Below are 71658 nucleotides of genomic sequence, written 5' to 3' on the forward strand. Positions count from 1 at the left end.
ATGCCCCCACCCACCTGTGATTGTGTGGAGCATCTCCTATTCATCATCAGGTGGACTCATGTGCTCTCCCATTCACCATCACTCAGCCCTCATCTTCCCACCCATTCCTGATCACACAGCCCCCACTTCCCCCAGGTGAAGGTGTTTGGGGCTCAGCGAGGGGGGGTCTAGGTGCAGAGGAGGTGGGGTTCATTTGGGTGAAGATACAGGTGGTTGGGGATCAATGGGGAGGGTGTCGGGGGGGCTCATTGGGGTGGTACAGATGCAGGGGGGGGGGGGCTTGTCAGGGTGAGGGTTTGATAGGCCTGCTTAACAGGAAGGCCCAGCTTCTGCCAATGTGATGCTGCATGCTAGGCTTCAGCTTCCCCCCTGCCTCCAATTCCCCCATCCCCTTCTCTTTCCCAGCCCATGCCCCTTCCCCTTCCCCTTCCCCACCGCTCCATCTCCTCCCCAGGCTTGGGGGGCAGGGGGGAAACTGCCAGCACAAGCTGGCGGAGTGGGGCAGGTTGGGGCTGGGTTGCTCCACTTCCTGCCGCTCAGTGATTGCAGGGTGGGCCCGACCCCACGCTCATGGGGCAGCGGGAAGTAGAGTGATCCAGACCCAGCCCGCTCCTCTCTGCTCCCCTGGCTCCTGGACTGGGGGGGGAGGGGGGAACTGCCCCCCAGCACTCACCGGCAGTGTGGCTGGGAGCCAGCGGAGCGGGCTGGGGCCAGGTCGCTCCACTTCCCACCACCTACTGAGTGCAGGGCGGGCCCGACTCCTGCTGCAGTCCCCCAGGATGCGTAGCTCAAGGGAGGATGTTTGGGGGTAAGGGGCAGAGTGGGGGTGGAACAGGGGTGGGAAGAGGCGGGGCGGGGGCAGCTTTCCTGGCCAGTTCAGCCAGCTGGGGGATCGGGCTGGCCGGGGCCCCTTCTAACTCTGGGCCCAGCGCCATGGCGCCGTAAACCCGGTACTGTTCACAACTGTACAAGCCAGACCTTCTCTCCCATTTGCAGTTGTCTTGATCCAATCCTCTGATTCACAGCTGTGGAACACTCCTGTGGAAATCACAGCAATTGCTTGCATGGAAAAGTAATATTAGGAAAGTAGTTCATGTATTTTTAACTTATTTTAATCTGATTTAGCAGGTGGAAACATTGAGGAGTATTAGAACCATGGAAAAAGCTAGCTCACCACAGACCAAGTGCTCTGTGGTCCATAGTTTGGGATTTACTGCCTTAGCATTTCTGTGCCAGTCCCGTAGGGCCTGAGATTGGCCTCCCTCCTAGAATAGTAAACCAAAACATATACAAAATGCAGTGTGCAGAAGAACTGAAGGGAGAAAGATTTCAGATGGAGAAGAACCAGGTTTTCAGCTTTTGTAAACCTTTCCTGGTCCCTCCTGTTCCACCTTGCGATTCAGAACTGACTGTCCTTACATATCCATATCCCACTCATCCACTTCCTTAATTGTATTGCCCCCTCCCTGAGTGAAGACAAACAGGCAACTCATCAGTGATGGCTTCTTAGGGGTAAGCAGCGCCAACCGTGGTTTGCATCTCTTAGTGTCTTTTTTATGGGTCACTTTAGTTTTCAATGTCACCAGCCTTAAGGACCATGCCACCTTAAGATCAGGTTGGGGTGGAGAAGCCATGATCTGAGGAATTTAGACAATGAAATCATCTTCCCCTCCATCTTATCCCTCACCCCCATCACATCTGCAGCCTCCACAGCCCTGGAGGAAGGAAACTGTATACTATCTTTCCTCCCTCATGGCTCTAGCATCAGATGAAGACTATACTCAAGAGAAGGCCCTTGGAAACCTTCTGACTTAGAACAGAGGCTCCCTCCACAGTATATTCTCTATTATAAAGTCACTGCCTTTTTGCTGGAAGGAGACAGCTGCTTGCACTGTAAGCAAGACCACAGTTCTATACTGACCATTTCACAGCATGTTTAATAATGCCCCAGTACCATTCATTATAAACAAATGACTTCCTGGCCATTCTCTCTTTCTTGTTAACATTATTTTTTGCTATTAGAACAGGAAAGGTTAATAATATTCATTGTTTGGTGACTCCAATGCATTGCAGAGAATATGAATATCAGACATTAATATTCTGCTTAAATCCAGGGGCTGTGATGCTTTTCCCACACTGTAAGTACAGCAAACCAAACCCACAGTTTCCCGTTATTCCAGTCCTGTATCCACCCTTCCCAACTCCTACTATGCATCTCAAACCTGACCTGCAGCACTCACTGCTGTCCCACTCTTGGGACCTTTCTGAAAAGCTGGCATCCTAACATGTGGCACCTCTTGCTCTTCCAGTTCTTGACCTCCTCATAGCTCTGCAAATGCACCTGAGTTCCTACTAGCACTCTCTGCTACCCTTAGTCTCCTCTATGAAGAAACAACCAGTTGTGCAGACTGATAGAATGGTCTTGTGATTACGGACCCCCAGACTGGACTGTAGCCTGATGCAATTACTGGCTCTACTACTGAGACCTATCCATGTTGGTTAGGGATGTGATTTTTGCCAACACAGCTGTTCTGGCAAAAGTTTTTTTGCTGGTGTAGCTTATTGTGCTTGGGAGACTGGTATAGGCTATCCCAGCAAAAGGATTATTTTTTTGCCATAGAAGGCCAGTCTACACTTAAAATTTAGACCAACATAGCTATGGAACTCGGGGTTCTGAAAAATCCACAACCCTGAATGCCGTAGATATGCCAGCCTAAACCTCAGTGTAGATGCAGCTAGGTCAATGGAAGAATTTACTTGGAAGTTTACTTGGTGCTACCTCAGTGCAGGGGGCTGGACTTGATGACCTCCTGAGGTCCCTTCTAGCCCTATATTTCTATGAGTCTATGATTCTATATAGAATGCGTCTGTCAACCTAGCTCCATCACTCAGGGAGGTGGTGTTCCTACAGCAACAGAAAAAACCCTTTCTTTGCGGTAGGCTGCATCTACCCTACAGAGTTACGCTGGCACTGTAGCTATGCCATTATAGTCTTTGTAGTGTAGACATGGCCAAAGCTGTGTCTACACTACAAGGATGTGCCGGCATGGCTACACTGGTTTAGGTATAACGGCAAATCTTTCAAGTGTAGACAAATTCTCAGGCCAAGTCTACACGGGGAACGCCTTGCTGGTATAGCTACACTTGTATACTATACCGGCAAAGTGCTTCTAGTGTGGACACAACTTATACTGACAAAACTGTACTTTTGCTGGTATAGCTTACTCCAGCCTCCCGAGTGAACTAAGTTATCCCAGACAAAGCACAGTTTTGCTGGCATAACTGCATCTCCCTATGGGCCTTGGTCAGCACAGCTCTGTCAGTCAGAGATCACACCTTGTCACACCCCTGACCAACACAGCTATGCCAGCAAGAAGTCTATAGTGTAGAGTTGGCCTCCGTCTCTCAGTGTCTCAGTTCCCCATATGTAAAATGGGGAAAATAATACTTTGCTTTCTCGCAGGATTTCTGTGAGAATAAAAAAATCCACCAGTGCCTGGGAGATGCTCAGTTACTATGGTGATGAGGGCCATGTAAGAACCTAGATAGAAACATTCACTAGGTACTACACTCAGAGCAACTCCATTGTTTTACTTAGGGCCCTAAGCAAGGCTTGAACCAGAGTCTACAATTCTCCTTAGTTAACGGGTTTTACTGAACAATGTCACTTCCTCTTCCCCTAGTGGAGGGGCACCCTGGCCCCATGGGAAAGTGAAAGATCTTAAATCAGCCCCTTTATTTCCTTTCTCTTGCTCGTTCATTTATACCAGAAACAAAGGAGGCAAAAAGGTCACTTTCTCTTTTTAATGCTGGTGTCAGTCTAGTGCTGGTGAAAGGAGCTATCCTATGTGATGACTGGGATTGGTGGGTTGGGCCCACCTGAATGAAAGGCCCACCCACTCAGGTGAGAGAGGGACCGCAGAGCTCAGACAATGGACAATCCTAGAGACTGACCACCTCTGGATCCAGGATAGGTACAGCATGGGCAATGGCAGAGAAAGGCTTCCCTCACGACCCCCCTGCCAATGTGCCACACCCCTGCCCTGGAAGGACTCTTTCTAGGAGCAAGTGCGGAGTTCAGTCTCCAGGGCCTATTCACTTCTTCGCCTCCAAACTGAGATGGCCAAAATGGTGGCCAGTTAGTGGACATCGACCCATTTGGGCACTGGCCAGAGACCCGCCAAACTCAAACTGAAGCCTCTCTCCGTTTCTCTATTTGCCACCCATTACATTATCTCTTGTGCCTTCTGTTCAGATATGTTTCATCTCTCTTCCGCTTTCCCTTTTACACTTGCTCCCTTCAAAGTGAGCAGTGGAAGTTTTGCTACTGACTTCCATGAGAGTGGGACAAGGCCCATCTCTACTCCTCAGATATTTTTAGTGGTCCTTTTCTCAGGAGCTTCCCAGAATTCTATGGTGGGCATGTTCTGACTGGGGCAAGCACTTGCACACATTCGGTCCAGGCTACGACTGCTGGAAGAGTGGGAAAACTTGACACACTCTTAAGGCTGCCTGCCCCTCTCACATAAAGCATCTTTCTTTCCCTTATAATTTATTCCCCTTATTACTGTGCTTCTGATTATTTTGCTGATTAAAGACCTCAGTTAAAAAAAATAAGAAATATGATATTTCAGCAGTGAATGCAAGATCTGCCATTCCTCAGTGAGATCTAGAAGAGTGTGGGATAACAGGGGAGGAAAAAATCTCTTTCATAACCATGTTAGATGAGCCAGGTTAAAAACCAGGAAATAGGCAGAAAAGGACCATAATTTAAATAAGCCAACAAATAGATAAATTGCCTGCCTGCCCAAATTTTTTGGGGGTGGCTCAGTTACTCATAACATGTCCTGCTCCAATTCCCCCAGCCATGAAAAGCTTCAACGCATTTTGAAAGCCTGGGGCTTTGTTTTTTTATGGCGTGAGGGAAAATTGTTTCCAAGGTGTGATGAAAGGGCATTTTTAGGATTGTTCAAGGACTCTTCCTGTAGAAATCTGAGTAACAACCTCCCTCCCACACACTCACTGTACAAACACTTGTGCTTTAAATCCTGTTCAGCCTCCGTTCCTATTGCCTTCTCTTTCTTTGAATTCTATCCAGGCTACCTGTGTCCTGCCCCACCAGGGGAATGAGGCTTGCTCCAGACTGGACACAGTCCTTTCTCTGCTCACGCCGGCATTCTTCTCAAAGTTCAGTCTTGTCACTTTCACTGCTGTTTAGTTGCCATTTACTGTCTCCTCACTTCCAGTTCCTCAAGGTTTGTTTCTTGATGGTGATGTTCTCTGTCCCACTGATCTTCCTCACAGAGGGTGATCAGAGACTTATGGTTCTTCACTGTCCATTCCCCTCCACTTCTTAGAGATCTGGTTCTAGACTGGAGTTTAGAGAAGAATTCCATATATACAATCCAAGACTTTTTATCAACTCAAATGCTTCATGCTAGTGCAACAAGGATTCCAGGGCTGGGGACAGGGCTTTAAAGTCCATCCAGGCACTGTCCCCTGCTTTCCAGTGTCGGAGAGAACACACAGCAAGACAGCCTATGAGGCACAGGAGCTGTGAGGTCCTACCTCTCCCTGGCATGGGAGAAGGTGTTTATCCAAAGAACTCAGCACATGAAGATTTGACACTGTGTGGCCCCAGTTTCCAAACACGGAGCCCAGTTCTCTGTTGAGGTTCTCAAATCAGCACCTAGGCACCCAATTCCTTAGAGGAGATGCCTAAGTGCCTCCTTGAGCTCTGAAATGTAGAATTAAGTACTCTCACTTAGACCCCTGCCCCAGTGTGTGTAATGGACAAGAGTGTCTCAGACAGACAGCCCTGCCAAGCATTGCGTCTTCAGAGGGACACCCCTCAGGTTGGATTTGCTTTCACACGGTTTTGAAAACAACCCTGTCTTATGCTGGTGGATTTCCCCTTGTGCTTTCACGAGATCTCCCTCCTCCGAATCCTCAAAGCCTTGCGGAAGCTCAAATTTCATGTCCTCGCTGGGGGACCCAGGATACACACTAAGTGTTCTGTCCACTGGACAGCCCGGATGCTATTGCTTCAGCCCAAAGATGGCACAGTGGGGATTTTAGATTGTTTCTGATGAAGTTGCCTTCCAACAAGTGATTGAAAACACAGGACCCAGGAGACCTCTTGCAGCCAGGGATTGGTGGCCAGTGCATAAAGTCAAAGCTGAAATTCTGTATGGTCATGGGGTACCGCACGAGCCCTGACCTGGTTTTTACTGACTTTGGGGCGGTGGGGGTGTTGGTAGACATGGCCACAACCCGGGCACTCCTCCAAGGTTTCAACAAAGTGCTGAGCAAAGCTGGTGAGGTGGGAGGCTGCTGTTGACACATCTCAGGAGTAAACTCTCCCCTGTACCCCTGCAGAACCAAACAAAAAATGGAGTAAGAAAGGTATGGATGCAGACAAAATGCCTCGAGACTGCATCCCACACACTGTATCAGGAGACCCAGGATGTTTCCTCGGCTCAGTTCAACACTTTCTATCCCAATTTATTGGGATAGAAAGAGGGACAGTGGTTGTATTCTTTAAACATGTTATAGCCTGGGACAAGTCCCAGGGTTGGAGGGCATGGTTGGGTACCCTTTATGCTACAAAGTGCCATAACTGAGTCAAGGGGCAATTGTATTGTCACTGGGTTCTTTGACATGGCTGTAACTCAAGCGTGGATGGGTGTTAGCCAGGGTTAAATCACAGTTCTCTAAAGCAGCACTATCATTTTTTTTCCTGTCCACACAGGCAAGAAGAAGCCATATAACAAGGATACCGTGTAACACTGTACTTAAGCATGGTTATTTTATATAGCATGTGAAGTGTTGACTCTAATCAATACACAGGCCCAGAAGAGAGACGGATGATATAAAATGTAACGGTAGATTAGACAGAACACCTGAGCAGTTCTCACACACATGCCTGCTGCAAAGAAAAAAAAAAGAGGTTTGTGTTCTCTTTTGTTCCTTTATGATGCAAGAAGGGGGCCTAAAGGGTTGGTAAAACAGAATAATGTTTTCCCCCTTCCCTGTTTTTTTTTTTTTTTTTTTTTTAATAATAGAAGGACGGCATCCCTGTTTTTTTCTGGAGGACTTATTGGGGGTCTCAGAAATGTGGCTTGTGAGCTTTCTTAAGCTCTTAATTCACAGGGCAGGGGAACTGCATGTTTAACAGAGAGTGCTTTTCTCTGAAGTGTGTTTGTAAATAGGTATTTATTAGTAATCATATAATATACAGCTCGCTCATATGCTGATTTTCATCACTAGATCTCAAAGTATTAACCCACACAATTTTTTAAAAAGCCTTTTAAGGAGGCTGAATGATAACCACTTCTCCTCTCAACTAATCACATAGGGTGAGATTCGATGTTTTGCCTCTTAGAGGTCCAATCCAGACCTTGTAGCCTAGGAGGAGGAAGTGCCATGGTGGCATTAAGCCATCGTTGAGTGTTCCTTATCTAGAGCTGCTCTGGGGCCCCTAATTTAGATAACCCTAGGAACTTCCCCCATCTCTGACCCACCCCTCCTATCCCCAGCCCTCCCCAGCACACCCCCAGTGCCAAGGTTTGCAGGTGGACCTCAAAGAACAGCCTTATAGCTGTCTTCTGCAGTGCCTGCACTGAGAGAATCCGTCACGGGCCAGGTATGGGTTTTTTAGGGCCCCTTTATGTCATTCCTGTCCTTTTGCCTAGCATAAAGGGGTTGGAGTGGGGGCTGAGGACCTCACTAATGGTCCTTAATCCTACCAGTTCTTCAGTCCTCCATAGAGTACACCAAGGTGAGCAAAATCAGAATTTCTAGTGCAGAAACTAGCAGAAACTTTTTAAACTTCCAGGCCTTTTTTTATCCCTCATAAACAAGGAAGACAAAGACATGGGTATAATTGTTTTGCCCTTTTTATGTCCCTTTTAACATGGATAATACGGTGTTCTCTCACAGATTCACACCACACTGCACTCATTTGGCGAGGCACCATCAATGGTACGGGGGCATATGATAAGGAGGAAGTAGATGGTATTCATGGCTGTACCTGCTGAAGTGAGGTCTACATGACTCGTATGTCACCTTGCACTGTGCCTGTGGTATCCAAGAGAAGTGCACCCCGCTGCAGCCTGTGCCAGGAAGCCTTGCAAATAGTCTGACAGGGAGCTAATCAAGTGTTGAATCCAGCAGCAAGCAGTGTCTACCTGGGTCCTTATTCCCAGGATCTAAGCTATCACAGTGAAGGGAAGGGAGACTTCCGAGAGGCACTGGACCCTGCCGGAGAGATCCAACCCATACCAGGGACAAATCCCCAGGCGAGAGACACCACATGTTTACTAAAAGACAAAAATATGCCCAGTACTACAGCTGCAGAAGCCTGAATCAAATGAGGGAGAAATATTTTACCTTTGTCTTCTCCACACCCGACTCTACAAACTTGAGTCTAGGTACGCTCTGAAACACAACAGGTCTGATATCAGGGACAGTGACAAAAAACGCAAATGGGGATCTCAGATGTTTAGCACAGTCACCACTGATGGTGCTGGGTTAAAATTTTAAGTGGAGGCACTGCAGCGTGGTCTGGCTCTCGATGTACTTCCCAATGCAGTCTCCCTTGCCTAAGGCTGCTGGGCTTTTCAATGAAGTGTCTTCATGCCAAATATCTGCTGCTTTGGAGATCCCTACTGGAATGGGGGTTACACACAGCCTGGAATATTGGAGCAGTTGCCCTTGAATGGACCCTGAAGATGTTGAGTCCATTTCACTGTTGGTGTAAGTGGGCACTGAAGTCAACTGCCCCTGTTGGCACCAGCTGAGAATCTGGCCTACATGAGCTAGATAGGACAGTCACAGAAAGGGACAAAACTCTTTCCAGTAGTGAAGCCACTGGCGGTGCATGAATATCTCAGCCCTATCTGGGTTGCAGATTGTTTCTTATAACAAATTATCTGCAGGAAACCATCCCTCAGATAGTATGTGGCACGGGCATGGCATTTGTTATAGAGGACTCAGTGCCTGATCAGGGATAAAATGAGAGAGGGAGAGAGCAGCATACAGAAGAGAAAGAGTGTCCCTTTTGGTGCACAATAGTGGAGAAAGGTATAACCTACATGACCGCCATCCATAATGGAGTACGCTGCACAACAGAATATGTAGCCAGAACAGTACCTATCAGTCTGTTTATATAGGGGAGAGGGAGTTCTATGGCTGCCCATGACCATGAGATCTCAGTGTCTTCCGTGACAAGTGAGTGACAAGCACCATTTCAGCTGATACACCAGGGACTGAACTAGGGACCCCCACAGCTAAACACAACAGTCTCTACAGCTTGAGCTAGAGCCAGCTAAAGAAGCCCCAGTCCTCTGCGTCTCGGGCCCAGAGAGGGACCTGTAACACACTGACCGCCGAGGGGTTACAGATGCACAGCTCTGGTGTACGCTGCTGCTGCGCGCAAAAGCTGAGTTTTTACTCTTCATTTTCCAGTGGTTCAGCAATGGTGGGAGTGATGGTGTGGACAGGGCTCGAGGCAGCCTTGGCATTATCAGCACTAGTTCAAAGCAGGTCTAGATGACACAGTGATTAAGACACTGGCAGCTACCAACTTCTTGCCTACGCTAGAGCTGCCATTATTGTTACCACTGATAGAGCTGAACTGGGGGGTGAGGGGGCTGTTTTTGACAAAGAAACCTAGTGTAGACAAAAACTAGGGGACAACACTGCTGACAAAGGGAGCACATGCACATGGTCTCAAGGCACTCAGCATACTGCTTCTTGCAACAGATGTGTGCCATGGCAGAAAGTGTGGTGTCAAATAAAGCAGCTTGACAGAAGAGGTCTCTGCAATGATCAGGGGGGAGAAAATCCTCTCTTGTAGGCTGCAGTGAGGTTATGTAGCCCTCCTGTGACTGTAGTCCTTGGGTTCTAGCAACCCCTCACAGTTGCCGTGCATTGGCAGGACATTGGCCACTGGACCCTGCAATTGATGAAAATCTCACAAGCTCAGCTGGATTTGAAGGTTTTTTTCTGCTGTAACCGTGGAAATCTTGCCAGATCAGTCATGTCATAAGAATTGGGTCACATCAGAATCAAAACCAGAACCAGAAAAACCCTTCTGGATTTGGTTTTGACATGGAACCAAAACCTCAGGGACAGATATTGATCCATGAATTCAAACCCCAGGCCACCAGAAATCCAAAGCGTGTTGGGAAATTTTGGTGTTTGTCACATTAGTCCCTTCCAGTAACCACCAGCAGTCACTGGAACTACGTTCAGCAGCAAGAGCAAACCACTGAGGTCATTCAGTCATTGTCGATAGTACCATTCTCAAAAGATCAAATAAGAGACCGGTCTGGGGCCGGTGTGTCTGTGGACTAGGCTGCACTTAGATGTTTACAGAGAGATATTAACAAGAACAGTACAAAGGTCAAAGGCACAGGGATACTCACAGCCTGGGTCTGTCTCTCCTTTTACACCTCCATCCTTAGGTCCGAAAATCCATGTTTGCCTTCATTAGCTAGCATTGGCCTCTCGGTCCTGGTGTGCCAGACCAAAACCTACAGAGAAACACACAGAGAGTTCACAGGTGGTTTGGATTCCATGGATAAATCAAGACCAGCAATCCCAGTGTGTTAGTTCCTGAACCGTTAGGGCTCCAAAATATGTTAGGTGTCTGAATGAAAGCGACGTCAGAGTTTATTAGAGCTCTTATACCCAACAAATTAATATGCACATAAATGAAACAAACAATAACAATGAAGAGAGATGAGCCTGACACCAGATCAACCTTCCGCTACAAACCCTGGAATTGGGGAGGGAATCAGGATCTGAATTCTGCAGCTGGGACCCACCTCTAATACTATAATTATAATGCATAATAACCATAATGCCTCTTTGGACTCATACGGTTTTTCATCTGCAAAGCACTTCACAGATATTAACTGATCTGCCTAACTATTGTTCTGTGCTAATGTGCTTTGGTGTAAGGTCAGGTGCAATGGAGAATGGGAAGGACCGTGACAGGGGGAGCAGGGGCCTGAAATGCTGGGGTGGAGGGAGGGAGTATATCGGAGGTTTAATGTAGACCCCAGAAGGGGGAGCTGTGCTTTGAAATCCCTTGTCATGCTGACCTTTGTGCAGTTGGCTGCTTTGGGCTCCAGTCCATCCATAGTCACCAAATCCTTCAGCAAGCTGCTTTCTTGGTAGCCTCCTTTAATTCCCTCCAGCTTGAAAGTGGCTTGAGGCCTCTCCAAGATCAGTCTGATGCTGACTGCAAATCCAGCCATGTCAATAGCAAAGGGCCGGTTAGGGTCAAAAACCACCTTCCAGCCCACCACTTTCCCCGCTGGGCTCACTATGGGAGACTCGTACCTCAGACCCCCAGCGAAGGCCACTGGCCATACGGATACCCTCCTCGTATAGCGCATCTGTGTGCCAGAGAGAAGCAGTGCAGTGAAAGGTTCAATGCTGTCATTTCACCCCCACCTCCCTATGTATACCATGCCCCTACTGCTCTATCCCCCTTTGACTCCTTTCCCCCAGCATCACCTGCGCGAGCCACCCTGCTTTAACTCCTTGTATCCTTCTCCTTTTCATTCTTTGCCTCCTCTCTTCTTACTTCCACCCTCCAGAATACCCCAGGCTTTCCCCCATCCTTTCCTGTCCACCTCATCCTTATGATCACCCCCACTCCTCCTGCCCACTAAAGTGCTTTGTTGACTTTGTATTTGTACCTTCTCAACACCCTGCTCTGATGCTCACATGCCCACCTTCCCATCCCCCAGCCCCTTCTTCACAACGCTGAAATCAAAGCAACCCCATTCTCATCACCCTACCTTCCCATTGCCCCCACTCACCCTCACTCCCATTCATCCCCTTCATCATCCCATCACTAAGAGGTAAATCTCTCCTTATTCACGACCACAGCAGCAATCTCACTTTCTTCCGTTTTATGGACACTTGGTATCCACCACCTGTGTCTTCCTATGCAACCAAATGGCTCTTGGAAGGATACTCTGTCCACCAACACTATGGGCCAGGGAGGTGATATGCAATGCCCTGGAGGTCTGAGGTCACTTTTACTTCCCTCTCCTCCTCTTCCTTCCAATCATTCTCCTCCGCTCAACACCTGACTGTTCCACCGCCCTTTAACCTCCAATCATCTGCCATCTACTGTCCCCCAGAGACAGAGGGAGAAAGACAGAGTCCTACCATCCTCCCAGAATGTTCAGATCCTCTCTAACCTCTTATTGGCCTTGTGTTGATTGTTCCTTAGAAACATGAATATTCCCAGTGCTGTTAAACCACCTAACCCTGACCAGATTCCTACTAATCATTCCAACTGACTCCACCCTATGACTGACTTAAGCAGTCTCCACAGCCAGCCACCCTCTTCTGACACTCCCTTGCCCTCATCCCCAGCAACCTTCTCTATGCTCTCACCCGTACCGTCCATGGCCACCTCCTAGAAGTGTGTGGGGCTCCCTAAGAGTGCCCACAGGGGATGCAGGAAAGGATGAACTAATGAAGGATGATGAGGCTTCTTGTCCTCCTCAAGGAGACCAAAATAACTTTTGAGGATTGGAAACGGGGTCTATAGGATAACTTGGGCACGTGTGTTTCGGGTGGTGCCCTATGCTTTGGTGAACCTTACTGGATGATCATCCCCTTGAGTTTGCAATATACTGGAAAACTCAGAGCAATTGGCTTTCCCATAAAATTTCTGGTTTGGCTTCCTGCTTCTAGCTGGGCTGGAAATACCATGAGAATAGCCCTTTCTCATTGCATGCTTGTTCTTCTTCTCCTAGCTGGGGCCCAGAATATAGTGGAACGAGGAAAGGGAAACAATGGGGGATTGGAAAGTTGAACAAACTTTTTCCAACCTCCATAAAGTGCTCAAGGGCAGGTTTGAGTTTTGAGTGAAGTTTTTGTTTGGGGCTTGTTTAAACCAACTCAGTTCACCCTGACCCTCCACTGGTCTACAGCATTCCCTCTACAACACCTCCCAGAACAGACTTTGTAAGAGGAGCCTTTCACCATGGGCACAAAGGCTTAGCACCATGTCCTGGCACCAGCATGGTCATGTGACTTAGCAGGGGCTAAAGAGGGATGGAATTGTCCATGCAGATCACAGAGCAGCTGTGGAGTTGCCCTGTATCTGCATCCCATGGCTGGAGCACTCCTTCCTCACTGGGAAAAAATGGCAGGTACATTTGCAAAGCTATCAGCTCTCTGGCCTCACTTGCCCTGTACCCAACCACCTTGCATGTGAAGGCAGAGGGAGCCCTGGTGGAGCAGAGCTCCATGGCACACACTGATGTGGAGCCCTTGACTGGGGCTACCAAATCCTCCTCCCTCTTGGTGCAGGAGAACTACGCTAGTACCACTGGGTTGGGGTCCTTTGTAACTGCAGAACACAGGGCAGGATCTAGTCTTTATGGGCGACAGCTACATTTTGTTCTTCTCTTTCATGAAGCGCAATGGCTCCTACCTCCTCGAAGAGCTCCAGGCTGTAGGTGTTATCATCATCAGCAAAGTACACAACCCCTTCTGGTGGCTGTGTGTTGTTGAAGCTGTCTCTTAGCCAGTGCAGCCCCAGGTTCCTCTGCAGTGTCCCCCTTGGCTTGTGGGATGGGATCCAGGGTCCGCTCATCTTCAGACTTTGCGGGCTCTCCACATTCAGGTGGGTGAAATTGAGCCCCGCCTTCTCCAGCAGGTTGGACACCAGGTTGGTCCTCCGGGGTGAGTCCTCCACCACCACCCAGTGCAGGTTCTGCACATGTAGGAAGGTGTTGGCTAGCCGGGTCAGCTCAGCCTTCTGCACCGGCCTGGTGTAGGTGGGCGTGATTACAAAGATGGTCGGGAGAGTGTTCGACCAGGGAGGAGGCCGGGAATACACATAGTTCTGGATGACTTTTGGAACCACCCCCGAGGCTTGCTGCCAGCTGCATGATGGGAGCCCTTCTTCCCGCAACGGGGATGTACCATTGAAGCGAGCTTTAGCTGTTGCATTTTCATCTGTCTCTTCTGAGGCAAAAAGAAGATGGAAGTTAGGGACTAAAACACAGCCTGATCACCGCTACATTAGGTGACATTTGATAACTATCTATGATCTATCTGGGGCAAGAGCCCTGGGTCTACAACATTTTCATTCTGCATTTTCACTTCATAAGAGAATGATCCTTTCATAGGCCCATTTCTCCCCTCACACTGTTTGGTTCTCAAGAGGTTTCACCCTGCAGATTACTTGTGGTCCATGGAGAATAGATTGAGAACTACACAGGTGGGACCTTTTTGAATGTGTGAATGGTAGGACATGAGCTCCTCCTGACCTAGCCTGTTCAGGGCTGGAAGATGTGCCAAATGTCAGCGGAAAGGAAATTTTGCCTAGACTTCACTTGTGGCGCTGATGGTACAAGGTAAGAGTAATCTCTTTACAGGCAATCTACAGCCAACAAACACGAAGCGTGTTAGATATGTCAGAACTGTGCTAAACTTACATTCCTAAAGCTGAAATAATTTGTATAGGGGCTGGGTCGTGAACCAAACTCTTGGGTCTGAACAACCCTGAGGTTCAGGGAAATGTGCCATAAAGCAGAGTTTCTGCAGCTTTATCATATTGCGCATCACTTCTTCAGATGGAGAGATTCTCAGCCGTGCCTCCCCTCCCAACCTCTGAAACTACAGCAACCATATTGCTTGGTTACTTGAAAACCCTGCATCCGCTCTAGTGAAGAGACTACATGGAAATAAACAGCTTTAATGTGATGAATGTGTCACCCTGTTTTGTAACTGTGCTCTTTGTTTCTCCACCCTGATTTAAAATTCATTAGGTCTTTGGAAAGAGGAAACTCTAAATGAGTCTCAGGCAGGGTACAGCAGTGGAGGAGGTCACTGCAGCAGGTTGAAAAATGGAAAATCATTTTTGTAAACGATTTAAAAAAATTCCGAAGTCATTTCCTTCTGCAGTTTTCGAAAGGGAAAGATGATAAATGTTTGTGCCATACACCCGGGGTACAATCTGGAATTGCGGTGCTATTTTGAGGTACAGAGGGTCACAATGTGTATTGGAAATTTTTCATTAAAATGCATTTTTTTGTTTTTCATTTTTCTCCCTTTCTCCCCTCCCGACTCCTGACATTTTACTTTTGAAAAAAGAGAGGGGGAAAGGACAAAAGGGGGAGAGGAAAAAACAACGTTAAACAGAAAAACAACCAAAAAGTTAATTTTCCAAAAAATTAATTCAAATTTCCAAATTAGAAAAAAGGCCATGTTTTGTTAAAAAATGTGGTGGTTGAAAAATTCAGATAGGATCTACAAGCCACTGCAATCTATGCCCTCTCAGTGTGGTGCTCTGTCCTCCTCTAGTGATGGCTAAGCCATCTATCAATGAGTCTGCCAGAGCATTGACTCTTAGCCCAAGCAGTAGAGGTTCATGCACTAAGATCCAGAGGTCACAAATTCAGTCCCAGCTGCCGATGACCCGTCCAGGGATGCTGACGTTACAAGTGGGGTTACATAATGTTATTGGTTGATGGCTGACACGTCTCTCTATGACTGAATCAGCCCTGTGGCCTAGATGGAAAAGCTCTGTGGCCCACCCATGCATTGCAGAGCGGTGTGAGAACTGGAGCTCCACTGTGGTTGTTACCTCTGTGCTGAGTGATAGCACACTTTGGAGCTTTGCAGTGGGCCATCTTTTGTTTGGAAGAGGAAATCCGGGACACAGACTCCAGCTATTTCCTGTTAGTCTATCTTTATTCACAAAATGGACCCCAGTCCTGTTTACTTTGAACAGAAATGCCAAAAACAACAGCAAACTGCACACAAGCAACTCCATTTGCAGAAACCAGCCAAGTCAACACTATGTCCCATTCCGTAACCAGAAAGCAGCTGTCTCTCTTGCCCATAGCCCCTTACCCATAGCCCTACCTTCAGCCTGCGGGCTGATCCTGAGTCCTGCCTGCTCCCTGTATTTTACCTGGCATGCCCCTTAGCTCAAAGTTACATAGCAAGACTGTATGAAGTCCATTATTCTCAATACTAAGCATGGGCTAGTTCAGTTGGGACTGGGTGTTAACTTTCTCAGATTTGTTTCCTAAATTATCCCACCAGTTCAACACCATTGGTTGTAGCAAAGAAGGGGATTAATAGCATAGTCAGGACTCCAGGTACGTGTTTAAAGCCTCATGCCATCTAACTCTGCTTAGAGCAGGGCTACATGATACAACGCCAAAACATCAGCAGCTTCTCCTATGGTGGGAGGGTTTACAGAAAAATTCTACTGTAGACTAGTTGCTCTGCTGCACAAAAGAATTCCTCAAGCAGACTGGCCCAGATCCCCAAAGGTATTTAGGCACCTAGAGCCCACTGAAATCAATGGGACTTACGTGCCTAAAAACCTTAGAGGATCTGGGCCATTCAGCCATAGTGTCTAGCATGGGCTTCTCTTTGAGACTTCCTGCAAACAACGGAGAGTGTTCTTAAGGACTGCCTGCCTGATTGCGGAAGTCAGTCCCTGAGGGGTCCTTTGGGCAAGTTTCTCTTTGTTTCACCCTTTCTGTGAAGCGTTTCCTATCAAGTGCTCACATCAATAATTCCTTGCATGCATTTCAGGAACACCCTGGCTGCGACACTGTTATGATCAAACCGTAACCGTGTGAAGAGCAGAGTCGCTTGCACTTACTTCTCAGCAGGATGAGGTAGCGGGTGGCTGGGTACTGATGCCACAAGGTTAGAAGAAGAGCCCATGGCAAAACGATCAGGAGTGTGGTCAGAAGGTTACGTCTCCTTAGCATGCTGCAAAGAGCTTCCAACGCCCAGGCATCTCCCTACCTTTCAGAACAGAGTATGGAGTAAGCTACCTGGTACTTGTACAGAGAGTGACAGATACCAGCAAAGGCTAGCTCAGTGCTAACAGACTAGGTCCAGCTCACCTAGGGTTGGATCCTGAACGGTGCCGAGCACTCTGGCCTTGATCCAGCAATGCATTTAAGCCCATGTTTAAATTTAAGCATGTGACTGGTCTCATCACTCTCCAGAACTGAGCCATTAAGGTATTTTATCTGCCTGCCACAACTGGTTCAAATACTAGAGTGCATGCTTCCATGTAATTTTTTTAAAGAACAAGTTTCTAGCCTTGATGGTTGTGAAGAATACCTCTCAAATGTGAATTTAGGATACCCAATGCACAGTTGTGTGCCTTCCTGAATCTGCAGGCAATCTGAAACAACAGCCCGAAGAGAGCTGTTAGTGAACCCATTCATCCCAAGGGGGTAACTTCTAAGCTCTATAGTGACACTTCAGCTAGTTGAAAATTTGACTCTTGAGGTACCGAATTTGTAGCATTACTGCTGTTGTGCGTCAGACCTGAATAACTGCAGAGCAAATGGACAAAGGATGGATACAGCAATGGGCTGAAGGATGCCTACTATTCTTTTTTCTAATTTAATTTTAATTCAGCTTCCTTATACATATTAATTCTAATATAGGCTTTACAGTCACATTCTGTTTTTTGCACAGGTCCCCTGCCTCATTCAACGCACAGCAAAGATGGTGTTCACCGCTAGGGTAGTTAATCAATGTATCTTTTTATCCCCCTCAATCATTGTCTGGCCCCTGCATTATATATGACACATCATCCAAACCATGCACTACATATGGAATTATTAATCTCCTCGTGGAGTTTTCTATGGCTCTCATCACCATGGAATCTGAGTGCTTCACAGGTATTAATTAATTTACCTTTAAAACATCCCTATGAAAGGAGGGGAACTGAGGCACAGAGTCATTAAAGCCCACATTTTCAGGACGGGCCACTAATTTAGGGTGCTTCATTCATTGGGTGTCCAACTTGAGACATCTTGGGCCTGAATTTTCACAATTGCTGAGCACCTACCAAAGGTGCTGGAACCAGCAGTGCGGAGGATGCTGCTGCACCCCGACTGGAAGCAGTTTCCATTATATACAGGGTTTATAGTTTGGTTCGATGGCTCTCAGCACCCTCACTTTATAAATTGTTCCAGCGCCCCTGACAGCTACAGCTACTGTTGACTTCAATATGGATTGTGAGTGATCCACACTTCTGAAAATCAGGTCCTAGGGTTCTCAGGTTGGGCAGCCAATTAACAAAGTATCCAAAATTAGTGGCCACTTCTGAAAACATTGATGGAAGTGACTTGCTCGCCATCACACAGAAAGTCCATGGCGGAAACAAGAACACAATTCAGATGCCAATTTTGGGTCATAACCAAAGACCATCCTTTTTCTTCCAGAAGTCCCCAGCCTCATTTACCATATAACTTCCAGCATCTCCTTTCCGTTCTATGGATGCAGAAGCTCCCAGTCCCATTATTAAATGAGCAGCCTGTGCCATGCCACAGGCAGCAAAAGCCAAGCATAGTAATGGAGATTTAATCTTTCTGCAGCACCGCAATCCATGTTCACACACTGAGTTGCACAGCAACAACACTGCCTGTTGTCAGCTGAGGACTCACCACTGTCGTTGTCAGCAGAGTGCCTCACTGTTGACTGGTTTTGAGACCAGCGTGTGCCAGACTTTGCTCCCCTTGTTCTCCTGAGGCTGGTTCCTCGGGGAGTCTTCTCAGGTGCTGAGCGCATGTATTGAGCCCTTCCCAGTGGGCCTCTTCCCGCATGCCTATCTACCAGACAGTGGCTGCACCAGTGCTCCCCCTGGAGGCCTAAAGGAATAAAATTTTCATTAGCCACAAAGACTGAGGTTTCGCCTGTGCAATAAAAGCAGCGACTGTGACCATGCTTCCTGAGAACCATAGAGCTGCTGCTACCAGCTTGGCCCCTGAACTCCCAACACTCCCAGCTCCCCTTCCTGCTCTTCCAGGTAAAGAGCCTGTGGAGGGGCAGTGCCCTGATACCAGTATGGTGGGAGAGAGGGAGCTTAGCACATTAGCTGAGTGACCCGAGTGCGAGTCCCTTCTCTACCACAGATTTCTTGTGTGACCCTGGGCAAGTCACTCAGTCTCTCTGTGCCTCAGTTCCCCATGTTTGAAATGGGGATAATGGCTCTTCCCTAGCTCACACGGGTAGTGTGAGGATAAATATATTACAGGCTGCAAGGCACTGTGCTACTACAGTAACGGGTCCATGTAAGCACCAGAGATAGATAGCAGGGGGCATGACAGTAAGTGTAGGTTTGAGTCCTCCTGGGACCAAGACTTTAACCTTTTCATTACTTTTATATTATTGTGATTATTATTATTATTAATGATTAATAATAATAAATAACAATAAATAACTCCCACACAGAGGTGAGATGGGAGTTGTTTCCCTTCCTCACATTATGAAGCAGGTGGTCTCAGATATGTGGGGTAGGAGGCAGGAGCTCAGGGGCCAACCTAACAGGGACACCGCTACATCCACGGCTGGCCCCTTTGTGTTTTGTGGAGCGCTGATAGCAAGTACAGCATTGTGTGGCTATAAAGGAAGACAGTGTAACTTACTGGCTCAGTATATGTGACCAGGCTGCCTTCTAGCGGCTGGGTCTTAAGAAAGGATAAGGGACCTAACGGAAGTGCCAGCCAAGAGACTTCTCTCTTTACTCAAATGGCAGAGTCCTATGTGTCTGGGGAGGAAGGTCAAACTTGGACACAGCCTGGAGTCAGTCTGGTTGATGTTCAACGTACCTGTATATATGAAGATTTCTCACAATGATCCCTGCCCCTAGGTTTTTGGAATCTGTCACAGGCTTATCATATTTACAGCATAGAGCAGCTTCCCTGACCAGGAACACCGCCAGCTTTTCTGCCGCCCTAGGCGGTGGAAGGTCCCGCCCCAAAATGCCGCCCCCCACAGAGATGGCAGAAGGTCCCACCGCTGAAATACCGCCGCGGTCGCCGCCCCCCAAATTGTAGTGCCCTAGGCGACCGCCTAGGTCGCCTAATGGGTTGCGCCGGCCCTGTCCCTGACACTAGGAACCATGAAAATAGAGGCAGTCACAAAAGAAATTCAAGCCCTAAAAACGGAACAAGGGTTCTGAGTTCTCTAGTTACACCTGTAGGCATCTAGCTCTCCCTTGGCCTGTTCTCGGGTGCAGGGCCGGCTTTAGCAAGTGCGGGGCCCGATTTGCGGGGCTTGTACTCGCCGGGCGGCGCTCCGAGTCTTCGGCAGCACTTCGGATTGCCGCGCTCTGGCTGGGAGAGGGGGGTCGCGGGACTTTCCCTTTCCTTCATTTTCTCCATTTCTCTCTGTTTCATTCACTTCCTGTGGTGGGGCGGCTGCCCCACACAGGCAGGAGAAGGACTAAGGCAGCCTTGGAGAGACTGCGCAGAACCCAGCCAATCAGAAAGGGCTCATTGGGAGAGCCAATCAAGAGAAGGCTTGCTGGAGCAGCTCATATATAAAGGGCTGCTCAGCAGAGGAAGGGTAATCTTTCCCTGAAGGGCAAAGGGGAAGGAATACTGGAGATAGCGTAGCAACAGGGGAAACTCTTGGCTGACCATGGCCAGACTGAGGCCCTGAAGCAAGGGCAGGGAAGGTGCTAGGGCTATGGGGGAAGTGGCCTCGGGAAAGTAGGCAGTGGGATTAGGAGGCAGGGCAATAAGTGGCTGCCAGTTATAGGGTCCCTAGTAGCAGGTAGGCCTCAGTCCTTCCCTCCCCCTTTACCCTACTTGCCACTGAGGAGAGTGGCCTAAATCCAAACTGCAGTTTGCCCCTGAAGCCAGGGGCTAGACTAGAGATTGTAGTTGGCCGCTGAGGCAAGCAGAAGGACTGAGCGCTGCCTGTCCCCTGAAAGGGGGGAGACAGTGGGCAGGGGCACAGCTGGAGGGCCGTGTCCTGAAGAGGACACCGTGGTCTGGGAGCAACGTGGGTCCAGATCGTGGAAACAGTGGAGGAAGTGAAGTAATGGTGAGTGAGACACCACTAGTAAAAGGTGTGTTGGTGGTCCAAGAGAGCTATTTCCCAGCACAACCAGTAGGAGGTGCTGCAGCGGTGAGTTGGCATCATTACACTCCCCTTTCTCCAGTCTGTATGTTTCTCAGGACTAGAGTTGTTCTCTGCCAGCTCCACACTGCCAGTCACTGTAGCTTGAATACCTGATTGTCCACTTCTCCCACAAGTGCTTGTGCAGTTTCTTCTGTGCTGCCCCTTTTGCATGGCATTCCCTCCAATGAAACCACCAACCTGTCCCCCTCTATATACCTCATTGCAACCCACTTATACCATGTTGCCTATGGGAGATTGCTAATGGCCAAACTGAGGGCCATTGGGACCTACTGAGATCTAGTTGATGTATTTATTTACATCTTTAATTAAAAATGAACTCTAATTGGCTTGGAGTCATCAGTTTGTGCACACAGCTAGTCTGTTCCCAGCATTGTTACCTTCCTCCTCCCATCGCTATTCCCTCCTTTTTTATTGCTACACCCATTTGTAGTGTATTTTCTTAAATGAAATATATGGATCACAAGGCCAGATGGGATCATTATGATCATCTAGTCTGATCTTCTGCATAACACACTTCACCCAGCAGTTCCTGGCTGCAAGCTCTACAGGGAGAGGACTATCTCCTGCTATGTGTTTGCACAGCTCTTGTCTTGATTCAGAGAGGGACCTATGGATACTGCTGTAATATAAATTGTATTATTATTATTAATGGTCTCTCTAAGTTTCTCCCTTATTTTTTCCTTTCTGACTATCCCTCTCTCCCCCTCTTTTTCTAGTGCCTGCTGCAGTCCCTGTTTGTATTATGCACCCCTAACAACATTAGCTAGATGGCTGATGGATGCTTTCAATATGCTGCTTGTAACCTTCATGAGCTGTTTTCCAATTACACATCTCTCTGCTTAATTTCATCCATCAATCTTCTGTTTTGTGCATGCGTGTGTACACACCCACGCCCTCTGGAGATAGGTTTGACTGTTTCTTGTATTATGTGTGACTGGAGCAGTAAGAAGCATCTGGCTGTAGCTCAAAGAACCTGGTGTGATCGGCTCCACAGCTGTTGACCATCACCGGCCTGTTTAACTCCCAGAAAACCTTTTGCTACTGAAATGCAATATTAGCAGTGGGCAACTCAGATTTTGGGAGCGGCCTAAGGCATCCCAGGCTGGAAAGTAACATCGGTTATGTCTACACTGCACACCACTTGCAGCAGTGTATACAGTATGCATAGCTACATGCTGCAGTGAAAAGCACACCATGTCCACACTGGCGTGTATCTACACACGTTGGTGAAAGACTCTGGCAGGGGGAGGCAGCAGGGAAAGGCCCTGGGCAGCAGAAAAGACTCTACCAATGGCAAGTTGTTGGGACCTTTCCCTGATGCCTCCTTACTGCCAGAGTCTCCCCACTACTGAACTCTTTTCTTGAGGTGGGGAAAGACTCCAGCAGCGGGAAAGGGACACTACACTGCTAAAAATAGCAGTATAAATGGGGGAGGCACTGCTTGGGCGTGTAGAGAGCCTGCAGTGTTCATGGCTAGGTACGTACCCACAGGCATGTCTTAATTCTACTTGCCTGAGCTGGGCCTTGCTGTCTACACTGCTGTTTAGGCCTGTGCTGGGGGGCTTGCAGTGTATGTACTCTCCATGCTGCCAAAACAAGTGTGCAGCATAGATAGCCTCATTGCTTCCTGAGATGATGTACAATGGTAGGCATCTCAGTGGAGGTTGGGATAGTCCTCAGGAGAACTGGATTAGTGGCAGCCTTGGAGGGACCCCCACTAAGGGGTGGCCATAGAGATGGCTTGAAAGCATACTCAGATGGCTAAGGCTAGGGAGAACCGGGCTGGGGAGTGATATTTGGGAGGGCGGTGTTAGGGAGAGGCCTCAGCGGCCTGGAGTTTGTGAGGTAGCTGCATGCGTTCAGGAGCAGTGTTTAGGAGACCCAGGTCTGGGAGAGCCGCCTTGTTGATCTTCCTAATCCTCCTCCTTTCTAATGACTCTAAAATCACAATAATCAGTGTAGGGCAGAGGCTGGGTTGGCAGGCAAGGTCACAGGCTGGAAAAGAGGATGTGGAGACAGCACAACAAAGGAAAAGTGGGATCATACTAATGAGTAATAATAATACAGAGCATATTCCTAGCACTCTCCTGGCATTAATTAACCCTCCAACTCCCAGGAGTTCCATGTCATTCCCTCCATTCTACAGAGTGGGGCTGCAGTGCAGGGTTCTGTGTTCACCTGCATTTGGAGGGTGACACACTCCAGTTCACACATCACCTGCTCAGTCTCTGAAACACTCTTATCACTTGTGTTGGAGCAGGATCCAGTCTCTGGCCCTCTCCCTGGAGGAGCAAGGGGCTGGGGAAGACATGGAGAAAAGAGAAGCCCATGGGGGACAAGAATGAAGGGAAGACAGAGATAATAGTGGAGACAAACTGGGACAGAGAAGGGAATGGAGCAAAGGAGAGAACCACATCAGAAAGGAAAGAGTGACTTGAAAAGAGCCTGAGGAAATACGGGGGATTTGCAGTCTCCCTTGGCGCTTAGTAAATTTAGGCCCGGGCTCTCAGCCCCCAACACTGGCCCACTTAAGTCAATGGAAACGCTTCTGGGGAGGACACATACCACTGGCAGAAGGAGGGTAGTGTGGACATGAAAAATTGCAGCAATTAATGGGGCGGCTGTACTTGACTTAACATAGGTTGATTTAATTGTGTAGTGTAGACAAGAGCATAGACTGTCACCATGAAGGGGGAGTGGGTTTCAAGGACCAGGGCTGTTTACCAATAATATCCAGCCACCTGATGTATAAATCTAGAGTCTGTTAATGCAAGTGCCCCCAATCAATCTCAGCTGATCAAGCCAAAATTTTCAAACATTCCTGGTAATTTTGGGTGCCTTCATTTTTGGCTGCATGTTTCTATCGTGTGTGTCTGAATGTAAGTACTTGAGCAGAGCTGTTGGCAGGGCAGCACGGGCTGAGCAGGTTCACGTTTTGTATGCACAGGAACTTTCTGCCGTATTGTGTGTTAGCCTGCGTTCCGCAGCCTGTCTCTCTCCACTGGCTCTGGAGCACCTTGAGGACATCCATGCAGATTTCATGAATTCCCCAACTGCTGGCACTGGGGAGGCAATGCTGAAGGCAGAGCAGCGAGCCTTCATTATTGATGAGGCCAACCTCCCTTCAAACAAGGAATGCATAATTCATGGCAACTCTTGTATTTGTGGTGCTCAGCAACAGCTCTGTCTCTGCTTACTGAAATCGACAGGAAGTTTGTCCCCTCTAACCCATTCTTTTGCATCTCATCCCACAGAGTCCGCAGCCGAAGCGTCAACGTGTGCTGTTTAATACTGGTTACAGCTGAGGAGCTGCGGTATTTCCCTTGCCTAGACCATCTCCTGCCTGTTTCAGATGCACAAATAAAACAGGAACGGGGAAGCACGTAAGTGGATGACACAGGCTTGCTATGCAAGAAAGCTGCAGAACTTAATGTATATGACCATGGTAATGAGGCCCACTTATACAGGCTTCCTTCTCCCCAGTGGGACAATCCTCTTCCCGGACGCAGTGCTGAATGAATGGGAACCATTGTAGGACTGAAATGTTGGGTTAGCTCTAAACAAGCACTAAGGGTTCATTTCCAGGACAGGACGCCACAGCCTGTGGTGGGACAGGAAATGTGAGGAGAGATTTGGTTCTTTGGCTGAGGAGCAGCATTTTCTTCCCTGCACTCTGCTGGATCTGGCTATCCGAGAAGCCAATGGCAGGGAAGGATGCTGCATGCCAGGAGATAGGATTTCATTAGAAAAATGGGGCAGGGACTGAGTGTACCCTAACCCTTCCCAGCACGGGCAGTGTTCCTGCATTGTACAGCACCCCTAAGGGAAAGGGATGCTCTTGTGATGGAGAGAGGTGCTTTGGGTTTTAGTCCTTACTCTGCAAGTCACTCCTCATCTGTAGGAGGGGATAAATGATCTTGACCCAAGGGAAAGGGATATGAGGCTGACTTCACTGAAGAGCTTGGAGATCCTTGGATGGATGCTGTGCTAGAAAATGACAAAGCAGTAAATAATATGGGGGAGGAGGAGACAATAGTGGCTGGATCTAGAGCTAACAACACTTATGGGGACTGGATGCTCACATACATCTAAGCTGCAGCTTTCAGTGTGAGCACCCTTGGGGTAGGAATGGGGAACCCCTCCCTGGGAGGAAATCCTACACCTTCTGCTTCACTCTCCCCCCCCCCCCAAGGCTTCATGAAAAGCACCATCCTTTCCCTGCCTGCTTGGTTAATCTCTCTTTAACCCTATGGATCTGCAGTGTCGTCAGCCCAGAAAACTGGCTTTTCTTTTGGGAACTCACTTAATGTCATGTCCCTCACCTCACTGCTGGCTAGGGTGACCAGATGTCCCGATTTTATAGGGACAGTCCCGATTTTGGGGGCTTTTTCTTAGGGCTGGTCCCCATTTAGTCCGGACTTCGGACTAAGGTACGCAAATTCAGCTACGTTAATAACGTAGCTGAATTCGAAGTACCTTAGTCCGGACTTACCGCGGTCCAGACGCGGCCGGAAGTCTCCCCCCGTCGACGCCGCGTACTCCTCTCGGCGAGCTGGAGTACCGGCGCCGACTGTGAGCACTTCCGGGATCGATTTATCGCGTCTTAACCAGACGCGATAAATCGATCCCAGAACATCGATGGCGTGCCGCTGGACCAGCCGGTAAGTGAAGACTAGGCCTTATATAGGCACTTATTACCCCCCCACCCCCTGTCCCGATTTTTTTACACTTGCTATCTGGACACCCTACTGCTGGCCTCCAGATCCTGCCCATCAGATTTGTAAACAGCTCTGCATGGCTCCTTTCCTGAGAGGAGACATGTCCCACACATGCTGATCATCTCTAGGCATTCCTTTACACTGGATCCTACTCACAAAAAATTTGGAGGCAGTGCTAATGAAATCTGCAGGCTAGTTCCTCTGGGGTCTAATGCTTTTGTGTTAACACATGCCATTACCTGCCATCTTAGGTAGAAAGGGAACAGCCAGGGGTTATGTTGGCTATGAGCAGGGATGAACACAACTGGTTCAGGTAAGTGCTGAATTGAACTCTAGTCCCAGACTCCCCCAGAACCTTCCTGGGGGATAGAAAGTTCTGTTAAGTTTTCATTTTTAGAGAGGCTCAATCCAAAACCCTGATCTGAACATTAGAGTCGGACCCAAACCTCCCTAAATCCAAATCGCACAACTGGCCCCTATCTCTGCAATGGGCCGAATCAGAACCCTCGGAACTTTAGGAACATTTGGGTCTGGTTCAGAACATTGAAGCTTTGGGCCTAGTTTTAATTTTCATGCATCTGTGCTTGTTAATCATAAACAGAAATGCTGGAGGAAAAAGTGACAGATAAAACCAAACAGATGTGGGAGGGACTAGATGTCTCATGGGAGCCAGCTCTCCTGAGAGTCCTAACTCAGTGCTGCAAACTCTTCGGAACTGTCTAACCTCAGAGGAAATGCATTTTTGGGTGCTTATCTAAATGAAGATTTGCCCCTTCTGCTACCAAACACTTGCAGAGTGGAGATCCATTTTAGGCAACGGTGGCTATTAGGGAGTATTCATTCCAGATGTATCTGCATTAAGCAGCCCCAATAGATGCATTATTAAAAGATAGGAAATGGGTTTTGTTTGAGAGGCAGACCAGGTCTTTTAAGGAAGCAAAACTGAATAGTTCCAGTGTACTGGTGCATTTCACCCAGAGCTTTCCCGACTGTGTTAACACATGATGCCTGTTCAGCAGGAGTGGTAGCTGTCATTGCACATGTGGGTTGTAAAGAGGGAAAGGCAAACCCCACGACACTTGCTTCTGGAACATTATCAAAGGCTGAGAGGAATTACTCTCAGAAAGAGACATTAGGCATTATTTGGGGGATAATTAAATATCACGAGTGCCCTTGATCACAAGCTCCTTGTTAAGATACTGGGTCCAGAGGCTGACACTGCACCTCTAGCAACAGCCAGGATGCAGAGATGGGCTTTGATCTTAGCTGCATCAAATGCAAGCCTCCAGAGGACATTGCTATCACTAATGCACTACCCTGATTGATTATTCTGCTCATTTTCCCTACTTTAGAGGCAGTGTACAAACTCTCTTACCTAGTGAGCCTTCCCATCATCCACACCAAGTGCTAAGGAAATGGAGAGAGATCCTGCTTTGGTTAAAGTAATGCAATACACTCCTCCTGGATGGCAAAATCATATAGCAAACAAGAGCCATTGGTGCTGATTCAGCAAGGTACTGAAGAACATGCATACCTTTAGCATGTCAGCCATCTCACTGAAGTCAATAGGGGTGCTCACATGCCCATAGATACAAGTGTTTTAGTAACCTGCTGAATCCAGGTCTGAGTCCACTAGAAAAAATTGAATTGTTCCTAGAGAGTGACTTTTGCCATGTGGCCTGGGGTAATAATACCCTGCTGCTTTCACTGGAGAACGATGGTTGTACTATGATCAATAAAGCATAATGAAAATGAAAAGTTTGGCTTGAAGTTTTTTGTGGCCAGACCTGGAATATGACATAGAGAAGGGAAAATAGCTAATGCTAGTTCTGTAGTAGCCAGCAAAACATGTCAGAAATGGTCTCTGTTAACCATAGGAGTGACTACTAGGCCTTGGCAAAGACTACACATTTATTCCAGAAGGCAAGGAATAATAGACCTGAGGAATATTTCTTCTGTGGAGAATACCAAGGCCTTGTGAAGTGGACTTGTGGCATACAGGTTACCCGAAGAGCTGGTTCTCAAATCTTTTGGATAAATTCATTAAAGCACATTAGATCTGCTGTTTGTCTAGCGTCAACATACTATGCTGACTCCTAAAAATGTATCTGATGGAAAAAATGTGGTGTATATGGCAAATTTTCTGTTACAGCTATATTCCAGCCCACTAATCAGAAAACTCCAGCAGAATTAAATCTTTAACATCAGTTATAGAGTTGATCTACTTAGATCAGCTTTAACCAAGAGACTGGGATGAAAAAACAGCATAAACCATCTACAGTATTTGCCCCTGAGGATGTGACATGAAAGGGGAAGGAGGAAGTAGGGGAAAGGAATTGTCAGGAAAGTAGTGGAACCAGTGGTATACCTAGCAGAGGTAAAAAGAAAGGGACCCCTGAAAAGGAAACTGCTGCCCATGTCACTTCTACAAAGCAGAACCAAACAAAAACATTATGAGAGAGGGTAAATCTGTGCCTGGCTGTTAGGAGGACAGGGCCATAAGCAGATTCAAGATGGAAGATTTCAGAGTGAGACACACTCTGCTCTTTCTCATGGAGAATTTATAATTCTTCTTTCTTTCTCTGTTTTCCTTTAATTGCAAATACATGTAATCCAGACTGAAAGTGCTTTGCTCTTTGTACATAGAGAACATAATTTCCTTGGGAAGTCAACAGTGCTGTTCTATGCCTAGAGGCACATTTGCACACCTTCATGCTTTTGTGAGCTCATGAGTTGGGGTCAGAAAGGAATTTCCATCAGGCTCCATCCATACAGAGCATGGAAAAATGGACTAGGTACATTATTACTATTGTTTCCAAAACCTTCCTCTGTAGCCTGAGGGATTGGCCAGTGCTAGACCAGATAAGAATGGCCATACTAGGTCTGACCAAAGGCCCATCTAGGCCAGTATCCTGACTTTCAACAGTGGCCAATGCCAGGTGCCCCAGAGGGATACTCCAAGATGGCAATTTCTATGTTCCTTCCACCCATTAAGCCTACAGAATTATCTTTGCACAGACCAGCCATCACAGTATGCTGTATACCAGAGGTTCTCAAACTGGGGGTCGTGAGGTTATTACATAGGGGGGGTTTGCAAGCTGTCAGCCTCCACCCCAACCCTACTTTGCATCCAGCATTTATAATGGTGTTATATATTTAAAAAAGTGTTTTTAATTTATAAGGGGGGGTTGCAGGCATAGGCTTGCTCTTTGAAAGGGGTCACCAGTACAAAAGTTTGAGAACTACTACTGTATACAATAGGTTGATGGTAGGAAACTACCAAAAGATTCTTCTCCCCTCACTTTTGCAGCTCTCCTCTTTCTGCTTTCTATTCATAGTACCACTGGTAACCTCACCCAGCAAAATGGAACACACATTCCTTAGTACTCCTTGTCACACATAGCCCTGGCCCCTATCCTCAGATGCTACCAAACTGCAGGTGGAGAGCTGATCTTGGGCAGAATTACTAGGCAACAGGGACTCTCCAGCCAGAGGTGAGAGATGAACCAGGCTTTCCTGGAATCTCTGGCTATACTTGGAGTCCTTTTTCAGAGGACTTAAAAAAAGATCAGTTCTGTCTTATATCTGAGGCAAGATAAACAGAAACCTTCTACAGAAATGAGAGATGGGTCAGAGCTCAGATCTGGATTTGAACTTCCCCCATGTTCTGTCTAGTTTGTGCATGTCTGTGTCAGAGAGTGAAATTACTTAAGTGCCAATCAGCTTTTGATTTCATAGAACAGGAAGGGACCTTGAGAGGTCCTCTAGTCCAGTCCCCTGCACTCAAGGCAGTACTAAGTATTATCTAGACCATCCCTGACAGGTGTTTGTCCAACCTCCTCTTAAAAATGTGCTGGTTAAAGACACTAAATTAGAATCTGGATCTCAAATCTCCCAAAGCTAAGAGGTGCCTGGATCTGGGGTTTTGGTTTGGCCCAAATCCATTCTGGACCAGAACCTCACCAAGGATTGAGGGTGTTTAGAGGCAGGGTTTTGGCTTTGGCAACCCATCTCTAAATGAAAACCGAAACTCAGGAACCCTTGTCTCCTCCTGAGATCCCCTCTCCTGCAAGCACACTGCAGCACATTCTCTCTAGCTCTGTCTTATTCCCACTGTTGGCCTACCTCCTTCTCCTCACTCACTGCCCCTTCTTTTCACATTGCCCTCTGGGGCAGGCTGGCTGATTTCCCTGGAGCTTTCTCCTGATGTGCCAGTCCAACCTTGGCATAACACTAATTTCGGAGTCTCATTTTTCCTGGAGTAGATTTCTGGTTTCAGAAGGTCGCGTCCACTTTCCCCTTGAGTAAGCATGCAGTTCTGGGTGGGGAATGTAGGCAGAGACTGGCATCTCTGGAGGTTAGACCATCTGGATAAGTAAGCAGACAGTGCTGCAGACACAGAGAAGCAATGAAGTGCCCCTCGTATTCCTCTCTTTTAGGATAGGCTCTCGGAGTCTGCAGTTCTGTTGACTGGTGAACGGTTTTGTCTGCAGTAAAGCATCCCTCCTGGGTACTCTTCATCTTATTATGTCTCTCCCTGCAGTGGGACAGTTGGTGATCTAATGTGCAACATCAGAATGACTTAGAGGTTGTTTTCCCCTTACACACACACACACTCTCACTCTGCAGCTGTGATTGTGGTGCTTCGCATGCTGCGCTTCACTATGTCTCCCTATTGCCAAGCAAAGGCAGGACTAGGGCAGAAGCAGCTGCTCATGTGGAAATGTATGAGTCAGTAAGTCAAATAAGACCCCATTCTGTGCAATCTCCCCAGAAATACCTCTGAATGCCAGCAGGAAGTGGATTGCACAGCTCTCGGGGGGAAATCTGGCCTCGGGATCCTGGTGCTCATCTGACTCCCATTCAGGGCCATATTGTAGTGGGCCCAGAACTGGCATGGAAGGGCTGGGGTGGGGAAAAAGATGCTCCTCAAAGGGCCTGGGAAGCAGCATATTGTGAGGAGAACCATGGATCCAAGGCCCCGTGCACGCTGCTCCTGCTGAATGGTGCAAAGCTCTCCCTGTAGCACATACGATACAGGAGTCCCAGGAGGGACTACTGCACCTCTGCACCCAACTACAACAGGGCTGTGCCTTACAGACACCCTCTAGCCCCTACCTCTGTCTGAGTCTTGGCTATAACTAGGGGCCTACCAAACTCACAGCCATGAAAAACGCGTCACAGACCATCAGATGTGGTCTCCCCCATGAGAGCTGGCTAGTGTAGTAGGGGTCACGAATTTGCCACCTTTACTTCTGCACTACTGGCAGCAGCGCTGCCTTCAGAGCTGGGTACCTGGCCAGCAGCTGCTGCTCTCTGGCCACCTAGAACTGAAGGCAGCGCCACTGCCAGCAGCAGTGTAGAAGTAAGGGTGGCAATACTGTGACCCCCCCCCCCGTAATAGCCTTGTGACTCCCCCCAGGCTCCTTTTTGGGTCAGGTCCCCCCACCCCATCACACCACCATGAAATTTAAGATTTTTAAAACCCTACGAGTGTGAAATTGGCCAAAATGGACTGTGCAACATTCCCCACCTTCTGGCATGTAATCTGTGTTTGACTCTATGGAGGTCTGAGATGAATCTGGCCCATTAGAATCATGGGGAAAAATCAATGGACCAAATTCAACTGAGTTGTGTTGACTTATGCCAGTGGTGAATATGGTCGTGTGTGTGTGTGTGTGTACAGCTAGGTCCATATGCAGCACCTATAGAGAGTGTGCATTAGGATGTTGCATGTATGTGTAGAAAATGTGTACCGTGCATGGAATACTGCTAGCATGGTGATGCTGAAAGGGAGCAGTGACATCATGGGCCTTGTTGCAGGGACTCTGGATATCAGAGGGAAGGGCACCTCTCTGTAGTGTGGTTCTGGTGCATAGGATTTGTGTTTAGCAGAATGAGGGTATGAGAGGGACTGGATGCTCACACCAAGATCCATCAGTCATCTTGTGATAGGTCTTGGTCTGTGGAGGAAGTCTAAGGGGGGGAAGCAGTATTTGGTGTTTATCATAGACTCAGAAGCCATGGCCAGAAGGGACCATTACGACCATGTAGTCTGATCTCCTGTATAACATGGGCCATAAAGCTTCCCCAAAATAGTTCTCAGAGCAGATCTTTTAGAAAAACATCTAATCTTGAATTAAAAATTGTCAGTGATGGAGAATCCACCATGACCCTCAGTAAATGATTCCAATGGTTAATTACCCTCATTGTTTAAAAAAAGGTATACCTTACTTCCAGTCTGAATTCATGTAGCTTCAGCTTCCAGCTATTGGATCATGTTATACCTTTCTCTGCTAGATTGAAGAGCCCATTATTAAATATTTGTTCCCAGGTAAGTGTTTATAGAGTGTAATCAAGTCACCCTGTAACCTACTCTTTATTAAACTAAATAGATTGATTCAAGGAGCTCAATCACTATAAGGCAGGTTTTCTAATCCTTTAATCTTTCTCAAGTCTCTTCTCTGAGCCCTCTCCAATTTATTAACATCCTTCTTGAAGTGTTGACACCAGACCTGGACACAGTATTCCAGCAGTGGTTGTACAAGTGCCAAATATAGAGGTAAAATAACGTCTTTACTCTAACTTTGGATTCCTCTGTTTATGCATCCAAGAATGGCTAGCATTAGCTCTTTTGGCCTCAGTATCATAAAGGGAGCTCATGTTCAGCTGATTAGTCATCACTGTCCCCAAATCTTTTTCAGAGTCCCTGCTTCCCAGGATACAGTCCCCCAACCTGTAAGCATGGCTACATTGAAGGATACATTGATATTTAGCCATATTAAAATACATTTTGTTTGCACCCAGCTTACCAAGCAATCCAGATCGCTCTGAATCAGTGACATGTCCTCTTTATTATTTACCACCTCCGCAATTTGGGTCATCTGCAAACTTTATCACTGATTGATGATTTTATGTTTTCTTCCAGGTCACTGATAAAAATGTTAAATAGCACAGGGCCAAGAACTAATCTATGCAGGACCACACTAGAAAGAGTGGATGAGGATTCCTTGTTTACCACTGCAGTTTGAAACCTACCATGTTAATTTGATCTTTCTAGTTTTTTTTTTTTTTTTAAATCAAAATGTCATGTGGTACCAAGTCACATGCTTTTCAGTAGTCTAAGTATATAACATCAACACTATTACCTTTATCAACCAAACTTGTAATCCAAAAAGATATCAAGTTAGTTTGACAGGATCTGTTTTCCATAAACCCATGTTGATTGGCATTAATTATATTACCCTCCTTTAATTCTTTATTAATTGAGTCCAGTATCAGCTACCCCATTATCTTGCCCGGGATCGATGTCAGACTGACTAGTCCTATAATTACCCAGGTCAGCCCATTTACTCTTTTTAAATATTGACACAACATTAGCGGTCTTCCAGTCTTTTGTAACTACACTAATGTTTCAGCTCCTGGAGTCATGTCATTACGTGAGAATCCCAACTTTAATAAAAAAAAAATAAAGTAAAATTTAAGCTCTCATGGTTGCAGAGCAAAGCCTGGAAATGTGAAACCTAAAGGCTCAACAACAACAAAATCAGACGACAAATAAAAAGAACTAGAACAGATTAGTTTACAAACTCTCATGATTTGAAGCCAATCGCATGATTTTTAATACTATTTGCTTGAGGTTTGGTATTGGTCACTTGAGCCCCAGCTGGGAGATCTGGGTGTATGAGGATTTTATATGTAGGCCTGTCTTGACATGAGTAAGTGGACATGGGTGAGGTCTCATTTCTTGGGAGACAGGATTAGGGAGGTAAATGGATGAAGAGTCTAGAAAAAGAATGTCTGTGTTAGCTAAAATTATGGGGAACACCCAGGGAATCACTGACACTGGACAAGAGAAGCCTGAAATGTAAGATGAGGTAAAGAGCAAGTCATGTATGGACAGGGCATGCTGTACAGGGATTCATTCCTACAAAGTGACCAAGCTAATCCCAAAGCATGTGATGCAGTGCGTTAATGTACATCAAGGAAGAGATTTTCTGTGTAACTTTGGATATGTGGTACACCCTATAACTGCCCCCTGTGCTTAAGACTGATCAACTCAGCGTATATTTGGCATACAGCAAGGCAAGGAACCTGAGTGACAAAACTGGAGTCAAATTGAGTTCTTGGAGAACCGAGTAGAAGAGATCTCAGGGGAACCCCAGTGGTACAATAGGTTGATTTAAATAGGGTTACCATACATCTGGTTTTTCCCAGACATGTCCGGCTTTTTGGTAATCAAACCCCCGTCCGGGGGGAACTGCCAAAAAGCCGAACATGTCCGGGAAAAATACTGCCGGCCGGGCACTTCCCCTCCCGCGGCTGCTCTGCTTCTCCCCTGACTCTTCAGCTCTGTGTAAGAGCAGAGCTGCCTGAGCGCTCCGGCTTCGGGCAGCCCCCTTGCCTCCAGACCCTGCACCGCCGGAGCAGAGCAGCTGAAGCCGGGAGGGAAAGTGCCCGGCTGGCGGCTGGGGTCCGGAGGCAAGGGGGCTGCCCGAAAGCGGTAGCGCTCAGGCAGCTCGGCTCTTAAACAGAACCGAAGAGTCAGGGGAGCAGCACAGCAGCCGGAGCCTGGCAGGGGAAGTGCCCGGCCAGGGGCGCAGAGTCCGGAGGCAAGGGGGCTGCCTGAAGCCCGAGCGCTACCGGCTTCATGGTTTGCCAGGCAGCCTCCAGACCCTGCGCCCCCGGCTGGGCGCTTCCCCTCCCGGGCTCCAGCTGCACTGGGGAAGCGCCGGCCGGGGGTGCAAGGTCTGGGGGCTGCCCAGCAAACCGTGAAGCCGGTAGCGCTTGGGCAGCCCTTTTCGTGTGGCTGGGAGGGAGGAGGGGGTGTTAGGGCGGTGACTTTGGGAAAGGGGCGGAGTTGGGGCGGGAAGGGGTGGGAAAGGGGCGGGGCCAGGGCCCCATGGATCGTCCTCTTTTTTTATTTTTTAAATATGGTAACCCTAAATTTAAAAACAACAAAAAAAACTCACTTAAACATTTAGCAGAGAGATGATGTACAATCAATAACTGATCAGGAGAAGAAGCCCAGAAATAAGAAACTGCTAGGACATGTATCAAAGGAGTGCAGAAGGATACCCTTGTCCCAAAGTCCCCCAATGGGGAGGGCTTGTCGACAGATGCACTGCTGTAATGCTTCAGTGTAGACACTACCTCCCATTCGCATAGGTAATCAACCTCCTTGAGAGGCAGTACCTATGTCAATGAAAGAATTCTTCTGTCGACCTAGCACTGTCTACACCTAGGGTTAGGTCAAATTAATGCCGTCTCTCGGGGTGAGGATTTTTCACATCTCATAGCAATGTAGCTGAGTTGACCTAACTTTTTAGTGTAGGTCAGGCCCGAGTATATCTACTAATCTAAAAGACAAAGAGGTAATTATTGCTTATTCCTTCCTCTCTGGGGCCACTAGGTAGGGCACCACTGGGCGTCAGGATTCCTGGGTTCTCTTTTCAGCTGCGATTTCTTCTGCAACTTTGGGCAAATCACTTCTCTCCGTGCCTCAGTTTCCCCATCTCTACAATGAAAACAATAGTGCTTATGCACCTTTGTGAAATGATTTTTAAGAACTAACGCTGTAAAACACTAGTGTTATTACTAAAAAATACACAAGGAGCAAAGAGCATCAACTTCACACCTTGACAATAACCTTCAGCTGTGTGAAGGGTACAGGTTTCACCCATGAAGATCAATGTGCAGTCAGATTGGGGAAGAATAGGCTCTTGTAATAGCCCCTTACCTCCAAACAGCAGGGATGCGGAGATTTTAAGGACTCTTCAGTTTAATCAGAATCATTCACTTAATTTTAAGCACAGCCTGTCAAGGTTTTTTGGTCAGACTTCAAGGAGGAGAAGGCCTTGCCAGTTCTGGGGCTGTGGGCGGCAGGATCTTATTCCGCTCACAGGCACACAGATAAATGTCATATCTGTGGCATGAGAACAACACCACTCGGTGCTTTTCATCTACAAAAGGCATTCATTAACACCCCCCTCCCCTTGAGGTGTTCTCTGCTCCATCTGGGATGGGAGCATCATTATCCCCATTTTAGGGAAGGGGAAACTGAGGCAGAGAAGGGTACTGATTTGCCTAAAGTTATATAGAGGGAGTCACTGACAGAATCAAGAATAGCTCCTAGGAATTCCTGGTTCCCAGCCCTATATTCAGACCACTGGACAACACCTCTCCCTGGGGTTTGTGTGCTCCTTTTATGCACAGGGATGAGATGGGGGAAAGGACAGAAATATGGAGGGATGGGCGAGATAGGAGAATATAACAGAGGAGTCTGAGTGAGAGGGATGCATTGAAGTGAATGGGGGTGAACGAGTGGGGAAAAAACGAGGAGGCATAAATGAAGGGAGAAAGAGCAAGAGATTAAATGGGAAGGAAAGCAGAGGAGAGAGAGAGAGGAAGACACAGGAGTTGGCATGAGCTCTCTCTAAAGAAGAGAGGAGTTAACTTGCCCTCTTTCTTTCCTGATCTTGCCTTAAAATTGCAGGAATGTGGCAGCACATCAGCTCTCTGATTTATTAATTCCATCCCATCCCACCAGCCCACAGAACAAAAGCATCTGTGTTTGCTCAAGAGGAGCGCATGAAGGGCCTTATTCATGTCGGAGCTGGAGAGAGAAGCCAGCAGATACAGGAAAGTCATCAGTCCTCGCTCCTTTTCACCTTTGTGTGGATTGGAAAAAAACCCACTGAGATGAAAGGCAACAAACCGTGATGTATCAGGAGAGAGAGAAAAAACAAGATCACCAGCAGGGTCAGTCAGTATGGGCTTCTCAATGAGAGAGCAGCCACCTTGGGCCTGGCTGCACCGGTGTGGGAGCCATCTCAGTGAGGTTGGTTGCATGAGATGGCTGGTTCCCTTGCTTCTCCTTGTGACGGCTCAGCTTGGCTCCCAGAGCACAATATTTTGGCTGGAACTGCTCTGCCACACCCATGCACAGCACTCCTTGCAACCATGGTTGCATTCTGGTAGCCCTGAAGCATCCATCCCATACAGCCCACTATTGTGGCCTACCATTAGACAGATACAAGGAAAGTCAGATAATTCACTAAATCTACGGGGCAATAAAAGAACCATCATCTTAAGCTTTGGCTGGTTACTAATCTATAGCCCCTTCCACCTGAGCATCTTAAAGCACTTTGTGAATAGCAATTACATCTCACAAAGCCCCGGAGGTAGGGTTAGTATTATTATCCATGTTTATTTTACAGATGGGGACATTGAGGATTAGTGAAGTGACTTGTCCAAAGCTACCCCATAGGCAGGTGCTGGCATAGAACCCAGCACGGCCCCAACAAGGAGGTGTCATGGGATTGTTAATAAACACGAGGGTTAAGAGGACACCAGCTGTACAGCTGCTCTGAAGGATGGCACCTGCAGCAGCGCACTGCCCCCTAATGCCAAACCGAGGGTGGGTTCTGCATCGATGCAGAAGAAAGCGAGCCTGCAAAACCACTGCCACTGGCACGCGGGTTTTCTTTGGCAGTCTCCTATACATATATTGGCCAGGATCAACCCTACTTAGCTTGCAAAAGGGACACACACAGCACTGCCTGACATGCTAAACTCATACATAAGTACCCCCACAAACCCAATTGCTCTCCATACCCAACATAAGCTTTCAGACAGACAATTTTTTAATTATATTTTAACACGAGTTTAAATTGTTTGAATGTTAACTCCCCTTCTCCCTCACCCAATCTCATTACTTGGCTTAGTTACAGGGACAGGGAGTAGAAATAGCTGCCATGACCTCAGTGCCGGGGGGAACAGGAAAAATACCAGGACAATACAGTTTGGCTTTGTATCATTCATAAACCAGCACCACAAAACGCTTCAAGGCTGATGACAGCCATTTCAAGTAAACACAAGCAACAACGGTTGCAGCACTGAACCAGTTCGGATCAAATCAGAACCAGCTTGATCCTTCTCCAGAGGCATGAACTGAAGCCAAAGTGAACCTGTTCTGAGATTTGAGAATAAGGTTGAACTGAATTATTTTCCCATTCAAGTGAACCGAGGAATTGCCAGACTGGATCAGTCCTTTTGAGGTCCATCTAGGCCAGTATCCTTCCTTCCGACCAGATGCTCCAGAGGAAGGAGCAAGAAGTCTTACAAGGGACAATTAGGGAAGCTTCTTCTTAACCTTAGGCAGGTAGTGAAGAATGAGGATTTATAGTCACTCTACATTTGGGATTCTATTTAACATAACAGTGGATATTTCATTAGGCATCTAAATGGCTCATGCTTTTCAGAATCCTGCTAAGCTCTTAGCTTCACGGGTATGCCTGCAGCACAGCAAAGAAAACCTGCGGCTGGCTCGTGCCACGGGACTTGGGCTGCTTCACTGCTATGTAGGTTTCCAGGCTCGGGCAGGACTCTGAGCTCTGGGACCTTCCCACCTCGCTGAGTCCTAGAGCCCCAGCTTCAGCCTGAGCCTGGAAGTCTACACAGCAGTGAAGCAGCCCAAGCCCCGTGAGCCCGAGTTGGCCGGCACAGGTCAGCTGCAGGTGTCTAGTTGCTGCACAGACATATCCACTGATATCTTATGGCAGTGAGTTCTACTGGTTCAATTGTGTAAGAGAGGATTTCCTTTTATCCCTACAGTTGCTACCTTTCAATTTAATCAAATTTCCCCTTGCTCTTTTACTATGAGAAAGGGTGAATAGAAGTGCTAGTCTACCTACTCTGTGCCATTGGTTTCCATATATGATCATGTCCTCTCTTATATTCTTCTCTCTGAACTAAATACCCCCAATCTTTTCAATCTCCCCAAATGTATGAGGCAATGTCCCAATCTTGCAAGCCAGCCTCTTCTTATAAGAGCTGGACCTCAATCAAAAAAAATCAGGGATCTGAATCCAAACTCTGCATCTCTACTCAAGACATTTTTAACACTAACTTGCACACTCAAGAAGTTTGTATCGTGCTATTTTTATTTCCTCCCGAAGGCTCCCCAAGCACTTCACAAACTAGACACAGACAGCACCACTAAGATGCAGTTGCTCGGGGTGTGGTGGGGGGGAGGAAGGCAACTAAACAGTACAGCATGTTCAGTAACAGTGGGGTGGGGAAATCTTTGCCAAGAAGAGTGGGACAAATTCCAGCTCTTAAGAAAAGGACGATGGAGCCTTAATGTCCCTGCAGAGAAGATGGGATTTTGGTCTAAAAGACTCACATACATTAAATTGCATGGATCTCATTTGATTTAACTTAGAGCTTGTTTACAATTACAGCGCGGCAGCTGCATCAGTGCAGCTGCGCCATTCTAGCGCTTAGAGAAAACCAGGGGTTCTCAAACTTTTGCATTGGTGACCCCTTTCACACAGCCAGCCTCTGAGTGCGACCCCCCGGTATAAATTAAAACACTTTTTTTTAATATTTAACACTATTATAAATGCTGGATGTGAAGCAGAGTTTGGGGGTGGAGGCTGACAGCTTGCGACCCCCAGGTAATAACCTGGCGATCCCCTGAGGGATCATGACACCCGGTGTGAGAGCCCCTGGCGAAGACGACACTTATGCTGACGGGAGAGCTTCTCCCATGGGTATAAGTACTCCACCTCCCTGAGGGTACATCTACACTACAGCGGGGAGTCGATTTAAGATACGCAAATTCAGCTACGTGAATAGCGTAGCTGAATTCGACGTATTGCAGCCGACTTACCCCGTTGTGAGGACGGCGGCAAAATCGACTTCTGCCGCTTTTTGTCGGCGGCGCTTACTACCACCTCCGCTGGTGGAGTTAGAGCGCCGATTCGAGGATCGATTGTCGCGTCCCGACGGGATGCGATAAATCGATCCCCGAGAGGTCGATTTCTACCCGCCGATTCAGGCGGGTAGTATAGACCAGACCTAAGAGGCAGTAGCTCTGTCAACGGGAGAAACCCTCCAGTGGACAGAGCACTGTCTACACCTGCGGTTAGGTTGGTATAACTACATCGCACAGGGGTGTGGATTTTCCATGCCCCTGAGAGACATAGTTATACCAATAGAAGTTGGTAGTGTAGATCCTTTATCTTTCTAAGGTGTGGTCGAGCTCATTAAAAGCAATTCAGCCACAACTAGAGGTATTTATCAGAGGTAGACTGAATCCCCTACATGGGGGATAGTGGGGTCTGCCCAGCTTACCTCCCAGACAAGAATGAGGTTTACACAGCAAACACACCTATGGCTGAGAGCAGGGTTAATACGAATAACAACAGAGTATGTATTTGTAGTGTAGTGATTAGGGACCCTAGTCACAGACCAGGAGTTCTGGGGCTCACCTGTGCATTGTATTGACTATTCTTCCATTGAATCAGATGCTCCCAGCAATTTTTAAACTGATCATTTTGTTAAAGTCATGATGAGCTCAGGGCCTTTTGCTACTTTCCAGCCTTGCACCCGGGCTGGGAATCTGAAGATCTGGGTATTCCCAGTTCAGCCACTGTAGGACTTGGGACAAATCTGCACTGCAGTGTCTCCATGTATAAAGCGGGGATAGTCACACTGACTTGTAGAACTTCATGGTGGGAGAGAGGTTGCAAGGGTTAACTCTAATGTATGTAAAGCACTCTGATCCTGATGGGAGGCAATACAGACAGGCAAAGTATTATTATTATTAGACTTAGACCCCAGTCCCAAAGGACAGACTTGGGTTTTAATACTCTCATGGTTGAGTGGAGGGGTGTGTATGTGTGTTGGGAGCCTGATATTGGGTCAGGTCTGTCTCGACATACATTGGGATTCCCCTAACATCATAACATGACCAATGATCACAATGGGACAGGGACATGTGTGATTTTCCCTGGGTACACTTGCCAGACTGACTCCAGAGCTTTCTCTGCCCAATTCTGGATGCCCCATGTAAGGGAAGGCGAGAGTGTAGCAGGTTTCTCACAAGCATTAGTGGCTTTCATGAAGCAGGTAAGGATTTCTCCTACCTCCCCACAGACACAGGCCCTTGGGTCAGAAAGCCCGAGCGGGGAAACAAAAGAGAACCTGCTGTGGAGAGGTAGGGTCATGAGCCAGAGGGTCTGGAAGTAGCCATGCTGCAGGTGCTGATGATAGGGGTGAAGTGGGGCTGGAAGCAGTGGCCCTGTGGACACTGGCTATGGGTTGTAGGGAAGTTAGAAGCAGGGGTGCTCTGGACACTGGCCCCAGGATGCATAGCAGGATTAGAAGTAGCTCTGAGTGCTGGCTATAGGCATGCAGGGGGGCCTCAAAGCAGGCTCAAACTCGATCCTGGCAAGAGTGTTTTGGGTGTTGCTGGAAGCAGGGTTGAAGCGGATGGTGGAATCAGCCTGCAGCAGCTGATATGAAACACGAAGTAGGGGTACACCAAGTGCTCATGAACACAGGAGAGGCTGGGGGTGCTGTGGTAAGTAGGGAATGGAAGCCTTGCAGGGAGCGCTGCTGGAATTAAGCCATGTTTCACTCCCACCACGGATACATCTACACCGCAATCGGGTGTGTGACTGCAGCTGGGGTAGGCATACCTAGATTAAAGCTAGGGTGGGTAACAGCTAAAAAAAATAGCAACGAAGAGGGATGCAGCAGCATGAGCGTCGCATGGGCTGTACTAGCCACCTGGAACCCTGGGTACATAGCTTGTGTTGTCAGCCTGCCCCAGGGTCTGTGCTGCTGCATCTTCACTGTTATTTGCAGTGTGTTAGCTAGATTGAAGCTAGCACAGATGTGCCTACCCCAGCTATAATCACACCTCCGACTGTGGTGTGGACATACCCCAAAATGCAACATACTGGGTATGCCTTTGATGCCAGGAGTTCCTGGCCCGTGCTGACACACTTGAAATGAAGGGAGTGTCCTTTCAAAATCGCCTCAGGTATGAGTGCAACAGTGGCCAGCGGCAAGAAGTTTTAATGTGTGTGCGCAGAGTAGATAGATTTTGTATATTAAAACAAATACCATTTTAATCATCATTTGCGATCTACTTCGACACAGTCCTCAAAACTCCTCCAGCCCTACCGGGCAATTGTTGCTAAATAACCCTGAATCCAGAAGGAGGATGGAATGTAAGGGCCCCAGGACTGTGTATGGTGGAGGTGTGTTTCTCTAGGTCTTTTAGGGAGAACTACTACTTCTTGAGTCCCATACACCTCACTGGATGTTTCAAACAATACCTTAAAAACCAAAGGTCTGTGTGTACTATTTGCACCTTAAAAATCGCCTGTCCCTTTTCATAAGAGTGGGCATTTGCCCCAGTGTCCTTGGCCCAAATTCTTTACCTCCTGTCCCACTTCCATGCAGTGTGTTGAAATGCAGCCACCTCTGGAGTGAAGGACAGCAGCCAGTCTTGCAATGGTGCTCTGCATAAGTGGCTTGTGTAGTGCTCTGGGGCCACAGTCCTCATATACAAGTGTAAATAATTTAATTGTTGTTATTACTTGGCTCCTTTGCCATTTTGAATGTAGCTACTGTGCTTTAATGCAATATCAATTGATTTCTGAAAAAAAAAAAAAAAACCCAACCCACAATATTGAGTGCTCTTGCTACTATACATACCCACCATGCAGACTAACTGTTCTGTGGAGCCTTTATTCAGTGCAGAGTTAAGTGCATTGAAAGTGGCTGCTGCGGTTCCCAGGAGACCGGTTGTGCGCCTTTACCCCTCGCAGGGCACGTACAGCAGCTACTCTGTGAATAGCACTTAGGTACTGTGTGTGTCACATATGTGACATTAACAACTGCTTCGCTGTAATTCACAGATAACAAAACAAAAAGCTGTCCTAATACAGTATCTTGCTACTAGGCTTGGAGTAGAGAAGAGATGCAGCATGTGGCTAGAAACAGGTTCAGCTTTTCTAATGCCCCTCACTCCTGACCTGCAGCACCACCTGCTGTTCCAGTCCTGGGCTCCCCACACAGCCCTGCCAATGCCCCTCGCTCCTGCCCTGCAATCGTTTCCCCCAGCCCAGCTATTCCACCCCTGGACTCCACAGATAGCTCTGACAGTTAGAGTGACCAGACAGCAAGTGTGAAAAATCAGGACAGGGAGTGGGGGGTAATAGGAGCCAATATAAGAAAAAGACCCAAAAATCAGGACTGTCCGTATAAAATCGGGACATCTGGTCACCCTACTGCCAGTGCGCTTCACTCCTGCTTTGTAATCTTCTCTACGGACTGCAGGCCTCTCTTCCCCTAACTCCTTGTCAGTGTACCTATCTCCTGAATTACAATGGCCTCTCCTCTGCTGGAATGCCATGCCTCTCTCTCAATATACCCATCTCCTGACTTGTAACGCTCACCTGTCCTAGGGCCTCTTGCAGACAGACTGCTGCTTGGTGACCAGCAGAAACGAGGCAGAGGTCTCCAAAGCCCTTCTGCACATTAGAACCAAACAGGATTTGAACCCAAGTGGATGTGGAACCAGGCTAAAGCAGAAAGCGACTGTACTCCTTCACAGGCCATTTTCCTACCACTGTCCTGCCACAGGGCAGGAAGAGCCTGCAGAAGCTGCATGTTGCCAGCTGTATATTAATCCCCAGTCACTACTGCCGGGCGACATACATGCTTGGTTCTGTCCTGCTGACCCCACTGCTCAGTGGATCTGCCCGTGCCTCCCCCTGCACTCAGAGACTAGCCTCTTCCAGGGAGTTACTCAGGAAACAGCTGCAGCTTCCCACACTTGCAACATCCTGAGGCTTCCCTCCCCCGACTCTTATACCTTTGCTGCTAACATAGCTTTCCCACCTTCCCCTGCTTCTGGTTAAATGGAGTGATTGGCAAGGCTAGGCAAGAGAGCCAAGCGCTTTCCATCCTCACTTGGGAGGTTCCATGCCAAACGAAATTGCTCCTAAGAAACCAGCAAATTTGCGAGAAGACACCTGTTTAAGAGCAGAGGTGAAAAGGGCTAGTGTTTTTCTTCCCCTTAACACTTCCCTACACCCTTTCTCCCACCCTGAAGGCCTGCTCGCTGTCTCTTCATGGCCTGTTCAAATAAGGATTTCGACCCACTACACAGGAATTTGACATCAGGCACTTGTGGTGTCTTGGGTTTCTCTGGGTATATCTACACTGCAAAACAAACAAACAAACAACAAATACCCCCCCCCAAACAAAAACAAAACAAAAAAAAAGACCCACAGCACCGAGTCTCAGACCCTGGGTTAATTGATTGGGCTCATGGGGCTTGGGTGACATGGGTAAGAACAATAGTGTAGACGGAAACCTGGCCAGAGGGAGGATCTCAGAGGCCAGGCTCCAGCCCGAGCCCAAACATCTACACTGATTTTTTTGGCCCCATAACTCAAGCCCAATGAGTCAATTGACTTGGGGTCTGAGACTCAGGGCAAGTCTTCACTACAGGGGAGGGGTCGATTTAAGATACGCAAATTCAGCTACGTGAATAGCGTAGCTGAATTCGATGTATCGCAGCCGACTTACCCCACTGTAGGGACGGCGGCAAAATTGACCTCTGCGGCTTCCCGTCGACGGCGCTTACTCCCATCTCCGCTGGTGGAGTAAGAGCGTCAATTCGGGGATTGATTGTTGCGTCCCAACGGGATGCAATAAATCGATCCCTGAGAGGTTGATTTCTACCCGCCGATTCAGGCGGGTAGTGTAGACCTAGCCTCAGTATTGCAGAGTTTTCTTTGCAGTGTAGACATACCCTCTGTGTCATCAGACCATCTTTGTCAGGGGGCTGTAGCCTCTCTCAAACTGAGCAGGAGAGGGAGTGTTGGCTAGCAGTTTAAACAGAAGAGTGGAAGCTAGGACACCTGGGTCCTGTCTCCAGCTCTGCCAACAATTCACTGTGCATCATTGGGCAAGTCATTTCACCTTGGTTTCCCCCATCTGTAAAACAGGAATAATAGCTTCACAGCCCCACTGTGAAGGTGAGTTAGTGAATTTTGGTAACATGATTTGAGATCCTATCTCAGTTACTTAGATGCTACAGAGATAGCTAGATGGAAGATATGGACCCCAAACTGGAAAATTCCAATCTGGATTTTGAACAGCCCATATGTTGGGGGTGTTCTGATGATCTGCAGTTTTAGTTTGGCCCATTACAAAAAGGAGGTTGCTCACAAAATTCAGACCCAGATTTGGATTCTGAGCACCGCTAAAGTTTGGGATGCCTCGTGCCTGGATCCAGGGTTCTGGGTCGGCCCACTTCTACTCCAAATACTATGTTATTAAAAGGAGTGCTTGTGCGGCGCAGCGATGGCAAGGTCATCTCTGCTCCCCTAACCCGCCTCCTCCCAAGCCTCGCGCAGGAAAGGAACCGAGGTCTCGCTCTTACCTGGGGAGATGCGCTGGCTGGAGGGGTCACCATGAGGCTCTCTGAGAATCCAGCGCGATTCTGCACCTGAACGTGTCAGCCGGTCTGGTTCGCGAGCAGCTCCCACCGCAGGGAGGAAATGGGTCCGGCCCGGCTATAGGCTCGCTAGCTCCCTCTCCGGAGCGCGTCAGCAGGTGCCCTGACCGGCAGGAGCTCGCCAGAGGTTCGCCCGGCTCCGGGGTGGATCCTGCTCAGCCTCCCACTGGCTGGATCGAGCCCTTTTATAGGCAGCGCTGGGAATGCAGCTCCGCTCGTGGCTGTGCGAATGAGCCTGCTTAAGGCAACCCTGCCGGAGGGCGGTCTGCAGAGTGGGGATGCACCGACGTGCATCCCGCTGGGCCACCTTAAGAGGGGAGCCGGGGAAGGGGTGCGAGGGGGGAAGATGAGAGGCGCGGAGGGGACCGGAGCGAAATGCGGCGCGCGCCCCTGCCCCGGAGTGCGGAGCCGCCGCGCGCCCCTGCGCAGCGAGTGAGGCTGGGCGCTCAGCGCGGGAGCCGCGAGGGGGGTTGGCTAATGCTGCTGCTGCCCCGCTGCCTCCCTCGCCTGGCGGGGACAGGGCTGTGACCGAGCTGGGCGCTCCCCTGGGGCTGCTCCGGCCGCAGGTCACTGCTGGGAGCGAGCTGCGTGTCCGGCTCCCCGCTGAGCCAGAGGCCGGGATCCCTGGGCAGAAGCAGCCGTCCCAGCCCCAGCCCCAGCCGAGCCAACCCCATCTCTCCCCCACCACGGAAGGGAGTAACTTCACTGATCACTGTCCCAAATGTACCCCCCTACTCGGGGTGCAAAGCTGCGTGGGGTCTGTCAACACCACACACTAAGCCAGGCCTCTGACTCAGGTTTGAGCCCAAGCCTCTCTTCCGCCCCACACAAATCAGTCTGGCTCTGGTGATTAAGCGCTCAGTCAGAGCCTGGGTCCTAGACCCTGCTAGTGTAGTGGGTCAGAGCCAACTGTGGCTTGGGTCCAAGCCCTGCCATTTTGCAGTGTGGACATGGCTCAAGCCACAAACCTGAGTCAGAAGGTCTGCGTAGCGCAGTATGGACACATTAGCACGGCTATGAGACCCAGGTCCACTAATTGTAAGCCCAGGTTTACAATGCAATGTGGATGCTTAAACGCAGGCTTGGAAACACCAAGTCCGCAAGCCCAGGTCCCACAGATTCAGGTTTACAATGGAATGTAGACATAGCCATAGATACAGCAAAGTGTCAGTTTCTGGGACCGGAGCCGCAATAGTTTATTATACCCCATCCAAATCTGCTTCTCCATTCATTCTGCTCCTCACACCAAGGGCAGGAGTAACCTCCTGTATATCACCCTCTATCCACTTCACCTGCTGGGGGCTGCAAAGCCCCCTATGTTGGTACATGTGTCATTGGAGAGGCAGAGTTGCCAGTCCCGCCTGTTCAAAAATCAGGAGTGCCCCCCAGCCCAAATTATGAAATAATATATTTCTATCTATGTTACGTATGTGGCCCTGTTTCCATAGTATCTGAGCACCTCACAGCCTTTATGCAGGTTGGCTGACTTGGGGCAAGTAACATCCCCTCTCCGTGCCTCAGTTTCTCCATCTGTAAAATGAGGCTAATGATTCCAATCTCCTTTGTAAAGTGCTTTAAAATCAACTGATGAAAAGCACTTGATAAGAGCTAGATATTATTATGCTCATAGCAGTCCTGCGATGTAGGGTAGTGCTATTATCCCCATTGTACAGACAGGGAACAGTAAGGGACTTGCACAAAAAGTCTGCAGTAGAGAAGGGAACTGAACCACTGGCTCTCAAATCCTAGGTTAGGGCCACTGGGCCATCCATTCCTATCAAACAGTGGCTGTGGGGAGGTTGCATTTGCTTTCCGAGCCTCTAGGCTCCACTTGGGTCATGGTTTCCAGCTTTTCTCTGCAATGACCAGGGCAAGAATCTTTTAAAAAAATGAAAGCTTAGACTCCCATGCAGACTCTGATTTGCAGCAGTGGCAGGATTTTAAGAAAAACACCAAATATCATGAGAGATGCAATAGAATTGTGAGAGTTGTCAACACTGAGCATAGTCTAGCCAACTGAGCGCAAGTGTGGGAGCCACAAAACTCCTGGACTCAGACTCCATGACCTTGCTCTCTCTGTGCCTCCGTTTCCTGGCTTGTATAGTGGGGTGTGAAAATACTGCCTTTTCGGAGGACTTGAGAGGATTAGTTAGACCCAGCACTCTTTCCCTTCCTCAGAGACTCATAGAGGTTCCACTACAGGGCTCTCTGAACTTGCAACAGTAGCAGTGGTGGCAAGCACTGGCCTCTAGCTGGGAGCAGGGTCGGTTGGGTGGGGACAGATCCCCTCCATTGGCGGGGTGGTGGATCAGAGGAGGAATTGATGGGTCTCCTTTTATTTTTGTGATTGGTGGCTCTCCTCTCCACAGGCTGGATGCCTCTCTTAGCTGGTTTGTTTCAGGGCAGAAGGGTCAAGTGGGCCTTCAAGTCTCCCAAGGGAGGTGGTAGAAGAAGGACTTATGGCTTGTCTACACTTACAGCGCCGTGCCGCTTAGTGCTTAGTGAAGATGCTACCTCCCTAGGCAATTTATTCCAGTGCTTAACCACTCTGACAGGAAGTTTTTCCTAATGTCCAACCTAAACCACCCTTGCTGCAATTTAAGCCCATTGCATCTTGTCCTATACTCAGAGGTTAAGAAGAACAATTTTTCTCCCTCTGCCTTGAAAACTTTAAAACTCCCTCCTACTTGAAAACAGTTATCAAGTTCCCTCTCAGTCTTCTCTTCTCCAGACTAAACAAACCCAAGTTTTTCAATCTTCCCTCATAGGTCATGTTTTCTAGACCTTTAATCATTTTTGTTGCTCTTCTCTGGACTTTCTCCAATTTGTCCACATCTTTCCTGAAATGTGGCATCCAGAACTGGATACAATACTCCAGTTGAGGCCTAATCAGCGCGGAGTAGAGTGGAAGAATTACTTCTTGTGTCTTGATTACAATACTCCTGCTAATACATACCAGAATGATGTTAGCTTTTTTTCCAACATTGTTACACTGTTGACTCATATTAAGCTTGTGGTCCACTATGACCCCCAGATCCCTTTCCGCTGTACTCCTTCCTAGGCAGTCATTTCCCATTTTGTCTGTGTGCAGCTGATTGTTCCTTCCTGCATGTAGCAGCAGGGTTAGAGATGCGCTATAATAGCTATAGGACCTCAATCCAGTCCAGCAGCAACTCAGCCCTAACTTCTCTCCTCCTCATAGGCTGCTGTGGGACAGGGACAGGGACTGCACAGTGTATCCTCCACATGCTCCTAGAGGCTCTGATGAAGGATGCAAGATGGGAGTTCCTCTTGCAGAAATTTCCACAGCCTCGGCATCCTCAGTGACCACAACCTGTGGTGCAGCATCTGCCTGAGCAAGCAGCTGACTCACCCTCAGCCAGGGCTGCACAGTTGAATGAGCTGAGGTGGCCCTGACTTCAGTAGCAGCAGGATCACCCTCAGATAGCCTAGCTTGTGCAGTGTGATGAGATCAGCTGTGCAAAAAGCTTTGAGATCCTTGGCTGGAAGGTGCCATAGAAGGGCAATGAGTTATTCTAGCTTCCTGCGGGAGCCTACAAATCCCTGCTGTTCTGGGAACACAGATTACTGAAAGCACCTTCATAGAAAGACATCAAATGGAATTTTACAACCAAAATGACATTTACAGAAGTAGAACACGCAGGGGAACTAAAAGCTGGCAGATCAGTATGTGCAGCCAGACGTTTGCTCAGTGCACACACCCAAAGGGTGCTTGGCATTGCGCTTATTCATTAATCTGCAGGCCTTTCTGTGGTGCACACCAGATGCACCGAGCATCTGTAGGTGCCCTGGCCTCTCTACACTTGCTCCCCTCTCAGCTTAGCTCATAAATCTCAGCCCAGTTGAACCAACTGCGCTCAAGTCTAATCAATCCAGCCCCAACCTCACAAGTTCCATTACCCAGACTAGGGGCTATTCAGACCTGGGGATGCTTCAACTACAAGTCTAGATACAATCTTCAGGAGTGATGTTGCTGGGCCGAAGAGCCAGGTGTGCCTTCCCCTCTGTGGGGGTATCAGGAAACGGCCAGATGTTTCCCCAACAGGTGGCTCAGAAGAAGCCTGTCTTTCTGAATCAATTCCAAAATGGCCCTGTGGTCTGGGAATTAATTAGCAGGAGAGAGGCAGCTGCACCAGGAATCTCAATCTTAAGTACTTATAATGACCCCCATTAGCCTAGAATCTGAATCTTCACAACACCTTGTGAGATAGGGCGGTGCTATTGTTCCTATTTTAAAGATGGAGAACGGAGGCACTGAGAGACTAAAATGATTTGCTCAGGATCACAGAGGAAGTCTATGGCAGAAAAGGGACTTGTACCAAAGTCTCCCAAATTTTCTGTTAGTGCCCTAACCATGGACAATCCTTCCTCTCTAAGAAGAAGCCTCTTAAGAAGCACTTCATGTTCTGGGAGCGTCCGTCTACTGGAGTGAGGACAGGAGGAAGAGTTTAGGTCCAAATCTACTGGAATGTCTGGTCAGAAGCAAACTTCTCCGGGTTTTCTGCTCTGAACTCTCCCTTTTTATGAGGGACGTCCTTTACCTCTGACCTGAATATCCCTTTGTAACACACAAAACACATTTAAGCTGTATGTTTAGAGGTTAGATCAGGAGGCTGTGGAGTTAATACTCAGAAGTTGTATTTCTTACTTGGGGAAGGGAGTCTTGTCTATGGGTTAGAGCAGAAGGCATCTGAGTCAGGACTCTTGACTCTACTTTGTCATTGTGGGGAGGGGTGAGTAGCATTTCTAGTTGTTAGAGCACAGGACTGGCAGTCAGTGCTCCTGGGTTGTGTTCATGGCTCTCCCACTGATTTGCTGTGTTACTGTGCAGTGCCTCAGTTTCCTCATCTGTGAAATGGGGATGAAAATTCTGACCTGGCTCACAGGGGTGTTGTGAGGGTAAACCCATTGATGGGCGTAAAGAGTTTTGAGGTCCTCAGATGACAGGTGCTGAAGATGGGTGAATTAGTATCCTTTAAGAACATGAGACTGGCCATACTGGGCCAGACCAATGGTCCTTCTAGCTGAATATCCTGTCTTCCAACAGTGGCCAATGCCAGGTGCTTCAGAGGAAATGAACAGAACAGGGCAATTATCAAGTGAGCCATCCTCTGTCATCCAGTCCCAGCATATGGCAGTCAGAGGCCTAGAGACACCCAGAGCATGGAGTTGCATCCCTGACCATCTTGGCTAATAGCCATGGATGAACCTATCCTCCACGTGTTTGTATGTGTTTTATTCCTGTGAGTTATTGTTATTCAGTTTATTTTTCATCAGTATGCCTTGCTGTACTTGGCATGGTGCCAGCGTTGGGGCAGATTCACGGACACATAATTGACGCCTGAAATGGTAAATCACGAAGCTGAAGTGATGGGAAATGTTTACTGACTGTGCTTTAAGGGAATGAGCTGCGCATCATTTCTGAGCCTCCGGAGTCTTGATGCATCTGGGCTACGCTGCTGCAGCTGCTGCCGGTTGTCCTGGCTTCTGCTGCACACTTCATATGGCACATTTGAGGTATTGTTTAGGGCTAGGGGTAGTTGACCCATTCCCTGTCATGCCCCTCCCTTGGCTGTGCCGTTGTGGGAGACACCTAGACAGCAGGGTGTTGGAGGGACAGTGCAAGCTGAGCATCACTTGTGCCAGCCTATTGAAATCTTGGGATGGTGAGTGGAGCCCACCAATGTGCTGGAAAGCCAGTGGAGAACCCAGGCAAACTTCCAGAAGGAGCTCCTCAGAGACTGGATCTTGTCCACAGAACAGGTCCAGCATAGGCAGCTGCAGGGCAAGCTTGCCCCTACCTGCCCACCAATGTGATTCAATCTCCAGGGCCCATTTAGTCCTTGACTTGCCCTAAGATTGTCAACGAAGGACCCAGGTGAGGGGGTGATTCTATGCTATGGCCACCTCGTCACTAACAGCTAGACTAAGAACTCACCAGCTCATTCCATTTAGGCCACTGAAGATTTGTCAGATGTTACTAACTTACAGACACTACCTACATGGTCTAGGGTCATTAAGCATTACTAATTAATAGCATTACTGAGGACATTACATGGCCCCTCTGTAGCCTCTTTTATGCAGGGATTTATAAAACTGCCTTACAAATAGTGAGTTAAACTTCACTTTGGAGGCAGGGAAATACTATGATCCCTAAAAACAACAAGGAGTTCGGTGGCACCTTAAAGACTAACAGATTTATTTGGGCATAAGCTTTCATGGGTAAAAACCCCACTTCTTCTTCTTCAGCATCTGAAGAAGTGAGGTTTTTTAATCATGAAAGCTTATGCCCAAATAAATCTGTTAGTCTTTAAGGTGCCATTGTACTCCTTGTTGTTTTTGTGGATACAGACTCACACGGCTACCCCTCTGATAGCTGGCATTATGATCCCTAATGTACAGATGGGGAAACTGAGGCACAGAGCAGGGACTATAACGCAAGCCTTCCAACTACCTGTGCCCTGCTTTAACCACTAGACAATTCTCCTCCTTCCAGGAACCAAATAGTCTGTTGAGCCATCCGGTTCCCATTTCCTTCTGTATAGAGAGACATTTCCTAACCGCTTCAATTCTTCCCAGGCTTCCTGCCTTTAGGGCTTGCTGAACAAATGACTGGGGTGGGGGTCAGATGTTTATCTCCCAAGGTTCCAGTTGTGTCAGTGTCACTCTCCTTATTGTGACTCAGGCTCAGAAGATGCGTGTTCGAACAGCTGGTCCTTGATCTAAACCTGCCATCCTTTGAACAGCATGGTCTTCGGGGAGGCATCAGTGAAGCAGCCAGCGGTTGCAGCCTGAAGAAAGCTGGAAAGCTGCACTGCCAGCTCTGCAGTTTCATCTCTCTCCTCCTAGCTGCAATAGAACTACATACTCATCAAACTATTTCTGCTACAGGCTGGGGAGGAAGAAAGTGAGATGAGTGTTAGTTCTATTTTTAAATGCTTGGGAGGCCCTCAGATACTGTAATAATAGGGGCCATGTAAGTACCTAGCTAGACAGACAGATTGTTGTGTGGTAAATGCGTCTGTTTTTCTTGAGCTTGAAGGTGGCTTTTCTTGATCACACAAGGCGAAGGACTGGTTTGCTTGGGAGATTCAGTTACAGACTTATGCTCTGTATTCCCAGTGTTCTCCTGCAGTTCCTAGCCCCCCCCCCCCATGGGACACAGCTACTGCAGAGGGAATCCGGGAGTGCCACCAAAGCATCAATTCACTTATGGTTCCTGTCTATATATGAGTGCAAGTAGGTGTCTGTGTGTGTGTGGGGGGTGCACATAGCAACCTGCATGTGTAGGTGTGTGCATGCTGGCGCCTGTGTGTGCACGTGTACATAGGTCTCCAGGATGTGTGTGCACAGAAGTGCTCACACCTTCACTTGTGCAACACAGGACCCCATATGTGTATCCAGCTTTCGCCTGGGGTCCATTCATGATGAGAGGGGGCGTTTGGCGCTGAATGAACACAGAGGCTCAATAAACCCTTCTGTTCTCAGATGGGGAAGGAAAAACTGTCACTCTAGGACTTGAGGTTCTTTGGGGGCATGTATGAGGGAACCCAGCACTAGAGGGAGCTAGAGATTGGCTTCTGCTCATCCCACAAGAGGGAGGGAGTGAACCCAGTTATACTGATGGCGAGGTTCAAGGAAATCCCAGGCTGAATGATTGCAGCCTGAATTTTCCTACTCCAGGTAGCATGTGAAAAATGAGGACCGTTCACTACCAGAATCCCATGGTGCTGTGCTGGACACCTCAGGTTCCCCTGACCTAGTACGTGGCACAGCGGTGAACTTTGTGCCCAGCCAGGGGGTGGCAGTATGTGGATTAGCACTGTCATATTCTACCCTTAAGGAAAAAACCTACAGTAAGAAAATATGTATTGACCTTTGTATAGACTTCTGAGCCATCCTGTGAAACTGACTAGAGAGTTATATCCCTGTTATAGAATTCAATAGGACAGCTATAAGAAAAACCCTACAGAAAGGAAATCATTCTCTGTTAAATTCTGTACTTTTAAATAATAGTTTCTACATCAGCATCATCCCTATTAAATCCTCTCCAGGCAGGTAGCTATTAGTACTGTGCCTTTATAAAGTGACTACCTAAATGAGCTGTCAATCAAGAATACAGGTCAGCTCCTCGACTCCATGACACCAGTTTTACGTCGGTGTAACTCCACTGACCTCAATGGTGTAAAAAGGGGTGTGAGAGAGTAGACAATCAGGCCCTTTATCTCCCACTTTACTAGAAAGCGTGCAGACACTTACTAGTGACTGACTGGCCAGAGCAGGCCTATACACTGTGTCGTAACAGCCAGTATTAAGGAAATATTAATCTGATATAAAAAATGATGTGAACTGTGCTGCTTCTCATGCACAACTTTACAAACACAGATGGCAAATTCTGTTTTCACCCCAGTTCAGGCAATGGTGCATCCTCTGCCTGTTTCTTCAGGCGGAGGGAGGGGAAAGAGAACAGAAGGCAGCTGTCACACAGCTACCCTGTGATATGAGAAAGTAGCTTCTGTTTCCCAGCTTCTCTGTGCTCCGCATCTTTCATCAAAATGGAATTAACTAAGACTTGCTTTTGTACAGAAGGAATGAATGGGCTGAGTAAGGGTCAAATAGTGCTGCATGCAACGGCTGAAACTTGCCTCACACAGCACTGGCTTGTTCTGGAAGCACAATGATTGTCAGTCATACACATGCTCAAAGATCTCACTCCTCTCCTCACACATGGGGGCAGAGTCCATATGCCCAGGAGGGCGAACAGGCAGATGTAAAGGTGGCCAAGCAAATACTACCCTCCAGCACCAGCCAGGAGTCTTTTAATGGCTAAGCTGAGTTTTTCTTTGCTTGAGTTAGAGATGGGCCCGAGTCACCAAGTTTGGATTTTGATTTGGACTTGAACTTTCCTGAAGTTAGCGTGGTGTTTGGATCCATGGTTTTGGTTCTTCCCATTACAGCGGTACAACCAAACCACCAAATTTGGATCTGGATCTGGACCGTCTCCAAGTCTGGCTGTGTTCTGAACCAGGGTTAGGGTTTGGGTAATAGCTCTAGTTCTGATCTGCAGACCTAATCTGGAATGATCACTCAGAGCCAACCGTTAATCCATGTGGATTTTACTGATCCCATGACTGACACAGCATAAGCATGTGAAAAAATCTTACATGCATGTGCTGGATGCTTTTAAACATGCATTGTTACAAAAATCTTCTCTCCAACATGGAGTTACAGAAACATCCAAAGAGCTGGGCAATTCTACTGGTTGTAGGCATGCAGCCATTTGCTCCAGCTCCGGGGATTCATCCAATCCAGAGATACCTCTCAGTATCAGATGCTCATGCTGGTAGAGCATTTCCAGGGCAGGTGGCTGGGCCTGGGCGGACCAGCCCCAGAGAAGCCTGGGTGATGCCCAGAGGTGCATGGGGCCAGTCCTAGAGGCAGCTGGGCCAAAACTGGCAGGTTGGACAGGCCCAACTCTAGAGGCAGCTGGGCCAGAGTCAGCAGGCAGTGGTGCTGTTTGTGCGATGATGTTGTTTGCCAAACTAACCCTCTGATGTCTGGGTCAGGCTTGGCAGCTTTCACCTGTCTGGTCCAGGTAGGCTCAGATTCCTACCTAGCAAGGCAGCCTGGGAAGTGTTGTTTCAGTTTATTTACTCGATGCACTGACTTGCTGGAGAGCTCCTGGCCTCTGCTCAGGCCAAGATGGTCACTGCTATGGGGCGGGGGCACTAGAGAAAGAGCCTGATGCTGAGGTCTGTTATTAATAGGTTGGTTTGCAGTGCAGAAGTTAACGTGTCCTTATGTAGTGCAGGCGAGGAGACTGCTAGCACACGGGGATCAGTGAGGTGTAAAGTGCTTTATAAGTGCTAAGGAACCACATTGATGGACACACTACAGACAGAGCAATCGATGGAAGGATACACAGATTAAGTGACCATTATTAAAAGTATCTCAAGCTTAAAGCTGCCATCATGAAGCATTAAGTGGGGGCAAGCAACCTAACTGGGTTTAAGATGGAGCTTGATACATTTATGAATGGGATCGTATGATGAGGTTGCCTGTGACAGCAGGGGACTAGAGTGGATGACCCAAGAGGTCCCTTTCGGTCCTACATTCCTGTGTAAGCACTTGTCCTGCACGGCCAATATGTGTCCAGTCCCTGCACTGCGACATTGTGTCTGCATGTTGAGATGCAGCATCAGAAGGCAACACTGGGATGTCGTATGGTGGGATGACAGCGGGTGAGTTCTGAAAGTTCGGAGGACCCTGGAATAGCCTCCAAGCTGATTGTGCTGGGGGTGATGCTGATGTTGTGCACTGACAATGGAGACAGTTCAGTGCACGCTGAACTGGGTGACACACCTGAACAAGCTTTCTCTGCAAAGGACCAGCATGAATTCATTACAGTTAGTAGGTGAGCTCCCTTCCCCCACTCCTGCTGCCCCACCACTGACTTCTTCCTAGGTCTCAAGAGGCCACTCTGTAGAGACGACTGAAGCAGCAGTTCAGTCTTTGGCTTTGTTCGGCGTCAGAGCCCTCCCTCACACAGACCCAGCCAATGGTTGTCATTGTGCTGGCTTAGCAGCTACTTTCAGGGAGCAGTGCGGGGAGGGTGGATGTGATGTGCTCACACCACACATACATCCAAGCCCCCACATTTTCCAGTCTGCTCCATGGTGGCCTTTCACAGTGGACTCCCTGCTGCTACTGCACCTGCTCTGCCCTGCGCCACCACGAATCGGAGGAGACCCAGAACTGTGACGTTACAGCATTGTGAAGCTGCAAGGGCCGTGTGTGTATTTGCAGCACGACAAGTAGCCGTTAGCTACCCACACACCTCGAGATCTGTTCTTCCTCTCCCTCTGCAACAATGCTTTTGTCAGAGGGCCTAGTCTTGGCGGGAGGACATTTATCACACATGTAATGGTGACATGAGGGGAGCTAAAACCCACAGCAAAAAACCCCAGGCTATTTGCTTTTATCCTTTAGGACTTGTCTGCACAAGGAACTTGACTGGCATCATTATAGCACTATAGATATACTATCACTCCCCACATGGACACTCTATTCCAAAATAAAGGTGACTTTATTCCAGAAGCGATGGAGTAATTATTCCACAATAAAGTCACTTTTATTCTGGAAGGCAATGTCCACACTTGGAGTGTGATGGGGTGAACAAACCATGCACTTGGTGGGAGGGGGTTAATGAGACCCTGTGGGCTCAGTTAGCCCTGCCCTGCTTCACCTAGGAGAGGTGCCAAGCCTGGTGGTAAAAAGGGGGAAAGCACAGCTCAGTGGGGGCTGACCAGGAGGATGAGAAAGCCCCTAGAAAGAAGACCTGGGTGAGTCCAGGACCTATCCCGGGATTGCCTGAAGGAAAGACTGGCTGGGGCCAAGAGATGACTAGCCACTGTTAGACACCAGAACCTCCCTAGATAGGCCTGGCATGGGACTCTTACATGGATTTTGTTCCCCAGGACTATTGGGGGTTTTGCTTTCAGGATCTGTGAAGGAGTGCACCAGGAAGGGGCTGGTGGAAAGGCCTAGAGGCTGGCTGTGGAAGGAAGCAGCCCAAGAAGGAAGCAGCAGGTCTGACTAGGCAGACTGTAGCTATTTATTACAAGGTCCCTAGGCTGGAACCCAGAGTAGAGGGAGGGCCTGGGTTCCCCTACCAGTCTATTGGCAAAGGTGATGCGGAGGCCCTGGAGATAAGGGCAGGAAGAGACGTAAATCTGTAGTTGGGCTGAAGATGTAGATTAAAGCTGTTGTAGCCATACAGAACTCTGTTTATATCCAAAGTGGTGGGACCATATATGACCTGCCCAGAAGGTTGTATCATGAGAATGAAGTAGACCACTGCAGGCCTGGAATGACGGTCGGCAGGAGAAGCTAGGGAGGGAAAAGCTGCTATGCCACACACTGCCACGAGGGGTATGCCCAGTGGTGAGTCCACTCTTTGACAGGGAGTTATACCGGCGTAGCTGTAGGGGTGTAGTTATTCTGCTATAGCTAGGGCTCTACCAATTTCACAGCTATGAAAAACGTGTAATGGGCTGTGAAATAAGCCCTTCCCCATGAAATCTGATCTCCCCCATGCTGCTGGGAGCACCCCAGCCGGGGGTCCTAGCTGCGAGTCCCAGCCAGGCTGGGGAGGGACAGGACTTGTCCTTCCCCTGCATGGCTGCTCTCAGACCCATCTCCCAGTGTCTCCCCCTGTTGCAGGAAGCTCAGGTGCTGAAATTGACCAGAATGGACCCTGAATTTGGTAGGGTCCTAACTATAGCAATGCCAGTCAATTTCCCCAGTTAGACATGCCCTGAGTTTACCAACATTTTTGGAGCAGAAGTTCACTGTCCAAGCATAAGTGCAGGTCGGGTAGTGGGTAAGCCTCTTCTCCAGACAGCAATGCCGTATTTCTGACAATGAAGTTCTTCCTATTATTTCAGTCCTGCAGCACCCCCTGTGTAATTCTGCTACAGCACAGCACTTCTGAGCTGCGGCACCACCTGCTGTTCCAGTCCTGGGCTCCCCACACAGCCCTGCCAATGCCCCTCACTCCTGCCCTGCAGTCATTTCCCCCTGCCCAGCTATTCCACTCCTGGACTCCACAGATAGCTCTGCCAATGCCCCTCACTCCTGCCCTGCAGCCCCACTGCTATTCCCGTCCTGGATCTCTGCATGGTGAGTTTAACTGCCCAGCTGCCTGTGCTGGCTACACGCTGCAGACGCGCTCCTGCCTGGAGTAGAAAGACGGTATTGGTTCTCCGGGGCCTGTGGGGAGAAGAGGCTGTGCAGGCACAGCTATGGACCAGCCATAGACATGTGGACATCTATGAGCAGATCGCTCAGGCGGATGCAGGAGAAGGGCTACAATAGGGACTAGCAGCAATACCACATGAAAGCCAAGGAGCTGCAGTAGGCAAAAGCCAGGGAGGCTAACAATCGCTCTGGTGCTGAGCCGCTGACCTGCTGCTTTTACAAAGAGCTGCATGCCATTCTCGGCAGAGACCCCACCCGCACCTGCAAGAGCCCTGTGGATACTTATGAGGTGCCCAAGTCGCAGGCCCTGGCTGTGAACAGTGAGGAGGAGGAGATGGACGAGGAAGAGGAAGAGAAGTATGGGGGACAGGCAACCGGGGAATCCAGCTGTGAATTGAGCCAAGACCTGTTTTTGACTCCGCCACAGTCCAGCCAGTCCCGACAGCTGAGCATGGCCGAGCCTGATGCAGGGGAAGGAACCTCTGGTAAGTGTGCTGTGTCCTTTGAAATTACAAGAATGGCACCCCAAAGTAGGAGGATACATCTTTTGTTTATTTTTTTCTTGTGCTAGAAGAGGTAGTAGAACAACAAATAAAGGTAGAATTGCTATCCTCTTCTCATTCCTCTGTAGAGTTAGGCAGAGGAGGCAACACAGAGCAGTTTATTTATGTCCACAGGGATGTCCCGTAAATCCTCCGCAGAGATCTCCATGCAACTTTCATGGAGGTACTCTGCAATCCTCTGCCGAGGCTTTCTGTGGAGGGCTGCCTTATTTCTTCCACCATGGTAGGAGGACGCTTTCCCATGCTGCTCAGTGATCACTTCTGCAGGCACCATTGTAGTATACAGGCTAATCAGCATACACGTCAGGGAGGCCAGCAGCAGCTGTGCTCTCTGTGACGTTGCAGTCCATATAATTTTATAAAAATATGCTGAGTGAATATAATGTAACTGAAATATGTTTCATGCAAAAGGTCTCTTGTAAGGTATCATTACAAAGCTTATAATCTACTGAGTGTGATCATCCGATTTGTATAAATGTACCACTCTTGTATCTGAAACTAGAAATATGAAATATAACTCTGAGGGCCTATTGTAATTATGCAAAGTGTGAGCCATTAATGGTGGTTTGGAATCTTGATGACTCCCATTAACCAGGACAATTGATTGCAGATGGCTCTGTTTTACCTGTAAGTCTTCCTGTATACGTGTGTGCTGGCAAGTGGGCAATGAAGTCTTGCAGTAACATGTGATCATGTCACCTGAACTGGAATCTTTAACCTGGTGTCTTTCCATTGAGAAGGAGGGGGTGGGAACCCAGAGAGGGACAAAGGATTCCAGGCTTATGCAAAAGATATATAAAGAGGAGGAACAGAACAAAGTGGAGGAGCCATCATGAAGAATCCCCTAGTTACCAACTGAGCTGGAACAAGAGCCGTACCAGGGGAAAGAATTGTGCCCAGGCCTGGAAGGTGTCCAGTCTGAGAAAAAAACTTACTGAAGCATCTCTGAGGGTGAGATTATTTGTATTCACTTTGATTAGACATAGATTTGCGCATTTTATTTTATTTTGCTTGGTGACTTACTTTGTTCTGTCTGTTACTACTTGGAACCACTTAAATCCTACTTTCTGTATTTAATAAAATCACTTTTTACTTATTAATTAACTCAGAGTATGTATTAATACCTGGGGGAGCAAACAGCAGTGCATATCTCTCTATCAGTGTTACAGAGAGCGAACAATTTATGAGTTTACCCTGCAATAAGCTTTATACAGGGTAAAATGGATTTATTTGGGTTTAGACCTCATTGGGAGTTGGGCATCTGAGTGTTAAAGATAGGAACACTTCTGTTAGCTGCTTTCAGTGAGGCCTGCAGCTTTGGGGCAAGTAATTCAAACCTTGGGTCTTTGTTGGAGCAGACTGGTGTGTCTGGCTCAGCAAGACAGGGTGCTGGGGTCCCACGCTGGCAGGGAAGGCAGGGGTAGAAGTAGTCTTGGCACTTCGGGTGGCAGCTCCCAGGGAGTTTCAGTGATTCAACCTGTCACACTCTCTTCCTCTGTTCCCTCAGGAGTGAGATAGCAGCTAAAATCAGCACCCCTGTAGAACACAGTGCCAGTATTCTGTGCCGTTGCCCTGTACAACTAGAATCTTACTATGGTCTCTGCCAATCTGACCTGGGGGGAAATTCTCTCCTGACTCCAAATATGTCGATCGGTTAGACCTGAGCATGTGGGCAAGACGCACCAGCCAGACATCTGGCAGAGAATTTTCTGTAGTAACTCAGAGCCCACCCCATCTTGTGTCCCATCCCTGGCTGTTGGGGATATTTGCTGCTAGCAGTCACAGATCAGCTACACACCATTGTAGGCAGTCTCATCATACCAGTCCCTCCATAAACGTATCAAGCTCAGTCTTGAAGCCAGTTAGGTTTCTTGCCCCCATTGCTTCCCTCGGAAGACTGTTCCAGAACCTCACTCCTCTGATAGTTAGAAACCGTCTTCCAATTTCAAGCCTAAACTTGTTGATGACCAGTTTATATCCATTTGTTCTTGTGTTAGCATTGGTGCTTAACTTAAATAGCTCCGCTCCCTCCCTGGTATTTATAGAAAGCAATCATATCTCCCTCAGCTTTCTTTTAGTTAGGCTAAACAAGTCAAGTCTCCTCGCATAAGGCAGGTTTTCCGGTCCTCAGATCATCCTAATAGCCCTTCTCTGCACCTGTTCCAGCTTTAATTCATCTTTCTTAATTCATGGGAGACCAGAATTGCACACGGTATTCCAGATGATGTCTCACCAGTGCCTTGAATAATGGTACTAACACTTCCCTGTCTCTACTGGAAATACCTCACCTGATGCATCCTAAGACCACATTAGCCTTTTTCATGGCTGCATCATATTGGAGGCTCATAATCATACAGTGATCAAGTAATACATCCAGGTCTTTCTCCTCCTGTCGCTTCCAACTGATAAGTCCCAGCTTATAGCAAAAATTCTTGTTGTTATTTCCTAAATGCAGGACCTTGCACTTCGCACTATTAAATTTCATCCCCTCCATGTTCCAGGAGATCCTGCAAACCACTGCTGCATCAGAGAATGAGCAGAGGGCCTGGAGGATGACCCTGGCAGACAGCATGGACAAGGATAGAGTGGGAAGGAGAAAAGTGCAGGAAAAGGAGAGGGATATGCAGCAGGAGAGGCTTACGCTTCTCAGACTGCAAACTGGTGTTGCAGACTCTGGGGGTCCTGCAGGTTCAACAATCCCATGCTCGCCTTCCTATGCAGCCTATAGAGATCTTTATATCAAGGTCTCCTTACATCCCCCCATAACATTCCATGTGGCATCAGGGCTCGGTGCACTACTCTTACCACTCCACCCGGGGGGACATTAAAGAAAATAACTGCTTCACATACACTGATCTGTGAAAGACAGAGTTGGTGTATGTGTACCTGAAATGGAAATGTCTGTTCTTGCCCCTTCATAAGTTCTGTTATGTTCCCTTAATTTATCAAGTTCTATTAACTTCTAAAATGTTTGTTTTTTAATTTGCCTGGTTCATGTCATAGAATAAAATTCTGTTTTTGGAACATAATTCATCTTTATTAGTTCACAACATTTGCTGGCTGGTTCTGAGCAGTTCTGAAAGTGATCAATTTCCTGTTACTGCACTGTGTCATGGAACCCATAACATCATTCACAAACAATATTAATAGTTGTATTGATACTGTTATATTCCTACATATACAGCACTCACTACAAGATTCATTCCGGGCCACAGAAGAGACAGGCCAGGTAGAGTGTACTACAGCAACACACACTAACACTGTCTTGCTACTAAAAGCATCTTTCACAGCCTCCCTGAGCCATTTAGCTCTGTGTTGAGCTCTCCCTATAGCCCTTGTATCTGGCTGTTCAAATTCAGCAGACAGCCATTCCACCTCCACCTTGGCAGAAACTTTTCCCGCTTTGCATCAGAGAAATTAGGTAGGACGCAGCAGGCAGCTATCACCATTGGGATACTATTTTTCTTACTGAGGTCCAATCTTGTAAGTAAACATCACAAGTGACCCTTCAAATGACCAAAGGCACATTCAACTGTCATCCTGCACCTGCTGAGCCTGTAGTGGAATCTCTCCTTGGTGCTGTCCAGGTGGCCAGTGTACGGTTTCATGAGCCAAGGGAGCAAGGGGTAGGCTGGGTCACCCAGGATCACTACTGGCATTTCAATATTCCCAATGGTAATCTGCTGGTTGGGAAAGAAAGTCCCTGCTTGCAGCTTTCTGAACAGTCCTGTGTTCTTAAAGATGTAATCATCATGCACGTTCCCTGACCAGCCCACACTGATGTCAGTAAAGCATTGTCCATGATCCACCAGTGCTTACATTACCATAGAAAAGTAGCCCTTTCTGTTGATGTACTCTGTGGCAAGGTGGTCTGGGACTAAAATAGGGATGTGTATGCCATCTGTCACTCCGCTGCGGTTCAGGAACCCCATTTCTGCAAAACTATTCACTATGTCCTGCGCTTTGCATAGAGTCACAGTCCTCTGTAGCAGGAGGTGATTAATGGCCCTGCACACTTGCGTGACAATGGCCCCGTGATGATTTCCCAACTCCACCTGATTCCTGGCTGACCGGTAGCAATCCGGCGTTGCAAGCTTCCATAGTGCAATCACCACTGGCTTCTCCACAGTCAGTGAAGCTCTCATTTTGGTGTCCCTATGCTGGAGGGCAGGGGTGAGCTCCGCACACAGAGCGAGGAATGTGGCCTTGTGCATCCAAAAGTTCTGCAGCCGCTGCTCCTCATCCCAAACCTGCATTACGATGTGTTCCCACCACTCAGTGCTTGTTTCTCGGGCCCAGAACCAGCACTCCACCATCTCCAGCTGCTCTGTGAACACCCCAATGACTGAATTGTTTCTTTCTATGCCCCACAGCAATCTAGCCCCCATGGAATCATCATGTTCCCTGTGGCTCCTCTTGTGGCTCTGCAGATACTGCAGGATCATACACCCTGTGCTTGCAGTGCTCACAACAGCAGTGCAGAGCAGCGCAGGCTCTGTGCTTCTGTCACAGATGGCAGACAGCGAGGAGGGATGCACAGGTGTGTGGGGATTTTGAAAAGAAGCATGTGAAATATTATGGGATCCAGATGAAATTATGGGATAGAGCACAGTATTATGGGAAGTTGACCTCATGCTCCCCGTCACCCTGTGCGACTCGTTTTAGACCCATCAGACATTGCAAAAACTTCCCAGAACACCCTGGGCTGGATGGTGGCAAGTTGCACAGTGGGATACCTACCCACGGTGCACTGCACTCTGCATTGATGCAGGCGCTCCTGGTGAGGCTGCGCACTGCCAACATAAGTAGCCAAGTGTGAACACACACAAGTGATTTAATAACTGTGGCAGCTGTATGCCGACATAAGTTAGGTTGACATCATTTTGTAGTGTAGACATGGCCTAATTGTCACTATTAATCTGACATCCCATGATGAGTGTGAAAGATGCATCCATGTAATTTTCTAAAGGGCTTCTGCTGGCTGGAATTCAGCCTCAGGGTCAGGCTGGGGAAGGGGACAGTTCTTGGTGTTGACAGAGCAAAGCGCACAATCGTTACCAAGTGCTCTGCGGCTGTCAAAAGAGAGTGAAGGATATTCCTCACCAGGCGGCTTGGCGCTCAGGCAGTGGGTGGAGGGTGTGATCTGGCTGTGGGTGATGAGGGATCCCTTGCTCTGCCTTAACTAAAGCCAGTGGAACTTCAATTACCCATGCGGCAATTAGCCACAAAATTCACTTGTCTAGAATGAGGGGGGTGTATTAAGGCCCAGACTGTCAAAGATATTTAGGCACCTGACTGATTTCAGTGAGAGTTGGGCACCTAAATACATGTGAGGATCTGGGCCTGAGAGCCTATTCCTCAGCCTCAGTGTCCCACTTGAGTACTGAGCTGGGTGCTTTGGAGATGTGTGGGTGATGCGCTAGTCTCCCCTGCAAGGGGCATGGAGAAAGATGGGAGCATCTATGTAGCAGTGTATCATCCAGCCTCACTCCCAACCGTAACTTGTTTTGCCCTAGTTCTGCCCCTGCTGTTTTGTGTGTGAGCCCCATATGGGTGAACTCCATACTCACAGGGCTTAGGCACTTCTGCGCTGCCCCTTCTCCTTATGCCTCCTGCGACGCGGACAAATCAGGTGTCAGCTCTTGCCAAGGCTTTAGGCCTCAGCCAAGCACTGACAAATTCATTGCAGGAAACCAGTCTGTTTCACCTGCGTGTTAGTGTGGTTAAGATGAGTACTGGACTTATAACACTGTGTTTAGACTTTATGAGATGCTTGTAAATTGCCGCATGCTGTAATCTCACTGGTAATATCTGTATCACACGCTATAAGGTTATATTTAAGCTTTGCTTTACATCTGTAAAAAATGTTTCCTCTGAAACTGTAAACCTAGCAGGAGAGATCTCACCTGCTCAGCAAGAAGTCTATCAAAACTAAATGGGCCATTGTGGAACATCACAATAAAAAGACTTCGTTAATTGCGCCTTTACATGCACAAAGAGGCTATGTGCAAAAGGGCTTATCCCATCCACTTAGGGTGACCAGATGTCCCGATTTTATAGGGACAGTCCCAATTTTTGGAGCTTTTTCTTACATAGGCTCCTATTACCCTTCACCCCTGTCCCGATTTTTCACACTTGCTGTCTGCTCACCCTACGTCCGCTTGAATTCTGGAAGAGGAAAATAAAAACAGTTGACAGGAAAATTCTTCATCTCTTTGCTGTTTGGACTCTCACAGAGCTGGAGCTATGAAACAGAAGCAGAGATACCCATGGTCAACCTGGCTTGGCCCTAAAAGACATTCAGACCTGACAGATTACTACAGTTCTGTCACCTTTGGGGAACCATAGGCTGTAACTCATTTGTGTGTATATATATTACCTGTTTTAATCTTGTAAATAACTCATTTATTTTCTTAACCAATAAATCTTTAGTTAATTTATTATAGGATTGGCTACAAATGTTGTCTTTGGGGTAGGATCTAAAGTGCAAGTTACCTGAGGTAAGCGACTGGTCCATTGGGACTGAGAGCAACCTGAATATTTTGTGATCTTTGGTGTATAGCAACCACCTATTACGTAGTTCAGCTTACCTGAGTGGAAAGATAAACTGGAATGCCCCAGGGGACTGTCTGTGACTCCATGGTAAGACTGTTATAGTGCTTTAGGAGTTCACATTTGTTACTGGGTTGGTGAAATCTAATTATAGAACATACAATTAGTTTAGGGTCTCTGCCTTGCTTCTTGACAGTCTGCCTTAAGGTTGGCACTCACGGTTGTGAGCCACTCAGACAGCGTGACACCCCCTGTACATGGTAGAACTGCACCAGTTCTACTGGTGATTGAGCCCCATGGACTGTACAGGTGGAGGGGTAGGATTTACCCCATATACATTAAAAATGCTGCATGTGTCTGAAGCCTCCTTTACCAAAATAATTTCCATGTCCCCTCGTTCATCTGGCTGGATGGAGCTTCACTTAAATGAAATGAATGGATCAACTGACATTGCCCGGGGGAAGCCAGTTTGTTGTAGATATTGGCAGCAGTGCCTATGTGCTGCCATTTTAACTAGGGCTGAGGAAGCCAGTTTTGTTAAACTAAGACCTAGAGAGTGTCCCTAGCCATCAAGTTTGGATCCTGATCTGGATCCTGACTCCTCACAAAATTCCAGATGTTCAGATCCAAGGTTTTGGTTCAGGCTCAGTGTTCAGAACCCACAAACTTTCACCCAAACTCATGCTAAACTAGATTCCTTCTGAGGTAAGAAAAAAAAGCTCCAATAAGTCCCTTTCTTCCTTATTTTGCATCTCTACTGCACCTTCATCCTGCTGGGTTCTAGTCACATTTTCAAAGGCCCATCCAAATTTGGGGGAGGTGGATCCATTTGGTTCAGTCATAGAGATGGACACTATTTGCAATCTACACTTCTGGGTCTGGATTTCAAGTATCTTGCAAATGAGTCACCCTCATTAAAAAAGATGGCACCCTCTCTGTCCCAGGCAGGAGCATCAGAAAGTGGTGAAAAGTCTGGTGACGGGGAGGAATTAGAGGGGAATCAACACAGTTGGAACAATACAGTAGCCCTTTGGAAGAGAAAGATGGGCCACAACTTCAGGGAGCATTCCCCCAAACCTCAAGAGATGCTGTCACAGGGTCTACTCACTGCTTATGGTGCCTCCTACTGGTTGCTCTGGGGATTAGCCCTTTCCAGGTGCTGCCCCCTATTCTGGAAGTCTCTCCACCCATCTTCTTCTCTCACCCTCTCACCCCAGGAGCTGCAGCTTCCTGTTTGTGACTTGGCCCTCCAGCCAGGTCACTATGGTCCTTCCCTTCTGGGGTATCAAATTCTTTCAAGGTGAACTGTCCGAGGCAGTCTGCTGTTCTCTGTATAGTCTGTGCCACTTCCCCAGTGACTGGTAGGGGTATCTGGGCCTTTCCTTTACTCTGGGTTCCAGTGCAGGAGCCCTCCCATCAGTAGCCAAGATTGGTCTGCCCTACTCCATACCTTGCTGTTTTTCCTCTTTTCCCCTTTTTGGTCCTCCCCCTTCTCTGGGTTTGCTGGCCCAAAGTCCCTTGTCCCAGTGGGTAACTTTAGGCTACCTATCTACTTTTAATTGTGTAGGAAAGATAGGAAGTATGGCAAGAGACCACCTTGGCTTAATCAGGAGATCTTCAATGATTTGAAACTCACAAAAGAGAGTCCTACAAAAAGTGTAAACTAGGTCAAATTACAAAAGATGAATATAAACAAATAACAGAAGCATGGAGAGTTAAAATTAGAAAGGCCAAGGCACAAAAGGAGATCAAACTAGCTAGAGACATAAAGGGTAACAAGAAAACATTCTACAAATACATTAGAAGCAAGAGGAAGACCAAGGACAGGGTAGGCCCACTACTCAATGGGGGGAAAGACAATAACAGAAAATGTGGAAATGACAGAAGTGCTAAATGACATTTTTGTTTCAGTTTTCACCAAAAAGTTTAGTAGCAATTGGACATCTAACTTAATGAATGCCAGTGAAAATGAGGTTGGATCAGAGGCTAAAAAAGGAAAGAACAAGTTAAAAATTACTTAGACAAGTTAGATGTCTTCTAGTCACCAGGGCCTGATGAAATACATCCTAGAATAGTCAAGGAGCTGACTGAGGAGATATCTGAGCCATTAGCGATTATCTTTGAAAAGTCATAGATTCATAGATTTTAGGACTGGAAGGGACCTCGAGAGGTCATCGAGTCCAGTCCCCTGCCCTCATGGCAGGACCAAATACTGTCTAGACCATCCCTGACAGACATTTATCTAATCTACTCTTAAATATCTCCAGACATGGAGATTCCATAACCTCCCTAGGCAATTTATTCCAGTTTTTAACCACCCTGACAGTTAGGAACTTTTCCCTAATGTCCAACCTAAACCTCCCTTGCTGCCGTTTAAGCCCATTGCTTCTTGTTCTATTCTTAGAGGCTAAGGTGAACAAGTTTTCTCCCTCCTCCTTATGACACCCTTTTAGAAACCTGAAAACATGTCCCCTCTCAGTCTTCTCTTTTCCAAATTAAACAAACCCAATTCTTTCAGCCTTCCTTCATAGGTCATGTTCTCAAGACCTTTAATCATTCTTGTTGCTCTTCTCTGTACCCTCTCCAATTTTTCCACATCTTTCTTGAAATGCGGTGCCCAGAACTGGACACAATACTCCAGTTGAGGCCTAACCAGCGCAGAGTAGAGCGGAAGAATGACTTCTCGTGTCTTGCTCACAACACACCTGTTAATACATCCCAGAATCATGTTTGCTTTTTTTGCAACAGCATCACACTGTTGACTCATATTTAGCTTGTGGTCCACTATAACCCCTAGATCCCTTTCTGCCGTACTCTTTCCTAGACAGTCTCTTCCCATTCTGTATGTGTGAAACCGATTGTTCCTTCCTAAGTGGAGCACTTTGCATTTGTCTTTGTTAAACTTAATCCTGTTTACCTCGGACCATTTCTCCAATTTGTCCAGATCAGTTTGAATTATGCCCCTATCCTCCAAAGCAGTTGCAATCCCTCCCAGTTTGGTATCATCTGCAAACTTAATAAGTGTAGTTTCTAAGCCAATATCTAAGTCGTTGATGAAGATATTGAACTGAGCCGGTCCCAAAACCGATCCCTGCGGAACCCCACTTGTTATACCTTTCCAGCAGGATTGGGAAACAGTAATAACTACTTTCTGAGTACGGTTATCCAGCCAGTTATACACCCACCTTATAGTAGCCCCATCTAAGTTGGATTTGCCTAGTTTATCAATAAGAATATCATGCAAGACCGTATCAAATGCCTTATTAAAGTCTAGGTATACCACATCCACTCCTTCTCCCTTACCCACAAGACTCGTTATCCTATCAAAGAAAGCTATCAGATTGGTTTGACACGATTTGTTCTTTACAAATCCATGCTGGCTATTCTCTATCACCTTACCACCTTCCAAGTGTTTGCAGATGATTTTCTTAATTACTTGCTCCATTATCTTCCTTGGCACAGAAGTTAAACTAACTGGTCTGTAGTTTCCTGGGTTGTTTTTATTTCCCTTTTTATAGATGGGCACTATATTTGCCCTTTTCCAGTCTTCTGGAATCTCTCCTGTCTCCCATGATTTTCCAAAGATAATAGCTAGAGGCTCAGATACCTCCTCTGTTAGCTCCTTGAGTATTCTAGGATGCATTTCATCAGGCCCTGGTGACTTGCAGGCATCCAACTTTTCTAAGTGATTTTTAACTTGTTCTTTCTTATTTTATCTTCTAAACCTACCCCCTTCCCATTAGCATTCACTATGTTAGTCATTCCTTCAGACTTCTCAGTGAAGACCAAAACAAAGACGTCATTAAGCATCTCTGCGATTTCCAAGTTTCCTGTTATTGTTTCTTCATCATCCCTGAGCAGTGGGCCTACCTTGTCCTTGGTCTTCCTCTTGCTTCTAATGTATTGAGTCTTCTTGTAAAAAGTCTTCTTGTTGCCCTTTATACCCGTAGCTAGTTTGAACTCATTTTTTGCCTTTCTAATCTCGCCCCTGCATTCCTGTGTTGTTTGCCTATATTCATCCTTTGTAATCTGTCCTACTTTCCATTTTTTATATGACTCCTTTTTATTTTTTAGATCATGCAAGATCTCGTGATTAAGCCAAGGTGGTCTTTTCCCACATTTTCTATCTTTCCTACCCAGCGGAATAGCTTGCTTTTGGGCCCTTAATAGTGTCCCTTTGAAAAACTGCCAACTCTCTTCAGTTGTTATTCCCCTCAGTCTTGATTCCCATGGGGCCTTACCTATCAGCTCTCTGAGCTTACCAAAATCCGCCTTCCTGAAATCCATTGTCTCTATTTTGCTGTATTCCCTTCTACCCTTCCTTAGAATTATGAACTCTATGATTTCATGATCACTTTCACCCAAGCTGCCTTCTACTTTCAAATTCTCAATGAGTTCCTCCCTATTTGTTAAAATCAAATCTAGAACAGCTTCCCCCCTTGTAGCTTTTTCAACCTTCTGAAATAAAAAGTTGTCTGCAATGGATAGTCTGTGCCACGCTGTGTTATTTTCCCAACATATATCTGGATAGTTGAAGTCCCCCATCACCACCAAATCTTGGGCTTTGGATGATTTTGTTAGTTATTTAAAAAAGCCTCATCCACCTCTTCCACCTGATTAGGTGGCCTGTCGTAGACTCCTAGCATGACATCACCCTTGTTTTTCCCCCTTTTAGCCTAACCCAGAGAGACTCAACACTTCCATCTCCTATGTCCATCTCCACCTCAGTCCAAGCCTGTATATTTTTAATATATAAGTCATGGAAGACGGGAGAGATTCCAGAGGACTGAAAAAGGGCAAATATTGTGTGTGATGTTACACCCAATATTATTTATGGAAATATGGTTATGTTATGAATATGGTATAACTAAGATATACTTTATGCAAGATGGGTCTTGTAAGATATCATTGGAAAGGTTATAATTTACGGAATGTGTTTATCCAATTTGCATGCATGTATCATTTTTGTATCCGAAGCTGGGAATATTGACCATGTCTCTGTATTTCAAATGTGCTATGTGAGATGAGGCCAAACAATGTTAGTGGCTTGTTGAAGAAATGCACACAAGCACAAGGATTACCCCAGGAACCGTGTGCAATAGAAACCTCTCAGAGATAGCTCTACACAATGGGAACTGTTTGACATAGGTCACAGCAAAAAAAGCTTTTCAGCAAGCAGGGGGAAGATATAAAAGAGGGACATGACAACATGACAACATGAGGGTCCTCACTCTCCCTACAACAACACACCTGAAAACAATGGAGGAATGAAGACTGACCTGTGAGAAGTGATGGTCCCAGGCTAAGATCTTTAGCCTGAGTATGAAAACCTGGTAAAGCCAAGGCAACTTGTGCCTTAAGAATCTGCCAGCCTGTTTATCACTCAGGGTAAGACTTTGCTAATTTGTATCCGACCTATCTAGTGTGTTAAACTCAGTCTGCGGCTTTTGTTTATTTACTAAGGTAATCTGCTTTGTTCTGTTCGCTATCCCTTGAACAACTTAAAATCTGCTTTTTGTAGTTAATAAAATTTGTTTTGTTTATAGTATAACCCAGTTTCTGTAATTTCTAACGGGGAGGGGTGAGGAGGTGTGCATACCTTCCCCCACTTTGAGGGAGGAGGCGGATTTCATAATATACCTTTGGGTCTGCACTCCAAGGGAGTGGACACCTAGGAGCTGAAGCAAGTCCCTTAAGCTGAGTCTTCCCAGAGCTGATCTGCAGCTGGGTGTGGCTCTGCCAGTGTGTGTGTTAGAGGAGGCTTTAATAGCCTGGCTCAACAAGACAGGTTAAAGGAAGCAGAACAGGTAGACTCAGTGGTATCTCAGCACATCAGGTGGCATCCCAAGGGGTCCAACCTGTCACATTGTGCCCATCTATAGAAAGGGGAATAAGGACAACTTGGGGAATTACAGACTAGTCAGCTTAACTTCAATACTGGGAAAGATAATGGAGCAAATAAGCAATCAATTTGCAAACACCTAAAAGATAACAAGGTGATAAGCAACAATCAACATGGATTTGTCAAGAACAAATCATGTCAAACCAACCTAAGAACTTTCTTTGACAGGGTAACAAGCCTTGTGGATGGCGGGAAGCAGTAGATGTGATATATCTTGACTTTAGTAAGGCTTTTGATAATGTTTCGCATGCCCTTCTCATAAACAAACTAGGGAAATACAACCTAGATGGAGCTACTATAAGGTGGGTGAATAACTGGTTGGAAAACCATTCCCAGAAAGTAGTTATCAGTGGTTCACAGTCAAGCTGGAAAGGCATATTGAGTGGGGACCCGCAGGAATCAGCTCTGGGTCTGGTTCTGTTCAATATCTTCATCAATAATTTAGATAATAGCATAGAGAGTACACCTATAAAGTTTACGGACAATGCCAAGCTGGGAAGAGTTGCAAGTGCTTTGAAGGATAGAATTAAAATTCAAATTGATCTGGACAAACTGGAGAAATGCTCTGAAGTAAATAGGATGAAAGTCAATAAGTCCTCCACTTAGGAAGGAACAATCAGTTGCACACATACAAAATGGGCAATGACTGCCTAGGAAGGAGTACTGCAGAAAGGGATCTGGGGGTCATAGTGGATCACAAGCTAAATATGAGTGAACAGTGTAACACTGTTGCAAAAAAAGCGAACATCATTCTGGGATATATTAGCAGGAATGTTGTAAGCAAAACACAAGAAGTAATTGTTCCGCTCTACTCTGTGCTGATTAGGCCTCAACTGGAGTATTGTGTCCAGT

The 71658-nt window shown here is 47.5% G+C and overlaps 1 protein-coding gene across 3 annotated transcripts; it reads right to left on the reverse strand.

Annotated features, from left to right (window-relative positions):
* Positions 1–1096: 1096 nt before the first annotated feature.
* LOC117886859 (galactosylgalactosylxylosylprotein 3-beta-glucuronosyltransferase 1-like) lies at positions 1097–45323 on the reverse strand. 3 transcript variants are annotated; one of them, XM_034788964.1, is made up of 7 exons: positions 44935–45323; positions 18477–18680; positions 16667–16815; positions 13472–14007; positions 11112–11408; positions 10431–10538; positions 1097–6372 (listed from the first exon to the last, which is right to left on the reverse strand). In XM_034788964.1, exons 3-6 carry the CDS (start codon positions 16776–16778, stop codon positions 10452–10454), a joined length of 1032 nt encoding a protein of 343 aa, XP_034644855.1. In that variant the 5' UTR covers positions 16779–16815; positions 18477–18680; positions 44935–45323; the 3' UTR covers positions 1097–6372; positions 10431–10451. The 3 variants fall into 3 exon arrangements, with proteins under 3 accessions (XP_034644855.1, XP_034644859.1, XP_034644849.1); XM_034788968.1 differs by lacking the exon at positions 44935–45323 and having other exon boundaries at positions 16667–16811; positions 18477–19775; XM_034788958.1 differs by lacking the exon at positions 44935–45323 and having other exon boundaries at positions 18477–19775.
* Positions 45324–71658: the final 26335 nt, after the last annotated feature.

The sequence above is a fragment of the Trachemys scripta genome, chromosome 1 (genome assembly GCF_013100865.1).
Source record: "Trachemys scripta elegans isolate TJP31775 chromosome 1, CAS_Tse_1.0, whole genome shotgun sequence".
Taxonomy (NCBI): domain Eukaryota; kingdom Metazoa; phylum Chordata; order Testudines; family Emydidae; genus Trachemys; species Trachemys scripta.

Coding starts and splice junctions, on each gene's coding strand:
- LOC117886859 (XM_034788964.1), bottom strand. CDS start 16,778: ATGCTAAGGAGACGTAACCTTCTGACCACACTCCTGATCGTTTTGCCA. Junction 14,008..16,666: donor CTACCTCATCCTGCTGAGAA/GTAAGTGCAAGC, acceptor TTTTTGCCTCAG/AAGAGACAGATGAAAATGCA. Junction 10,539..11,111: donor AAGCAGCCAACTGCACAAAG/GTCAGCATGACA, acceptor GTTTCTCTGTAG/GTTTTGGTCTGGCACACCAG.